Source organism: Cibotium barometz, chromosome 2 (genome assembly GCF_041138505.1).
Source record: "Cibotium barometz isolate CiBa-2024 chromosome 2, ASM4113850v1, whole genome shotgun sequence".
NCBI lineage: Eukaryota > Viridiplantae > Streptophyta > Polypodiopsida > Cyatheales > Cibotiaceae > Cibotium > Cibotium barometz.
In genome coordinates this window covers 10,837,993-10,910,081 of record NC_141047.1, presented here as the reverse complement: position 1 = coordinate 10,910,081, position 72,089 = coordinate 10,837,993, and the positions used below count along the sequence as shown (strand labels likewise).

The following is a 72,089-nucleotide window of genomic DNA, read 5'->3' as shown; positions in this document are numbered from 1 at the left end:
TCTGGAGGAACGTAGACAAAATCATCAGAACGAGATTGTGATTCTCAGTTCCTCATTTGATTCATTGAAGCAACATTCATTATTTGAATAAATTACCTTCGATGAAGTCCCTTTTTGTGGCAAGATTCTTGCCAAATGTTGTTGAGTAGGACCTGTTCTTACATGCTTCTTCCCATGTGCTTTTTATGCTTTTATGCATATTTAAGTGCTCTTATGGAGTAAATATACTTGAAGTACAAAAATTGAGTCATATAGACTCTTATTGAACCGATCTTATTGAAGTAGCCACTTGTTCGCGAGGCTTGAAAGAATTATGCCGACTTGAGAGGCTTAGATAGATATATTCACGAAGGATTAGATATCAATGTGGCGTAAAGACTTGTGTTTGGAGAGGTTTTCAATTTGAAGGAAGGTTCCAGGCGATGGGTTGTACCATCGACCAGGCTTTCGCCCACCATGGCCTCCCCATCCAAAGATATACTTGGAAGGTTGTCGATGGTGAGGCTTTGGTGTATATATCCTCTAGTGTGTGAGTATGGGTATGTACTCATGGAGCAGCTGCTCCATTAACTTAGCCAAAAGAATAGTAAGCTATAAGCTTTACAAAAATGTAATGGCTATTGAAGATCGTTGGGAGTTGCTTGTGATATTCTACCATTTTTAGGTAGGCCATATGTGTGACTCCCTTGTGTTTGTTTTTTTTTTAATTTTTTATTTTGTTACCACCTTGTGAGCAATAGGTTCTTGTGTCTACTCCCTATTTTAGAGAATAGGTTCATATGTTTGCCGCGTAGCTTTTGCATTCATGCTTCTCATCTAGAGGCATGACAAGAGCATTGTTAGTTTGTCTTTGATGCGCTCATAAGTCTCCATTACAGACGTGGGTATTGATTCTTGAATTTGTGGCTCAATTGTTGTTGAGGAAGTAGGTAAGGCTGATGGTTGGTTTCCATTGGATTTGAATGGACACACAAGATTTGTGTATGTATTAAGTGACGCTTGGTGTTGCTTGGGTTTCCATTCTTGTCGAACTTTAGGTGAAGCTGTTGGGGATGAAGGTGTTGGTGAAGCATTCCTTCCTTTGTTCGATCTTGGCAACCATATAATAGGATTACCAGCTGATGCTTTTGGTGTTGAGGTTTCTTTCTTTGTGCAAGCTTAGGGGACTTTTTGATGTGCTTGCAAATCCAAGCTTTGGTATTTCCTTGGTAGTACCCTTGTGCTTGCAGTAATCTTTTAGGTACCCACTCTTGTTGAGTTTTCGGAGTTCTTTAATGAACTCACATAGGCTTTTGTGGACGGTGTTGTGGAGTGCTCTTATTCTTCCTTGGCCTCTAAGTGTTGCGTTGAGGAAGAGGCTTTGATGATCGAGGCACCCAAATTAGATTGGTGCCTTCATATTAGCCTTAGGCTACAAGTAGTTGCTTCCCTACCCACATTTTGATACCATTAAGATACTTTGATTTTGATTGTCTTGGTGGAGTTTTGTTTTTGGTTGAAGTGGAAGGTTTTGGGCCCTCTGTCACATTGGTTGGCATTGAGATTGTGGGTTTGAGACTCATGGGGGTTGTTGTTGTGATGAGGATTGAGTCTCGAGAGTGGCTGTTGATAATGAGGCTTTTGAGCATGCAGCCGTCTCCTTTGATGAGGTTGGTCGATGAAGAGACATTGGCTTTGGAGCTTTTCCCTTGAGTCCCTATTTAGAGGTAAACGGTTGCGCTTGGGAAATTTTTTCAAGAATAGTTGCTGATTGCAAGGTTTTGGCATTGAACTCCATTGGTGAGGATGGTGTGGAAGGAGTAGATGCATTCCGAGTTGGTCAGTGACGCCAATGGGAGGTCTTCATGTAGAGGGGCTTCCGAGGAAGAGGATTGTAACTTTTGGCGTTCAACATCATAGAAATCCATTAGGGTTGGATCCTCTTCTTGGCAGTATGGTATTGTCAACTTTGGTCGTTGACCATCATGATGACTCTATCGCTAGAGCAAAGCATAGTGGTGCTTGGGCAGCAATAGTCCATTTATGCCCTAAGATCAAATTTTCTTCCAACATATACTGAACCACAAAAAAATTGCACAAGGGGGTTAGTTTCAATATACATTGTATGTTTAAAGTACCCCAAACATGGTGGCATGTTCAAGTCATGATGTGAGTGTTGGTTGACCTAACAAATCCCATAACTTGAGGGTCATGAGATTCTTCTCTCGTTTTGCTAGATAAAATTATGCTTGAATTATGGTGAGTTTAGTGGAAAGTTCTAGTCCAACCATAATTCTTGGGATATTCTCAGTAAGATACGTTGGAAGTTCTTGCTCCTCTAAGGTCTCTTCCTCCCATAGTAGCAATTTCACATTGCCTGTTCCAGGAGTGTTCAAGGTGACTGTTTATGGATTCATCAATTGAATACAATGAGCCACTTACCCACGTTTCATCAAAGAAAACATCATACTCAAGGGAATCTGGGGTAACATGGAATCTAAATTCCACATTTCCATCGATTGTTTGAGTAGCATAGCTAAAGTAACCTGGAACTTCAATGTTTTGTCCGTTGGCACCTCTTGTAGGACTATTATCTTTAGGGATGATTTTAGGTTGTCCCAATGACACCCAAGTGTCTATTGTCATGATGTTATGACTAGCTCAAGGGGGCGAATCAACGCGCGTTCGCGCTTAACATCATTGCCCATAGGGAAATCTAACCATACCATGATAGAATCTTCAAGAGGAACCATGGATGTTTTAGTTTTTGTTTCAACTTGAGATCCCATTTTGATATCATATTCCTATTCACTTTCATCCTCTGTTTGGCTCTCAGCTTTTTCAAGAGTACCCAATGTGTACAATGGCACACTTGGTTCTATGACAATGGCACACTTGGTTCTATGACAATTCTACACTTGGTTCTATGACAATTCTAACTGAGGTCTATTTGGAAACTTGCAAATCCTTACAGTCCTATTCTATGTAGCTCTTGATGTCTTGGTATAACTCATGTTTAGTCTTTAAAGGTGCAAGTGTTGATGCTATGTTGGCTTCACTCCCGCAAGAGAAGAGCACTCCTTCAAATGAGGATTTGAGAGACTGCTTTGATTTCGTAAGGGATTCATCGAATTTCTCACGTGCTTTTTCAACCACATAATTCGTGTAATCTGCCTCTAATGACTCTTCTTTAGAGAGTATGTCTTCCTCTTGAAATGAGAAGCGATACTTCTCTGGTTCTTGTATTTTGGTTGATTTTTTAGGATTGGCATTATGAGGTTCAATCATAACCGGTGATTCTGTATGACACTCAACAATGCTAAGCATGCTCTCCTAAACTTGATTTTTGCATTCTGCATATGTCATGTGATCATGATTTTCAGTTTGGGGTGGTTAGGTGGGTTCTAGTTTCTTGATTGGTCTGTGAGCTGCACTAACTGACGAATCAGGACTTGTTTCATCCTTACTAAGTGACGTACTAGAACTTGTATCATCTTCTGACTTCCTTTGGATCGTCAGGTTTTCATTATGTTTGCCCATGCCCATGTGACAAGAACGAACTTTCTTTTGGGATTTTGTATTCTGTGTCGCACATGTGCGTGTTGTGGTTTGTGTGGTAACCTTTGAGGTGGATGCTTCAGCATCATGTGTAGCTTTTGGCTCTTTTGGGTTTATGTCCTCCACAAGCTCTTCTTCCCTGTCCTTTATTTTAGCTTTGGTTTTGATAGTTTTTACCCCTTGTTTTTCTTGGGTTGAGAAGGTTTTGCTTTCTCATTTGGTTTTTGCTTTAAAGCAAGTTTCTCTATCCATTTCGAAGTGTTTTCCTTTTCATTCTTTTTTACTATATCTTGTGCCTTGGCTTGTAAGCGTGTAAGTACATTCAAGGGTACCATGGACAATTGCCCATTTTGTACACTCAAAATGTTAAGAGTTGTATTCAATGAGACAAGTTGCAGGAAAGCAACTCACCTTGGAAAATCTTGGAATATGTGATCGACATCGTTCACATATGGGTTGCAAAGTGTCAATGACTATGGGCATGGAAATATTCCAAACTATGCAGTTTGCTACTTTGTGCGGTCCACGACAATAAGTGTTTGTTGAACTGTTCTTGAGTAGTTTCGACCCTTTGAACTTTGTTTACTTGGGACACGAGAGATGGAAGTTTTGAGTTAATTGTAGGTGAATTGGGACATTAGGGTGTGTCATGACCTAAGGTTTTGCAATAAATGCAGTACAAAAAAATAGGCAATACCTTGTACACACAATGGGGATTGGGATGGATGTAGTGATTACATTGAACACAAGGCATCTCGCCCATCACTTGGAGAGGCATTAAGGATGATTGGTTTCGAGGGGGCTCATCCTCTCTTGGAAATTCTGGTTCAAAGCGTTTAAGCAAGGCTGCATAGAATTTAGGGAATAACAATTTCGAGATCAATTTTTCTTTAGCCATTGCTTGACTTTGTGTAGATGAGGAACATCTCGTATTGTGATCATTCTCCATCATGTTGTCATTCAAACGTATTGCTTCTTTACAACATTGATCAAATGTTTTCGAATTGGATAAAATGATCAAGTTGTGTAAGTTGTTATTCTTTAAGCCCATTATGAAACATCTCTTTAATTGAGCATCATGTAGTTTCTCCCATGCCTCACATCGTGAGTCTAAGACTCTTACCTGAAGGATAAAATCTCTAATGGTTTTATTTTTTTTCGCTCAGCAATTGAATAGAGTTCATTTGCTTCACTCTACCGATCACCTCGCCTTAAAAAGCCATGGATAAAGGCAGTTTTCAAGGTCCTGAAGTTTGGCTTGGTCGCGAGCATCAATGTGATGAACCATCGACTAGCCTTTCCCACTAAGTAACACATGTACCTTGGTGGGGCAGTTTGGATTTCCAAAGGCTTCACATCGTTATTCAAACATTTGTATGAATTAAACAAGATCAGTCATTCCATCATATTTGCCCATGATTTTGGAAATCTGTAGGACTGTGTTTTTGTATGAGTCACTAAGGTCGCATGTGAGTGCTAATGTGGGTAGGGACTCGCTTAGTCCTTGGGCAACCCCCCTTCCTAGATTAGTCAATACGTCCAAGGTGTGGGAATCTAGGGGTTGCAGAGGTTTGGTATCTAACATGTCTAAAGGCTTAGAACTTGTGAGATTGCTGGGCAAGGGACCAAATCATGGAGGGATTGACGTGACAGTGCGTGTAAAACCTGATTACACACTTGTTGTAGGCATGGCAAGTGGAATTAGGAGATGCATTTGGGGCATGGATCTCAATGGCTCGAAGATTGCAGCCATTGGGTTTAGTCTGGTTGTGAGCCCTTGTAATCCCTCTATCATGGCCATATCTTGACGTTGTCAATTGCTCCTTTTATGAGCAAGCACTTTTTTTTTGCTTTTTAGGTTTTCTTACAGCCTGTACAGCCTCAGGAGGCCTGGCGTACCCTTCGGTGGGTCGAATGAGTGTCTGTTTTTCCTAATTAGCTTAGGTGCATTACATGCACGTACGATCTCTTAGAGATATTTTTCTGAAAAAAGTAGCATCCCAGATGGAAGAAGAGGTCTTAAAACCTATTTTCCATCACTGTCTTAAAATGATTTTTTTTCGAGGAAGATTTTCCCTGTTTCGCAGCCCGTTTTTTTGAATGTGTTCCAAAAAGAATTTGGAAAAACTCAGTATGAGAGAGTTGTAGTATTTTAGGAGTAATACAACTTTGTCTCTCTGAGATTTCGTCATTTTTTAGACACTCAAAAAGTAGCATGAATATGGTTCGCAATCGTTTTTGATCTGTTTTAGTGCTTTAAAAGCCATTTTTACCTCGATTTTTGGGTCGAATTTTGAGGCTACTGGTTGAAATGACGGATTTTGACCTCGGACGCTCAAGACCAATTTTGAAAGCTAGATGCCGGCTTTCCGATGAGTACTAGAGCACATTCATCGGATTCACGATCTAGGAGATATGAGCCTCCAAATAGGGCTATTTTCTAGACACTTTTTTTTTGGGCCAATGGAGCCCCCTTCACGACGTGAACTAGCAGGGTGCGGTTCATGACGTGAAGTGGACTTCATGGATTTTATCAAATTTGATTTTTTTGGGGACACGAGGGCTGTTTCATGGCGTGAAACAGTAGTAGGTACGGTTTAGGACGTGAACCGCTTAGGGTATGAAACCTTAACGTGTGAAACGTATGCTTTTTTTTTCGGGCGTGAGACCTTAAGGCGTAAACTGCTTAAGGCGTGAACCGCTTACCGTGTGAAATGTCTAATTTTATTATTATTATTATTTTTTGGGTGTGACTTTAAGGCGTGAACTACTAAAGGCGTGAATTGCTTAAGGCGTGAAACCTTAATGCGTGAAACGCCCGATTTTTTTTTTCGAGCGTGAGACCTTAAGGCGTGAACTTCTTAAGGCATGAATTGCTTAAGGCGTGAAACCTTAACGTGTGAAACGTTCGATTTTTTTTTGGCACGGGGGCTATTTCACGGCGTGAAACAGCAAGTACGGTTCATGGCATGAAGTGCTTAAGGCGTGAAACCTTAACGCGTGAAACGTTCGAATTTTTTTTTTCGAGTGTGAGACCTTAAGGCATGAACTGTTTAAGGCGTGAACCGCTTAAGGTGTGAAACCTTAACACGTGAAACGTCTGAAATTTTTTTTTTGGGCGTGAGACCTTAGGGCATGAATCGCTTCAGGCGTAAATCCTTAACGCGTGAAGCGTTTGATTTTTTTCAGGCGTGAACTACTTAAGGCGTGAAACATCCATTTTTTTTTGGGCGTGAGACCTTAAGGCGTGAACCGCTTATGGCGTGAAACCTTAATGCGTGAAATGTCTGATTTTTTTATTTTTATTTTTTTCGGGTGTGAGACCGTAAGGCATGAACCACTTAAGGCGTGAAACCTTAACACGTGAAACGTCTGACCTTTTTTTTGGAGTCTAGAGGGAAATTCAAATTTCCTTGTTTGGGAAAAATATTTTTTTAATTTTAAATTGGGGAGATATGGGCATTTTTCCAAAAAGGTAAGTGAGAATAAAAAAAGTCTAACACTTTTATGACACCCCCTTATACCCTTCATAGATGACTCCCAAAATAGACAATTTGACAACTCATTGGTATCTTTTCATTCAATGCTCATTACCCTTAATGAGTTATGAAAAAAGGTGCTTAAGAATTAATCAAAGATTAATCCTTCCACTAATCTTTCCCTCTTTTGAACTAATCAAAGACTCTAATTAACCACTTATCACTAATCAAAGACTCTAATTAACCACTTATCACTAATTAATTCACAATATTGAGCACATCATTGGATAGAGCATAGAATTTCTAAGCTATGTGCATTAACTAATATGTAAATTAATCTATAATTAGATATTAATTAAACTCTTAATTCTAATCTCTTCTCTTTATGTAAATTAAGCAAAAGAGAGCCAAATTCCTCCAATTGATGAAGAAATTGATGCAATTAGATGTTTTGATACATCTAGATGCTCCTAAAAACACTAATTTTGACCTCTTACTACATGATCAATTTCGATCCCAAAAACACATTTTAAAATTTTTTAACCTTACCCTCAATGATAAAAATCAATTAATTAAGAAAGATTAGTCAATTATTTCAAGGATTTTTTGATGATTTTGAATTTTTTTAAAAAGGACTCTTAATGTAATGCATACAAATCAAACAAAGGACATACAATTCAAGCAAAAATTAATGATTCTAGCTCTATATTTGACTCTAAAGAAAGCTAAAAATCATTAAAAATTACATTCTACTGCATTTTTTGATGCAATGAAAGTAAACAAAACCTAATGCACTCTATGTGCTAGCCCTAGGAACATTAAAAAAAACAACAAAAACAACGATTTAAGCTAAAAATTAAGCAAAAAAGCATTCTTATCAAACAAAAAAGAAAGCTACATGACTATGGTGTTTGTCCCTTGTTTACGGATGTGTATCCTTTTAGTGCTCCAATACATCACCATCAAAACCACATCTTTTTCATGGGAAACCATTAATCAAGACAATGGGTGATGGGTAATGCATAGATTAGAGAAAAATGATGGAAAAAGCCAAGGGATGACTCCCCGACAGTGGTGCCAAAAATGTTATGACTCACCCTAACCCCCCTTGAAACACATCCAACAAGAGATTACATGATGAACTGCAACTTTCGTGAGGATCTTTCCAATGGCCGAGCTTGTAACCCTTAAGGTCTCCAAGCTCTATAACTCTTTGAGAAGCAATTCCACCGCGTCTCCCGACGAGCGTTGTTACACCATTGTGTTACACTATGTGTACTCGTTCCTCCTCTCACCTCACATCACTCACACACACTCACTAGCATGCATTAGAGAGAGATATTAGCAATAGGATTAGCAAGAGTAAGACTCTATTACACAATGAGAGAGTTTTTTATATTATGAGAGATATTCACTTATATACATGGCCATAAGTGTTTACTCTCACTTAAACTGTGGCCGACCGGGCACTTTAGGCTCATAAGAGGCCTAATGCTATTACAATGACTACTCTCATAATATATCCATGAAGTACATCACTTAGGACTTCATCCTAACTTACTACCACACATTCTTGAAGCGGAAATCCACATAACTATTACATATAATCATTACAGGCACCTGTCCAAGTTATTGATTTGGACACCATTGCTTCATATCTTGAACGTATGACCTTTTGGTGTATCTAAAGAGGAAATATAGGTAAGGGTAAAGATAATGACATGGATTACCTCAAACCCAAGCGATCTGCAAGAGAAATTGCATAATTTGTCCTTAGACACCACAGCAAGAAGCCTGTAGCCTCAAAGCTAGGCTGATGTAGGACAAGTGCCATTGGAAACTACACAACCTAACCCTATGGGGGGGCAAGAAACTCTAAACCTTGAGACATAGGGTTTTGCGCAATCTTTACCACACGTTCCACCACCACATGAATATGACAAAGACATGCTTAGGATGATGTTTGAATTGTGAAGGGGGTCACCACAAACATAGCACCTAGAGCCTCAGATTTGGGCAAAACCAAGCCAATTCACATCTCAAGGATGATGGCCAAATTTGGTAGAACTAGAGATCCCATTCAATACCTAGAGAAGTTCGATCAAGTTTGCGAGGCCATGGGAAGGATTGATGATCCCACCAAGATTTATTCATTTTGCTTGAGGATAAAGTAGGCCACTGGTTTAGGGCACTAAACCCACTTAAAAAGGCTAGTTTTGAGGTCTTGAGACATAACTTCATTGCGGGATTCTTGCCTAGTGAAGCCAGATGGAGCCTCATCAAATCTATGACCTCACACATGAGGAAGGAGGGACAATGCGGGACTACATTGCTAGAACCAAGTATCTCTACCCTTGTGAAAGGCTCGATGACTTATCACTCATCAATCGATTTATGATCGTCTCAAGAGCAAAAGGCTTCTTTGATGAGTGTTTTCGCAAGGCAATAGACCTAGTAGGCAATTCATAAGCTAGAGATGTGGAAGCTACCCATCCAAACCAAGAGATAGGGGATGCATCACCCAAAGCCTTAGCAACAACTAAGGGTGCCCAACCAATTAGAAAGAGTCTTGGTCAAGGACATGAACATGGAAAAGTTAGTAGAAAAGCTGCTCAACCAATTAAGCTAGTAATGGTAGCAGGGGGCCAACCCTAGGGGAAAACCTTAAGGTCAACCCTAGCCAATTTTGCAAGTTGGACACCCACACTTATTTCCATGGAGAGATATGGTTTGGTGTGTAATTGGCCATTGAACCACACAAGTATGGAGTTTTTGTTGCTAAACTCTATAGAGAAACATTTTGTGTTCATTGTTAGTGCCACAAGAACCATGACATAACTCATTATTTTGGTACTAATAAGAAAAACTGGCTAGGTGGGCTCTGTCACAACAAATGATCCTCGTACCAACGTAGCCATTAGCCTTGCTAGCTCCACTTGTCACTCCTCAACTTGCACAAGCTCTAGTGTTATGTGTCTATCAAAACCCTTTATCAAGAGGTATGTATAGAACCCCCCAAAATTTTCATATCCACCTCCCATATTACCACCTCAAGTGGCTTCTCCACCAAGAACTACACAAATACAACAGTACTCAATGACTCTACATGTAGAGATATAGACTTATGAGAGCAAGAGAGCTATGAGTCTTATGAACATCAAGACTCTTAACACTAGTAGGTATGAGCCCTATGAACATCAATACTCTTAAGAGTAGTAGCTATGAGCCCTATGGGTATCATGATTTTGCTTAACTATGTTGGAGATGGCTATAATGGGCTCCTAGGATATACACATCATTTGGAAGCAACAAACAATGTTTCAAAATTCAAAAGAGATCTATTTTTGAGAAGGAGAACTTCCATTTGAAGGAAACCATGGAGCAGTGTGTACAGAAACTATTAAGCAACAAGGAAACCATTCTAGTGCTTGAAAAACAAAGGGATGAATTAAGACTTAAGCGAACCTCATTAGGTCTACGTAGACAACAAAAAAAACTAAGGGATATTGAGCAAATGAAGCTAGGGGGTGGTGGCATCAAGAAGAGAATACATGCAATCAAGTAAGCTCCTTTCTATTAATCGGTTGATTGTTGTTATTGCAATATTTTTATAAAATTCAATCATTATTGCATATATTCATGTATATTAATTTATTCATTTTAATTTGTCATTAGATCATTGTTGCACCGTGATAAAGAATTAATAATAGAACCTTCAGGCACACGTTTTAGTCTTCTTTTACATTACCAATATGCAGAAGCAATGATGAAGGAAAAGAAATATAATAAGGTTATGGAAAAGCAGATCGAAGAATTTATCAAAAGGAATCAACTCAATCCACAGGACATCTAGGCCATACTTGATGAGGTGAGTATATCACATAGAGGGTACTCACCCATTTATAAAACTTTGTAGGAAAAGATGAAGGGTTCTAGTATAAAAGGGTCATTATGGCCAAATCCTTCTTTAGTAAAAAAATGCGTAGACAAGTAAATGAAGAGTTAATGCAAGCATTGGGAATCTCATTTCACATTAAAGACATGCTGCACCAAAATGAGATGTGGTACAATAATATTTTTAACGACTTGGAGGGCTTGCAATCGTATGTTGTGAAGTTACTCCTCAAAAATGTGATGGTGTCCTCAAATTTGTGCTAAAGCTTGATGAGTGTCAAATTGTGAAGAGGAAAGAAAGTTAGACAGATTAACACATCACCCACTATATGGTATCTGATTGATTCTAAACTATGTCGAATAATATACTAATTAATGTATTGTTTTATTCTTTTACAGCACATTATCTACAATCATACTCCTTGGTTTGCAAAGAAGTATGGCAGTTTATCAATATGGTCAACCCAAGGAATGGAGAAAACACATTATCAAGCATGCTTCGAGAATTTCAACCATACAAGACATGGTGGAGAAGTAGAAAAAAGCTAATAACTTAGAATTGCATCAGTGGATATATAGGAAGATTTTTCACATAACCAAAAAGAAGGAACAATTCAAAGCATAAAAAATTAATCAAGCCGTGAAAATTATGAACAGAAAAATATATGGAGGAGATCGAATGTAAATATTAAGCATGCACAATGGCGATGCACAAAATAAAGACATGGAAAGTTTTGGATACCCATAGATCAATGATTAATATTTAAACTTTTATAAAGTGGTTATTTTACAAGAGATAGGAGTTTACTACTACTCCTCATCTTGCTAATTAAAATCCTCAGGCGCATGAAGCCTTGTCCTTTTTGAAGATGGCTCTGCAATATCTTTAATTATAAAACTGGAGGAACCCTAGGTTATTTGAATCTTAGAAGCTCCCTTTTCCCATAATCACTTAGAATCTTGGGATCCTTGATCCCATTGGTCAAATCATATGCAATATATGCTAAGAAATATTTACTCCTAAGTGAATATACCACGAGTCTGTGTTCGAAGATTCGCAGCACTAACTGCTTCTCCAAAAGCATGACTTTGTCTGCATTCCACATGATGGGATGTCCTATTATAAGGTATCTAGGTAATGTCTTGATTGCAAACAAAGGGAATTCTGCATTGTCCTTTAAGAAATTCTTCTAGAAAATGACGAGTTGTGGGCCATGAAGGATCGAGAGAAAATCGATTTTTATCACAAAATGGGGGTTATCTGCCTCCAATGTGGGGTGTTCCTAGATGATTTTAGTGCTTTTGAGACATAGACAGAACACGTGTACCACCTACGGTTGTGTTTAAGAAATGTAGGAAGGCTCGATTAAGCTTAAATCTGAAAAAATGTGCATTTGTAGTCATGAGAGGCATCTTATTAGGACACATGGTGTCCAAGGATCATATTGGCAGTGGATCCAAAGAAGATAGAGGTAATTCAACTTTAGATGTTGCAATTGGTTGTGCTTTGATACAAGCCTTAGAGGAGGGTTGGTATTGGCCTATCTATTATGCGAGTTGCTTACTCTCCAAAGCAGAGAGGAATTATTCTACCACCAACAAGCATGAGGCCCTGGGAATGATTTAAATAGTGAACAAGTTCCGGCACTATCTATTGAGAAATGGCATACTAAAATAAGAGAATGAAGTATGACTCTACTATTACTAATAGGTCTTGAGAGTGGACTTTTTGTGGACTCACGTTCCATGTGGACCATCAAGCTTTATTGTACCTGGTTAATAAGCCCAACCTTACAGGGAAGCTAGCCCACTGGATGATATTGCTACTACAAGAGTTCACCTTTCAGATTCAGCACACTCTGGGGAAAGAGCATGCTGTAGCGGATTTATTATCTCGGCTAGAGTCCAGCAAAGCTCCAGTAGGTGTTCCGGATTAGCTCTCAGATGCCGAATTGTTTCAGATTGATACCTCCATACATTGGTATGAGGACATGCTTGTTTTTATGATAGAAGGAACTTTTCTGAAGTCTTTGATAAAGGACCAATGGAAGACTTGCTCGCCTTGAGAAGCAAGTCTTCCAGGATAACTTTATAAAATGGGGGTTGATCAAATCCTCTGCCGGTGTGTGCCACCTCATAAACAAATGTGATTGTCTAGGAAGCTCATTAAGTCATCACCAGTGGGATGCTTCTTAAGTGAAATAACAGGGTGAAATATTTTTCAAGCCAGGTTGTGATGGCCCACAGCCATCAAGGATTCATGGAAGTTTGCTCAGGAATGTGATGTTTGTCAGCCCGGTTGGGCCAACCTGTAGCAGTGGATCATATGCCGCACAGCTTGGTGCTTCCCTTAGAGCCTTTCCAAAAGTGGGCCCTAGAATTTGTCAATCCCTTTTAAGCCTATAGCTCGGCTCACAGGCAATCGGTACATTATAGTGGAAACTGATTATTACACAAAATGGGTGGAGGCACGAGCTCTTCAGGATAATCGGGCGAAATTCGTGGCTAAATTGCTGCACAAGATGATTATGGCCCAATTCAGACTGACATATCCCTTTCTTCTCTCATATTTTAATCTCATAAAGATCCTATAGCTTGCGCTATGCCAAGGATAAATTGGCCTCACCCAATCTCAATTCAATTACAAATGAAAAACATCCTTTCCCTATCTCAAAAAGAATCTAAACCTAAATTGACATTACTATCTCATAAACTTAGCGCAATAAATACTCTACTCTTTTAGGGAAGGGAAGAAGAACTGGATTAATCTTTAATCTTCCTAAACCATAAAAGATATATTTAAAGAGATACTTAAGATACTTAATGATAAAGAAATTATAAGAAAAGGAAAAAGAGAATTCCCACAAGTAGCCTAGCATTACCAAGAAATTAATCACAAGGTAAATTTTCCACACAATCTCATTTCTCTTAATACCCTAATCATTATACATAATTGTAATCTAATTAGTTCTCTTCCCTTGATTAATTTTATGAGACAGAATCTCTCTAATTAAAAATTGAGTGGTGCAAGAGCGAGAGAGAGAGAGAGAGAGAGAGAGAGAGAGAGAGAGAGAGAGAGAGAGAGAGAGAGAGAGAATAATGAGAAAACTCCAAGAACTAGCTTCCTTGGGCACTCTACAACACTCCACATCACATTTGAGAGGAATAGTTAAATCGTAGGGAAATTATGATTAATGATTAATGGCTAAAAATTAACTAAAAACTAGAAGTGTAACTTATAAAACATAAAGCTTCACTTTGAGAAGGAACTAGTCCTCTTGCTCCAGTAAAAGCTCCAAAAGCACTTGGGAGTGAAGGGATAGCAAGAGGAGGAAACTAGCACTAAGAGAGAGACTCGATAATTATCAAAATCTCACACCAACAAGGAGAAGAGAAGTTGGCATGTGAAAAGAAAGAGAAGCACTAGACAGGCGAAAAAGCAGGCAGGGGAAAGGTGGGTGGTGTGGCCTTCCTTAGAATGGGATGCATGAGGTGAGGTGAGAAGCATCCTTCTCATTCTAGAACAAGGTATGGGGGACACATGGCTAAGAATGGGCAAGCATGCTTCTTTTTAACAAATCTACATGGCTAACATTACAATCTGCAAACACCTAGGTGCATGAATGGCCATCTACACTAGGCCAAAATTTCACCCTTCACAAAAATCCCCGAGTAATTTTTTTCTAAAATTTAAAAATATTTTTTATTTTTCTTTGTTAAATTCCTAATACACTAGCTCCTTACCTACTAAGCATTTTCTTATCTAGTATTATCTATTTTTCAATCTTGGATTTAAGAAATATTATCATATCCCCTTATAATTCTCAACTTAAGAAATATTTTAGTTTTTCTAGTTAATTTTCTCAAGTCCAAACTTTATAAAAATAAGTGTCCCATAAAAGAAAATGTTTGATATTATTTCTTTCGGAGAGGGAGGGATCTTACACGACGTTCATAGAGCACTGCCCTTCCTATTCATCTCAATAAAATTTCGTAGTGGCAAAGTGCCATGGACAAGTTTGGCACTTGGTCACTAAAGACGGTCTCAACGCTAATAGGGTCAAGTTTAAAGATATCTTGGTCTCCAAATTAGTGCACTTGGCCTCAAGTGCTCACTTTTCTCACTCATTAAAAGGGGCCAACACAACATGGCATCACTCATCATTCTAGCCAAGTTGCTTACCTGCAAACAATTGGTGGCTTACCTACAAATAATTGGTGAATTAGGTTGAAGCCTTTACCAGTGAACTCCGAACTCCACTTGTGGTGAAAGAATTCAGCATAGGCAAGGTACAACACATGCTTACAAACTCCACTCATGCAAGATTTGCATAGACAAGGTCCACATGCTCACAAAAGTCCTTTATCATGCCACCGGCAAAGAACTTCCACCCCGTGTGCCTCACCCAGTCCTATCCCATCTTGTGAAGAAGTAACACCTTTTCAACAACCCCAAGCCTCATCTTCCCCGAAGAGACAAAAATTGTGAACATCCCAAAACCCCTCAATCTCCTCACCCAACCATGATCCTCTTTCCAAGAGCAACCACACAACAATTGCCTTCACAAGCCATGATCCCCATTCCCCAATCCACCTAGGAAGAAGATCCTATTGACTCCACAAGTAATATGTTTATCATATAACTTCTTTGCCACCCACAGAGCCTAAAATAAAGATTCCCACACTCCAAGAACATCGAAAAGTGATTCATGAGCACAAATCCATCACCCCACCCTCCACAAATCCATGAGAATTCTCCCCCCACCCTCCACAAATCCACGAGCATGCTCCCCCACCCTCCATAAATCCATCATCCATTCCCATATCATACCAACCTCTACAACAACTTTGGTCAGTGTCCCACCATCTAGACCATCCCATGCCCACCTTTATAAAACTCTCAAATATGGCAACAAATAGTCTCTAATGAACCATCTTATACCACAAGATGTGGCCATCATATGCACCATCATTGACCTTACTGTTAAACATCTAGCTTCCCCAAGCACTTCAAAAGTTGACACTCATCACTGGTGGGTCAAGCTTATCGATCATGTGGCCGAGACATCCAAGAGGCACATCCTCTAGAAAGTGTCTGAGACATCCACACAAGAGAGGCACATCCTTTGGATCATGAACTTAAGTGTCGGGATGATTTTATTCAAGAGGAGCATGGAAAGCTTAACCACTCCCAACGAGTGCTTCAGGCTACAAATGAGATGAGTGCCAAGTTAGAAGCTAAGTTGAAGAAATAAAAAGGACAAGTCCATAGGTTTTAGAATGAGCTCATTTGCTACCTAGGCCATCCACTAAGAGAAACTAGCCAACACCACTCACAAGTAAGACATGGACGCCTTTGGCTCCAATACCAAGAATTGGAAGCATCCAAGATCGTAGCAACCTAGGCACATAAAGCCCACAAGGACCAACTCCTAGAGGAGGTCAAGAAAGCCAAAGCCAAAGAAGCCCAAACCGTATGTGCACTTTTTAGTTTGCAAAAGTGGCCAAGTGTACTGCTTAAGAAAGCGGCCTAGAGATCCTCCAACACAAATAAATCCTCATCACCCAAGCACACCACCAAAATCCATAACATGGAAACCATTGCCTTGGATGATACCCCCTTGGGAAGTGGAAGGGCACGACGACTAAAAGAAGCTAGATATGCTTCTCTCATGGGTAACAAGCAAGCTTGACACCTTTCTAACCAATAATATATGCCCCATGGATACCCTTACCCTCATTAGTCGTACACCCTATGCCTTTACCTGCTTCAACTTAATATCTTTTTATTTGACCCAATCTCAAGTCCCACCTTCTACACCATCTTAGTCCACATTAACACTATGCAGCAAAACCAACGCTCAACACCCTCTTCTTAGACATCAATCTCAATCCCCACCTTTTACACCACCTTAGTCCGCATTAACACTATGCGACAAAACCAATCCTCAGCGCCCTCTTCTTCTATGACCAAGTCATGTCATACAAGCATCTAAAAGTACGACAAAATGGCTCGTGCAAACATTGGAGGATAGCAAATTAGCTACTCCTTTGCCTAGCACAGGACACGTGTAAGAGGAACCTATTTCCTTTGAGGAAGCACATGAAAATGATTATTGGGTGTAGGATGAACACGACTTAATTCTAAAAAATGACACTTGGTATTGGGCAGATTGGCCTTATTATGGTTAAAAGGCCATTGATACAAAGTGGGTTTATAAGCTTAATCATAAAACTAATAGTAGCATTGGCCGCTACAAGGTAAGACTTGTTACAAAGGGTTATGCTAAAGAGAAAGGCATAGATTATGATGAGACCTTACACCCATGTCTCGTACGTCTACAATAAGGTGTATTATTACATTGGTAGTGCATCAAGGTTTGAATTTCACATTAGTTGGATATCAAGATTACCTTCTTGAATGGTGATCTACATGTGGAGGTTTATGTATCTCAGCCCTATGGGTTTGTTGAGAAGGGAAATGAGTCTAAAGTATAAAGGTTAAAAAAATCTTTTTACAGCCTTAAGCACTTCCTAGAGTATGGTATGAGAAGATAAACACATACTTAGTTGCAAATGGTTTTTGCAATAGTCCACCAACTGAGAGTACTCTCTATGTTTTGCAATTTTTTGCATGAAAGCATGGACTGAACTTATTTCTTAGCAAAGAAAACATCTCTACTCAACAAAATCTACTTTATGGCCAAATGGTAGAGTCTATATCCTTTTCCTTTTGAGCTGTATCCCATAAAATGTACTTTACCGCCTTATCATCCATTTATTGTGTTGTTACTTATGGCTTGATGGTAGAGTCTATACTCTTTGCTTTTTGAGGTATATTCCTTATCATCCACCTTATTGTGTCGTTACTCAAGCACAAGAGAATAAGTAAGACAGCCAAAAACACGTAAATGAGCCACATAAGGCTTCTTGCTATTTTAAGATTTATAAGAAGTAGTTATCGTGTAATGAGCACATAAGGAGTAGTTATCTGTAATGAGCACATAAGTGGCACACATAACTGCCTCCAACCAAAAAACATGAGGCAAAACTTGGCCTTATTGTGCTCTGTAAATGAGCACACAAGTAGCACACATAACTTCCTCCAACCAAAAAACATGAGGCAAAACATGGTCTTTAACTCCTGCGTTGCGAGTGAGGTTCATGCTGTGCCAAGTGCCCCCGGGGAATGCCCTCCCCGCCTTGACGGTGATATTGTCGAAATATGGAAACGGGACCGAAAACGGTGGACTGACGAGCTGTGCCGTGCCGACGGGCCGAGACGTGGCCGGGCGAGCAGATCATGGATTGAAGGCAAGATGGAAGACAAGTCCTTAGCCTAGGCCGTGGGAGCCAGGCTGGGTATGAAGGCAAGTGAACGGTGAGATCCGCAAGGAAAACGCGAGGCGCGCTCGACGGGCCGTTTCCCACAACCTAGGCTTGGGACTTGCCTTCCATGTTACAATCAATCCATGATCTGCCAGCCGGCCGCATCTCGGCCCGTCGACACGACACAACACGACTCTCCGATTCACCGTTTTCACCGTTTTCGGTCCCATTTCCATGTTTCGACAATATCACCGTCAAGGCAAGGAAGGCATACCTCGGGGGCACTTGGCACCGTGAACCTCACTCACAATGCGAGAGGCCTAATGTGCCTACCTAGTGTGTGAGTGCTTCTACGTGTGCCTAACATGGGTCCGTGGTACGCCACTCCATCGCACCTCATCCCCATAAAGATGCATATTCCTTGGCGCGGGCTAGCATACCCCCCAAGGCACCAAGGACCTTGGATAGTATTCCCACCTCATGACACCTAGGTTCTCTTAGGAGATTACAACTTCTTAGTTATGTGACCATTGATCACAAATTTAAACTAAAATTCTCAAGTACACTGGATTCTTTTTGAGGTCAACTTACATAGTCTTCCTTATCTAAAATTCATCACATTGATTTGTATGGTCTTCCTTAAGTTAGTAAACCATGCACTTTGAGCTAGGAGATTCTTTTACCTAATAATTTTAGGAGAGTCTCTTCGTCGTCAAATAACTTGCCCTAATTTTCATTCAAGTTTACTCTCTATCTCGTAACTTCTTCCACTTATGATGATATAACTCTACACCTAATTAATTTTATTCTAATTGAGCACATGGAAAGGCCCCAATACATGTGCACACGCTAACTTCATCAGTTATGTAATTTTATTTTCTTAGGCATTACATAAAAACAATACCTCATGGTAAATAATGGCATAGGAAGAGGGACCTTAACACATAATAGGCTTTTGGGATTTATTTTTTGGTTCATAAGCAAACAATACATATTACTTCAATTCAAAGACCAAGCATGGTACCCATGGGCAGTAATATCATAGAAAGTTTAAAGTAGAATGTACAAAGGATGACACCTCTACTAGAAAGAAACTCAACAGGAACCAATAGCAATGGAAAGGATGACACCTCTACTGAAAAGAACCCAACAGGAACCACTTGCAATGGAGGATTTTTGAATGCTTTTGAGTAAAAGTATGTGCACATGCATCCCATGCCATACATAAGCAGCAGAGATATTGCCTGCTCCACGCTGATGCATGCTGTTCAGAAGAACTTAAACTATGCAGACCAGGGACAAGGGGGTTGATTTGTGTTTTTAAGGGGAAATCCAAACATGCAAGAAAACAGGAGGAAGAAAGCCATGGCAGCCCAAAAAATGTTTCTAGTATGTTAACAATAATCACAAAGATGCATTCAGGGACACATGAAACAGAATGTGATCATTGTTGCTTCAGTAGAGCAACAATGTGATAACAGAGTGGCTCTACAAATTTTGTACAAGTTTTACGCTATTTTCATACCTGACAAAACTTTGATGACGTACACAACTGTTTGAGATGGACCCTTTCTCTGCAAAAATCAAGCCCCTCCTCCTAACATGAACAACTCCCATCAAAGTAAAGAGGAGAAAGATCCTCAGTCAGCTTGGATCAGTCTAATGAGTTTCACAATTAATTCAGGAAAGATTTCTGCTGGTTTTCCTCATTAGATGTGCTGAAGATATGTCCATCATTATGATTTTTTTTGTTGATGTAGGTTCATGGCAAGCGCATGTGAGCAGCTCCTTGCAAGCGCAACCCCCTCTCTGCTTCATACTGCGACTTGCAGCTCCTTGCAAGCGCAACCCCCTCTCTGCTTCATACTGCGACTTCTGCTCTGAACTTCATTACATGAAGCATCTCCCACTCACAGACCTTCAAAAGCAGCATTTATAGAGCTAATATCAAAGTTGCTGTAGCTTCACTTTGATTCCTTCTGTCTTTTGCCAGCATGTGGATATAGTGTTGACATGACTATATGGCTGAAAACGAAACTAACTTCATCCAATGAACCTTGCTGTAGAGCTGCCCTATCAATACTCTTCCTGCTTCCTTTACGAGTCCCTCGTACACACTTTTCCTCGCTCTCTAGCACACTGTCATTCTGTTCTGAATCCTCATACACCTGGAAGAACAACTCTTCACACCTACCTAACAGCTGCTTTGTTACTATAACCTGTACCATAAAATATTAACCATAAGAGAAAAGACGCATGTTTAAATCACTTCATCAACATCTCAGCAGAAACCAACCCGAAACCTTTAACACCATTTTAGTCTCAGAAATCAGATTCATAAAAAATTTACCAGATTAGAAGATGGAGCCTCTCGATGCCTCCACATGGCGTTTGAAATATAATCTGGACTACCCATCAGATGTAGAGCATTTACAACATCATCACACAGCTGCAAGACCTTTCGTTTTACTCTATGCCTCGTCATCTTTGGACATTCTATATCAAGTTCTGGAAAACTTTGTATCAAGTCCCCATATTTTCCATGAAGCTTGATGGCTTTCCGCACTGCTGGCCCTAGTTCATTCCCATGTATGGCTAGTGCTAAAGCTGAAACCACCACCGGGCTTTGTGGGTGATCAAAAAGGGCAAGATGCAGTGCTAAGAGGTTTATCCTGCAGCAATAGGATGCCGAGATTAGAAGATGGCTATTCATTCAACTGCAATCCATCGAAAGACACATGGAAGTTGTCTGTAAGTACCCTGGAATCTCAATAAACCCACCATCAGAAAGCCTTAAAATTGCTCTCGAAAAACTGAGGTTTTGTGGAGAGCTCTGGTGGGGACACCCATGTCTGGCTCATGATACATATGACATATTACACAACTTATTATACAAGACACATGATATATGACTTAAGATAATTGGCATCTATACATGACATCAAAAAAGAAAGGAACAGCCTCACACCCACACACTTGTTTTCTTGTTTGAAAGGCGTGTCGGTGTAAGAGAGGCATGATACATCACACATAACACATGACATAAAACATAACACTAACAGAAGAAGTCATACAAAACTTAGGGCATGACATATGAGTTATGATACATCAAGCTGGATTCATGGACACAATTTTCGATTCAAGCTTGATTCATGGACAATTTTTGACGTGCCATGGAGGACACATGACTTGAGAGACATACATGATATTGACATTTATATTGATTTGAGAAGAGTCCTGGATCTAGGTACCCGAATTTCTATGCTTTGCCGGGTATGATTTTGATGAGATTTGCCTGGGCTGCCCTACGCAGCATGGTTTGAATGTAGTTGCTGGTACGCCCAGGGAACCTTTGTGCACCATGTTAGAGAACAATAAAGTGCTTTAGTGGCTTTTTATGGAGGGTGTCTGTTATGGTTTCATTTAATGTTTCCTTTTCGTTGGGTCTGCATGGTCAGATTTGGGTGCTCAGTATTATATTGAAGTATTTTGAACAAGCAAGTGTGCTGCATGTATGCGTATGCATATGTTCAGTCCATTCTAAACTCTGGCATACTGTCTTCCATTGTCATTTCCAATATGCAGTCTAGGTTAATCTTCTACGTTCAGTCCATTCTAAACTCTGGCATACTGTCTTCCATTGTTAATTCCAATATGCAGTCTAGGTTAATATTTTGGGACAGAGATGCCGTTGCAAATGTCACATGCCATGCAGATAGCAATTGGGCTGCTAAGGGTACCTTTACATTGCCTTAGGGTTGAGTCTGGTAGAGCCAAGGGCATTCCACCAAATGCATGTGTATGGAGAATATGCACCGCTCCTGAGGTGGAGGACAAGCAAGGGAGATTTCATTGTCTCTTCCAAAATTGGTAGAGCCCAGTGCATTCCACGAGATGCATGTATATGCAGATTCTGCATCACTGGTGACGTGGAGGACGAGCAGCACTATTTGTTTTGATGTCCACCCTACTATGAGATCGGAGGGATGTAGGAGAATACACATTTTGTAGTGGACATGTATGAGTTTATTAGTGCTAGGCACTAGGCACTTAGTTTATTTGGAGTTTTTCTACCTTAGTGTCACATGTATACTTTATGGTGACACATGGCACTTTTTACTTGGACCTCTTGGTCCTTAGATGTAGGGGGGCACCTTTTACTTTCGTTGTTATGAGATTCTTTCAGACACTATTACGTGTGAGCTTCCACTGACATCTTCTCTCTTGTTACTGTACGACTATGTGCATGTGCTAGCTGCTACAGGTGATTGCTTCCATTGCACTCTTCCAACATTTGGTATCAGAGCCTGGTTGGCGACCTTGCGACTTGTGAAGCTCTCTCTTGCCATTTACGACCTTGCAACCTGTGGAGCCCTCACCTGTTGCAAGCTTGCGAAGTGTAGTCTTGGTTCACCTGCACAAGGTGATACTTCATGGCACCCAAGCAAAGGGGTGCAGACTATAGCAAAGGCTCGCCATTTACGACCTTGCAGCCTTTGGTGCTCTCTTCTATTGAGCCTCTAAGGCCTATTGAACCACAGGTAGGTTCAAAACAGCCACTTTATCAAGCTCTCGACAGAGCTTCTCAATCTCTACATCACTTCCAAAGGCATGAACATCAGCTGTGCCTTTTCCATGAACAAAGGCATGTGAGTATTCACTAATCCTTTCTGTCATGCTGACCAACAAATACAGTGCAAGCTTCTTGGTGTCCAGGAGTGGTCCTTCTCTTTGGAAGAGTAAGGAACACGGCTCTGATACCACTGTAGCTCACCGGAAGTGTAAACCAAGAAGATTTGCACATAAACACTGTAATTAACCATTGAATTCAGCATAAGCATGGAAACATCATTTCACATATATACATCAGAAGATTTGCTTCTTTCCATTATGACACATTTGCAGAAAGACGATTTTTTTCCCAAGAGAGAGGAGAGAGAATATGAAGTGGTGGCAGCATAGGGTGATCTGGTGTGGAAAGCAGTGCCATGTGTCCCCTGACTTGGCCCCCTGAGTCACAAGATGGTTTCCTACGCCTAAAGCCCAAATTTTGGGGCTTTCGAGTTTTGTCCGCATGGGAGGGTGGAAATTTGGGGTCTGCCCTGACAAAACTGTCTAACCAAAAATTTAGTGTTGTGCGAACAAGAAACCATTCAATATGAATTAAGCTGCAAAACCGATCAAATCTCCCCTTAGGTGATGCAATGCACTTGTCCATCAGGGCATCCCCATTCTCTGGACATCACACGCTTTTGAATCAGGCATTCAAAACCAGACATACAAATAAAAATCAAATTAACAAGCACTTATGCTTTCAATTTGAGCTCATCAAGGAGAATCCCTATCTACTAAAGACGCTTGGAAATATGTCTTGCCATGTCAATGGGCTCCCCACATTCCATCCATAGTACATGTCAACAGAACACCTGGCATACCGTGCACACATGCCAAATGGTGACCCATCCATGGCCATATACGTGCATAGGATGTAATCTTAAGCCCGAGAAATTAGGGGTTTGTGACATCCCCCCGGCTTCTATTCAATTGTCCGCAGCTAAAAGGCTTCAAGGTAATGCTTCAAAAGATTGAGATATCCATTTCGAATCCAAAGGGGAATAATTCTTGAATTTGACAAAGTATTCACGAGTGATCTTGCCTCCATGGCTTTTTCCCTTCTTGTGAAATACTATCTGTTCACGCTGCAATACCTCATGCTCATCCACTTCAGGGGGAGCTTCCAAGACGGGCTTTGTTGGAGGAGGTCCTTCATAGGGCTTCAACAAGCTCATTAGGTATCTTCCAGTGAGATCAAGCAGAGCAAGCCTAAATGCAACATCATTTATTTGTTTTGTCACCTCGAAAGGAACATAGTACCTGTTTGACAACTTAGGGTACGTCCCTTCTTGTTCATGTCTCTTTCCAAGGCGTGCTTTTTCAAATTCCCAATCACATTCTTTTATCTATACATGTCTTCTATGTTTATCTGGGGCCTTTTTATGCTTTTCTTGAGACCTTTGTATAGCTGTTCCGACCTACGAAAAGGCAGTTTCCAGATCTCTTACATATTCATCAGCTACAACTACCTTGCCATAGATGATCCCAAAAGATGCCTTTCCAATTGACGAATGCACCATGTTATTGTAAGCAAATTCAACTAATAGCAAGTACTTTTCCCTGACTATTTTTTGTAGCCAGATAGCATTTCAAAAGATCAAGCATTGCTGAATTTACAATTTCGCTGTATCTATCAGTTTGTGGGTGGTATGCAGATGAAAAATCCAGCTTAGTGCTCATGTTATCAAACGGAGCTTCCGAAAATAAGCTTGTAGTCATGGGATCTTTGTCCCCAACAATTGATTTAGGCATCCCATGGTGTTTGAAAATCTGGGAGACAAATACTCTCGCCATGTGATTTAGCTTGATATTCTTTCTCACACTTATAAAGTGAGCTTGCTTGCTAAATCTGTCAACAATAGTCCAAATGGCATCATTGCCGTAGGTAGATTTGGGCACATCCATAATAAAATCCATGGCAATGCTTTCCCATGGCTTATGGAGTATAGGCAACAATTGCAAGAGACCAAGTGTTTTATGCCTGTCAAATTTAACCTTTTGACATACTATGCATTTATGTACGTACTAACCTATGTCCTTTTGCAAAGTAGGCCAAAAGAAATATCTTTTCAATGCCTATGTAGTAGGCAGAATCCTATGTGTCTTGCATAGGGAGGAGGGTGGAACTCTTCCATGACCTTTTGCCTCAAAGTTTTAACCACGCAAATGCGGTTCTACATATACACATAACCATCCTTCAAAGAGTATGATGGGATTGTATGACCAGCATTTAAATCAGCCTTAAAATCATCATCATTTTCGTACATTCGAGGCATAGAAGATAAGTCATGCTGATAAACAATAGTAATAGCATTAATTTGTGGCCTTCTAGACAAAGCATCGACCACTACATTCTTCTTTCCAAGTGTATGCATAATCTCAAAATGAAACATGGAAAGAAAATTTGCCCATTTCATATGATTTTATGAAATCTTTGGTTGTGAGAGGAAATGCCTAAGACTGATGATCCATTTTAACAATAAAATCTGTACCTAATATGTAGTGCTTCTAGATTTTAAGGGCATGGATCACTACAAGCATCTCTTTCTCATAGACAACATATGTGAGGATTGCATTTTTCAACTTCCGGAAAGTTGCAATATGAGGTTCAGCCCAAGTAAATTTTACTCTCTTCTTCACAAGATCATACAAAGGTGCTGCCAACAAGACAAAGTGTTTGATAAACCGCCTGTAATAAGAGAATAACCCATGAAAACTCTTGACTTCATGCACAAAAGTCAAATTTAGCCAGTCTATGCGTTTGTGAGACCAAATGGCATGACGAGAAACTCATACAATCCAAAAGTGGTCCTGAAGGCAGTTTTGTGCACATCCTCGGGTAGCACCCAAATCTGATGATGATAACCACTCTTGAGGTCAATTCTACTAAAACATGTTGCATCTTCCAATTTATCTAAGATATCATCAATCCTCGGAATCGGAAACCGATTCTTGATGGTTAACTTGTTTACATTCTCCAAGTACCAAGACGGGAGAACACTACGGGCGAAGAACTGGGCTGAATCAACCCTTTTTCCTTACTTGTGTCATGATCTCTTCTTGTTGAGCTGCACTTACTCGAGATGGTGGCCTGTTAGGAGGTGAACTCCCAGGTTGTTCTATACAATGATCTTCATGCCTTTGCGGAGTTAAGTGACCTAGTAGTGAGTCTGCAAAACAATCTTGATACTTGCTAAGTAAAACCAATTCTATCATTATCCAGTTTAAATACATTTTTCCTTGCATTTTCTTCACGATTTCTAACAAAAAGCAAGTAATAACCAATGGATCTCTTTATTTCTTTGCGAACAACAATATGATTTACAAGGGGTATGGTAGCACCAAGCATGCCTGCATGTATACATATATCTCTACGCTTGTGTACAAAGCTGAGTGGTTTTGTTTGGAGGATTGCAAGCCTATTGCCGCACCAGTTGAGATAGGAAAAAAGCTTAGTACCTTTGATGCACGTCAGCCTTTTGATGCTACCTTGTATAGCCAGGTTGTGGGATGCCTCATGTACTTCTGTACGACATGGCTTATAGTGTTTCCCTATTAAGCAAATTTATGCACAGCCCAGGGACAACATTGGCAAGCTGTCAAGCATATCTTTTGATACCTCCAAGGCGCATAGACTCATGGATTGTTCTATGCTAGGGGGGGTAACTTTCAGCTATGCGCTTAACAGTGATTCAGACTCGGTTGGCAACTACGATACACAACAGTCGACCAGTGGTTTTTGGTTTTTGTTGGGAAATTCTTCCATATCATGGCTTTCCAAAAAGCAACCTACAATGGTGACTTCTTCATGTGAAGCTGAGTACAACGCAATCTTCACAGCCATGGTTGAGAGCATATGGCTGAGGAGGTGACTTGGGGGGGCGTTGACTTTCAGCTATGCGCTTATAGTGATTCAAACTGGGTTGGCAACTACGATACACAACAGTCGACCAGTGGTTTTTGGTTCTTGTTGGGAAATTCTTCCATATCATGGCTTACCAAAAAGCAACCTACAATGGTGACTTCTTCATGTGAAGCTGAGTACAGCGCAATTATCACAGCCATGGTTGAGAGCATATGGCTGAGGAGGTGACTTGATTACCTCTATGCATGCCATGCTACTCCCCTTCTTACAGATAGTCAGAGTGCTGAGAAATCCAATTTTTTGTGCACGGTACATATTTGCTGAACACAAAATAAACAACAATGGCAAAGTACTTATCTCTTGTTTGTCAAGTTCGCCATGAGTCCAGAAGAGATTGCTATGGGTTTCAATAGTGTAATCCAAATACCAATAAACTAGTCCAAGCATAAAAGTAAAGTCTGTGCTTCCAAAATAGATTACACCAACACATATATCCATAAGCCAAACATTCTTCTGCTCATGCTCATGATGCATGTCTACTTCCATAACTGGATATGCTCGCACTGTTTAACTACACAAATAGCCAATATTTATACCCTGATAGAATCGTCTTCACACAAGAGTGTGAAAAAGCCAAAGCTATGATACCAATGTAGCTCCGAGTGGGAAAGAAGGGGTTTCACAAAACACTTGACTATTAATGCAATTAAACACTTAAATTGGCCACAACCTTAAACATATGCCACTTAATTCTACAAAATTGTAAAAGAGAGATGTGCACATCTCCACCGTATAGAGGTCAGAAAGCACACCACCCCCCCCCCTCCCCCTTTGGGAGTATTTTATTATCCAAGGAGAAAAATATCATGTACAAGCTTTGGGGTAGCACCAACCCCAAATTTATCCATACAACCATGAATAATTCATATACACGGGCTGTCATCAAAAAGCTCCATGAAAATGCCAAGAATGTGTATATACCGTGTGAATACCGGTCAACATAGCTTATCCAATAGCCCACATAGCTGTCCATAAACCCATATGGCTGAATCATAAGCCCATAAACCTGTCCATAAACCCATATAGATGAATCATAATCCCATGGCAATAGCAAGTGCCCAATGGTTCAATTTCATGCCCAATGGTTGAAAATCATAACACAATGATTAAATACCCTTGTCTTCAATATTTCTTCGCGGTGGAAGCCTTCAAAACAGTCCACAACAGCCAGTATACTTCATGGGCAGCCTTCGAAAGAGAGAGAAAGAGAGCAGCCAATATTAGGACAGCCTGTAGCAATGGTACAGGGCCATAGCCTTGGAGTAGGGAACCACCAAGAATAGAGAAGAGTTGCCAACATGGTAGAGGCTAGTTTGCAACAATAGAGCTTGCTCAAATGAAGAGAGAGGGCTCAATTTTTTAGATTTGGAGCTCTCATGAGCTAGAACGGCAAGTAAAAGCTATAATGACAAGTGGAGAGCTCAGGTGACAAGCGTGAGAACACATGTCTCACTTTCATCTATTGTCATGCTACATGTCCAAATTTAAGAGATGGTTCCCACCCATAAACTTCATCTCTAAAAATATCTCAAGTCAAAGACATTCTGTCAGAGGTGCTTCAGCAAGTCTCCCCATTTCCGTAGCTTATGGACATAATGCTGCGAATGGAATTCCATTGGGGGTTAACCAAAAATAGTAACCCTCCTAGATTTTAGAAGTGTGATCTTTTTTCTTTTTTTTTTTCCAGAAAGAGACTTTTATTAAGTATGAGAAAAACATACAACAATCACAGCTAAGCCGGAAAAGAATAGAATCACCCCAGTATGTAAGGTGATTTCAACCACTGAGGAGCATCATGATGCCATGTAAGACCTGTGGTACTAGAGGAAAAGAAGATGCCATGGTCCCACTCCCACATAAATATCATGCGCTTCGCTTGCGCAGAACGAGAGGGCCCCTGAATGCGAGCCCAAGTAGCCATCAGAGTATGGATGATATTACCCCATATAGTACTAATGCACTGAGACCCAAAAATCTGGACACCCTCAATAGCCTCCGTGCATCTAGCTCTCCACATCTGCCATGTTGTAATGCTGGCAACAATCTCCCAACTAGTGTCAATCCTCTGTCTGGGGGGTGTATAATTAGAGTGAGGAACATCCTGCAATAAACCATGCTTGGCAATACCTCTACGAATGAAAATAGCAGAATCTGTACCACTACGCTCATAAAAAACCTGCGGACCGGACTGGGAGAGCCAAGCAACTGCCCCCCAAGTCACATGCATGGCTCGGCCACTCAATTTGCCCATAAGTTGGGCTACAGAACCCCAAATCTGCTGTGCAGTGCTGCATCCCCAAAAACAATAATGTACACTCTCAAAATCTGCTGCACACCTAGGACAGGAAGGTGCTACATCAAAAACCGATCTCCACTGATTGGTGGGGAGACCACCATGTAAGAATAACCAAAAGAAGTGAGAGATCTGGCTCCTTCTGTATGAGTGCCAAAGTCTATGTCAATATCTGCGCTATATCACTGGAGAAATATCATGGCTCTCCCAATGAGGCCTGAGAGTAGGGAATCCTATGTATCTGTCGAGTGAGGAGAAGCCTGGCATTCTTGACAGTGAAATTGAAAAAAGAAAGGCTTTTCAAAGGATGGAAGGCATCAATCCACTCCCACTCTCTTGGATCCCACTAAAGATATCTGATAGGACTGCCACCATATAACCATAAACACCAAGAGCCATGAGTTACTATCTAAGGAGAAGGGTCAATGAACCAATGCTTCCCCGAACGACCAACAATCCTCACTGGACTAAGTCTAGTATCTAGGATGATCTCCTCCATACTACATCTCCTCAATCTCCCTCCAGGCATGATAGAGTAAATGATGCAATCTGTAGTCTCCTAGCCGGGAGAGCAATGACCTGCAGAGGTATGCCTATCCTCGAAAAAACTCCAAGCCAACTCGGATGATAGTCTCCGTGAAAGGTCCCAGAAAACCACTCATGCGGAATAGCTGCATCAATCTGATCAATACGAATGGGAAAGCCCCTAAGATGCTGAATGGATGCAGCTCTCCGATCCTCCGGAAGACTCTTAACGGTCTTCCAAGCAAGAACTGTGTGTGCACATCTCTCCCATCCTGACCACTGCATATAACGAGATGCACCAAGTGGCCGACCAGCCTCACCCGTTCCACATAATAGGTTGTTCGGTCAGCCTCATCTAAAGACCTAGGAGGCCTTTGTCGCAAAAAAGGTGAAGGGGAGGTCGGCCCGTTCCGGCCCCAGTGCTGGCGTCCATCTATCCATTTCATTTCATTTCAATTTCAAGTTGTTTTTAAGTTGTCCTTTTTAAATTGTGGTATTAAGTTGTGCTATTACGCGTGTGGGTGTCCAACAAAGTCTATTCCCACTTGACGGGATCGGTTTCACTGAGGGGCTTATTTATCTTATTCCTAAGAGTGGGGATAAGACATTGATTGGCCAGTGGAGACCTATCACCTTACTTGGGACTGCCTATAAGATTCTTGCTAAGGCAGTGAGCATCAGATTGCAGCCAATTTTGCAGGATGTCATTCATGATACTTAGAATGGATTCTTACACGACAGGAGCATCTTTGATAACATTTTCTCGTTTTGGGAGGCCGTCGAATGGGCTAAAGCAAGCAATCAACCCTTAGCCATTCTGCTCTTGGATTTTGAGAAGGCCTATGATAGAGTGGATTGGGACTTCCTTGAGGGTACTCTTAGCCATATGGGCTTCTCTTGGAGATGGATCAAGGGAGTTTCATGCATGTATCGTGATGCCCACAGTAGAGAGCTCGCTTGCGGTGATAGAGGAGAGCGGTTTCAGATTTCTCGCTCAGTACGGCCCTTTAGCCCTATTATTATATATCATAGTTGCAGAGGCCATGAGCATCTTTCTCCGATCCACTGTTGGTATTTCGGGATTGAGGTTGCCTCTTCGTAGTCAAGAGGAATTGGTTCCTTCTTTGGATTGATGTTTCTCATGCTCTTGATCACCCCCCTCCAAAATTTTGTCTTCATCGTCTTCTTCCAATGAGCCGATTTGAGGTAGTCACCTCATCCAAAGATTTCGGTCTCTACATCTTGATCTTGAAAGATATGTTTTGAACGAGGGAAAACTTGTATAACATACCACCACTTTGGATCAATTCCATCGGTGTGAAACATAACCTAATATCACAAAGTAAAGGGGTTACACTTTTATTATACTGCATCAAGATTTAATTTGGGATTGGTTGGGTTACTAACCTGTTGACAGTGTTGAGGTAGTACGAAAGTATCTTTCTCATCATTCCAAAACTTGGTGGAATCAACCCATTTGGATGTTTCTTCACAGTTGCTTGAGAACCTCTATATATCACCTTGAACCATTTGACATCAAATATGAATAGACTAAATGCTCTAAATCTGGGTTAGGCTTAACTCTAATGTGTAGGAAATGGGGGTAGAAAACGAGAGAGAGAGAGAGAGAGAGAGAGAGAGAGAGAGAGAGAGAGAGGGAGGTGGGAGAGCAACACGAAGCTGAAATGTATTAGAATGATAAGGTTGTGTACGACACGTAGAAGGCTTAATAATAAAATGTTGTTGTTATGGTGTCCTTTCACACCGGGTGGTCAAGGGGAAAAAACCCTTCAATATAGAAGGTAAAAAGTGCCCCTTATAAAGCCCACGTTCACACCTAGCACTACCACTATGAGTTTTACTACGATTCGGGGTTTGACTACAAGGCATAATAATAAAACCTTTCACACGGGATGGTCAGGGGCGAAAAACCCTTCAATATAGAAGGTAAAAAGTGCCCCTTATAAAGCCCATGTTCACACCTAGCACCCTTCAATATAGAAGATAAAAAGGGCCCCTTATAAAGCCCATGTTTTGTTTGGCAGCAGGGGCACTCATTAATTGGCACAAATCTGTTGGTTGTGGGTTAGTGATTCACCGAGAGTTGCTTGGGGTGCAGAGCTTGGTTTTACTTGGATCAGCAGAGGATGCACTGCGAGATATTTGGGATGCCAAGTTGGGATTGATATTTCTCCTGCACAGCAGTTTGCTCCGGTACTTATGAGTATCCGGAAGAAGCTCCTCCATTGGAGCTCCAGGAGATTAGATTTAGCTTCCAAAGCTTTGGTGGCTAATCAGGTATTGCTTGCCTCAGCTTGGTTTATTGCCTCTTGTTGGTGCTTCTCTCGTGCGTGCATTGGCCAATTGCGGAGATTGATCCGCAATTTTCTTTGGTCGGGTTCGGATGGCACCTCAGCCACTCGTGCCAGGGTAGCTTGTTTCACAGTTATTCAGCCCAAACGAGAGGGGGCTTGAATATTATCGATCCGGATGTTCAGTGCAGGGCGTTGCTTTGCAAACTTGTGGTCAGAGGTTTTCTACCAGGCACTGAGCCTTGGAAGGATTTTTTCTTGTCTCAGATTTCTGGATGTACACCCAGGGTCGGGAGAGACTGGATGCCCAGCACACGTTTTTTGTTCACAGAGGCTGATTTCAGGGCACCATCTTCCCCTCTTATTGCAGCCATTGTTAGAGCATGGAGAAGCATGAGATATATTTATTGGGAGTATTTAACAAATACAATGCTCCATGGGTTCCAAGAACCAGATGACGTCCATGTACATATGAATACAGTACCAAACAAATAGGCTCGAAGTCGACGTTCGAAGTAGAAGTTCGAAGCAGAACGACCACTAGCCTGGTCCAGTCTCTACGGTCCTATGCTTTCACTGGACTCCGCAGAGAGCGCCCAACTGGTGTTCCAGGACCACGCACAAATAGGCGCTCCCGTACTAACGCCTGGCTCTCCCGATCTCAGCACCTTTGGACCGAGGTTCTCCAATAGCTTGGACTACCCGGCACCGAACAGGTGTTGCCGTGGAGAGAGTCCCTTATCAAATTTATCACAAAATACTTTACTTAAATCTGAAATTCACTTACTTGTGGATAGTAGTTGGTAGACCAAAATTCATGGTGTCAATACGCAGTTACTTGAGAAAAACACCATGATGCAGTAGCATGTCGAGAGGAGTAGCTGCCTGAAGAAAAGTATGGCCTCCTGGCTACAGAAGCACAACTACCCACAGGAGGTACAGCAGCTATGCATAGAAAGTTCAGTCGCCTGAGGGAGAAGAAACAGGAGCTGTTTTTGTACCGGGTACAGCCTTCGCCTGGAGGAAAACAAGTGGTGTAGGCGCCTGAAGTAAAACAAATGCAACCTATGTGGACAAAGGTGAAATGCCGCTTGCAGGGCAGAAGGAGCAGCTGCCTCTGTTCCTCTATGTTTCTGTAGTCGCCTGGTTGCAGTACACAGCCGCCTGGCTGTAGCCTAAAGAGAGGATGGCGTGGAGGAGCAGCCGGCTGTAACCTTCAGGTGGTGCCTAATCACAGCCTGTTTTGGCCGCCTACAGAGGATCACGCAGCTTGCAGGGAAACAGGTGCAGCCGCCTGCTGCAAGTACAGTCATCTGTACGGAAGGTAGAGCAGCCTGTGGAGATGCAGTTGCCTGGGAGAGAGAGAGCGTGCGCAGCAGTTCAGTCGGAGATGGCAGTCCCGACTCACTGGCAGGCATCCCCGCTCAGTAAGTAACACGTCAAGCAGGCAAACACAAAAATACAAATCATGCGAAAACAGTTTCAAACATGCAAAACATGAGTGCATGTGCAAATAGTATCATGGACATATCTCCCGTTCATGGAACAAGTACAAAATATCTGTCGGCACAAAAATGGCACGACGTAAAACATAAAAACCTGGTCTTCCTATGGAGTGACAGTCCCATAGGTAAGACGGTTCCAGGCACGAGCCTCCCTATGGAGTGACAGTCCCATAGGCAAGACACGGCACGAATACTGGCTCTTCCATGGCGTGACAATCCCATGGGTCGAACACAGTCCAGGTCATACACGGGTGGCACCAGTCTGGCTCCTGTCCATACGACACCATCCTGCTAACACAGGGGTGGCACCAGTTTGGCTCCCGTCCATGTCAGCAAAATACTGGCCTCTTCACATGAGACACCGGCTTGGCCTCAAGTGAACGAGACACAAAAACTGGAGATGGACCAAATGGTCGGCCAATTGGTGACATCCCCCGGGCTTCTAAAGAGTTGTCCTCAACTCAAAAGCCTCAAGATATGCCTGCAACAACTGTGGGTAGTCAACAAAATAGTCCTCATTTACCCACTTGGCATCAATAGGCAAATAATTCTTAAACTTCACAAGGTATCTCCTGGAAAGCTTCCCTGCTGCAGGTAGTTTTCGCTCCTTGTGAAAAACAATCTGTTCTGGCTCGAGGATCTCCTCAAGCTCATCAACCTCTGGCGGATCTTCTGTGACAGGCTCATCAGGATCTGGCCCCACATATTTCCCAAATAGACTCACATGAAAAGCATTGTGAATCTTCCAATGACTAGGTAAAGCAAGCCTGTAGGACACTTCATTGATCTTCTGAATCACCTTGAAGGGTCCATAATAGCGAGGAGAAAGTTTAGGATATGATCCTTCTCGTCCTGGCCTCTTCCGAAGCCTGGCTTTCTCAAATTTCAGCAAAACCCAATCACCTTCTTTGACTTCCATGTCCCTTCTATGCTTATCAGCAGCCATTTTATGCTTTTGCTGAGATCTTACAATGGCTGTCCGCACCTGACCAAAGGATACATCCAAGTCACGAACATATTCATCAGCTGCAAAAATCTCATCCTTTGTACGAAGGATGGGTGGCGATACCACTCTGCCATAGATAATCTCAAACTGAGCCTTTCCCGTGGAGGCATGGATCGTATTGTTGTAGGCAAACTCAACAAGTGGAAAATACTTCTCCCATGCAGTCTTTTGATCTCCCACATAACATTTCAACAAATCCAACACGGCTGAATTTGCAGCTTCACTTTGGCCATCCGTTTGGGGATGATAAGCTGATGAAAACTCAAGTTTAGTACCCATATTATCAAATAAAGCCCTCCAAAAGAGGCTCGTAGTCCTGGGATCTCTATCCCCAACAATGAATTTAGGCATACCATGATGCTTGAAAATATTAGCAAGAAAAAGCTTTACCATATGATCAACTTTAATGGTTTTCTTGACGGGCAAGAAATGAGCTTGCTTGCTAAACCTGTCCACAATGGTCCAAATAGCATCATTCTCATGCTGGGATCTAGGCAAATCCATAATAAAATCCATAGTAATACTTTCCCAAGGTTGCGAGGGAATAGGCAATGGCTGAAGCAAACCTGGAGATTTTTGCCTATCGAATTTCACCTTTTGGCAAGTAATACATGCACGCACATAAGCCTCAATGTCTTTACGCATGGTTGGCCAAAAGAAATATCTCTGAATCATGCGTGTAGTAGGCATAATATCTCTATGACCAGCATAAGGTGGAGCGTGACATTCGTCCATAACCTTTGGACGCAAATCCTTCACCACACATAGGCAATTATCCTTCATAAGATAACCCTCGTTGATAACATAAGAGGCATGTGAATGACCAGCCATCAAATCAGTCCATATATGGCAAAAATCAGCATCCAAATGATACAAATCTCTCATAGCAGATAAGTCTCCATGAGAGGCCACTGAGACTGTAGCTATATAAGGCCTCCTGGATAATGCATCCGCCACCACATTTTTCTTTCCTGGAGTATGCACAATCTGAAAATGAAACATGGAAAGAAAGTTTGCCATTCTCATCTGCTTTTCCAAAAGCTTTGTTTGAGATAGGAAGTATCTCAAGCTTTGATGATCTGTCTTGACTACAAATTCAGCCCCAAGAAGATAATGCTTCCAAATCTTTAAGGCATGAATTACAGCCAAGAGCTCTTTCTCATAGATCTCCATATGAAGCTCAGCATCATGCAAACGACGGCTTTCGTATGCAACTGCATGCCCTTCTTGATTTAGAACACCTCCTATGCAATCACCACAAGCATCACATTCAACTACGAATGCCTTGTGCAAGTCACGAACAATCAAAATTGGACCACATATGATACCATGCTTGAGCTGCAAGAAAGCATCCTGTTCTTTTGAAGTCCATTTGAAAGTGGTTTTCTTCTTTGTGAGATCATGTAGAGGAGTGGCTATCATAGCCAAATGCCTTATGAAACGCCTATAATACGAACATAATCCCAGAAAACTACGTACTTGATGTACGTTTTGCAATTCGGGCCAATTCCGAATGGTCTCTATCTTTGCAGGATCCATTGTAACTCCATCTTTGGATACAATATGACCCAGATAATGAATCTCTGAAAGGAAGAACTCACTTTTCTTGGCATAATGAAAAGTTTATGCTTCTGCAACTCTTCGAACACTGTGACCAAATGAGTTCTGTGTTCCTGCTCATTCTTGGAGAAAACCAAGATATCATCAAAGAATACTCCTGTGAATTTGCGATGGGGTCGGAATATCCTATCCATCATACGATTAAACGTGGCAGGAGCATTGGTGAGACCAAAAGGCATTACTAAAAATTCATATAATCCGAAGGCTGTCCTGAATGCAGTTTTATGGACATCTTGTGGCACCACTCGTATCTGGTGATAACCACTCTTTAAATCAAGTCGGCTGAAACAAGGCGAATCATCAAGCTTATCCAAAATATCATCAATTCGCGGAATTGGGAATCTGTTCTTGATGGTAAGCTTGTTCAAAGCTCTATAGTCCACGCACATGCGGAATGAACCGTCCTTCTTTTGAACAAGAAGCACAGGGGAGCAGTAAGGTGAGGAACTGGGCTGAACCAAACCTTTCTCTAAAAGCTCGTTTACCTGCTTCATGATCTCTTCTTGTTGTGCAGCACTCACTCGGTATGCGGGTTTGTTGGGTGGAGAACTACCTGGCACAAGATCTATGCGGTGATCTTCGGGCCTTTGGGGAGGTAATTCTCCTGGCAAAGTATCAGCAAAACAGTCATTGAATGCATAAAGAAAATTCAGCCTTTCATTAGACATAGCATCCACATTTTGATGATTTGGCACATGGCTATCACGAACAAAAACCAAGTACGCAGAAAGACTCTTTTTGATTGCTTTATTAATTTGGATGTGTGATACAAGTGGGATGGAATCCCCTTCTTTGCCAGCATCAATAAAATGCATGTGACCTTTATGCATAAAAGAAATCATATTGGACTTGTAGTCTACCTCCTTGATCCTGTTTAATCTTGAGCACCAATTGCTCCGTAGCAAGAGCAGAAGCTGTGAGCTGTTGCAAAGTATGTTTCGGGTGCAATTCAATGCCCGAACGATATGCTGGTTGCAGTCCGGAGCGAAACTCTTTCTTTCATCCTCAGTGATTTGCATAAAGGGAGTTACTTCCAGCAACACTTTCCAGAACTTGTTAACATACTGTTGCACGCTTTCATTATCTCTTTGCTCCAGCCTGTCCCACTTTTGAGTGAGAGTTTGCTCCGCATTTGGTGGCAAAATCTGAGCATAGAATCTATCTTTAAATTCGTTCCAGGTGCAAATGGGATCCTTGGTGATCTTTTCAGTGATCCACCAATGAGCAGCGGTCCCTTTCAAAAACATGCTAGTATGGCGTACTTTAGATTTTTCCGTGAAGTCCTCATCGCTAAAAGCAATGTCGAACTGTGCCACAAATGCTAACACTTTAGAAGCATCATGTTCTCCATGAAAGACATCAAACTTAACAGATTTGTCACCTGCTTTAAATTCCTTGAGCTTTCTGGCATGAGGCTCATGGTCTTCTCTTTTTCTCTTCCCCTTATCCAACGGGACAGCCCTATCTGCATGGGCTCCATGGGCCGTCATAGAAGTTTCATGAGGCACGGTGGCATGTGCTCCACGAACTTGAAACTCAGATGCATGTGACTCTGCTGCATATGGTAATGTCTCTCCATGAGACAACTCAGAAGGCAAAATTTTTCTAGCAGAAGACCTGTCACCCTTACCATGGGATACATGTCTTGAATGCGTGTGACTTTCATGCCCTCCATGAGCACTAGCATACATATATCTGTAAGGCTTTGTGCCTTGTGGAGAAGATGCATGTCGAGAGGTGACTGTCACCTCTTCCTTTTTTGCATTTCTTTTTTGCATAAAAGATTTCAGCCTTTGAGATGCGGGATCTCCATGCTTCAAACGAGGTGGATTTCTGAATTTCAGCTCTCCGCCGTCCCCCTCTTTGATATCACCTTTGCGGAGGAGGTAGGCAAGTGCCAACTCCCTTGGCTTCTTGCCCACTTCCCGTGCCATGGACTCAAAAGTTACGTCTACCATTGCATCCGCTTTCCTAGCTTCAATGGCACTTTGCACATGGGGATCTTCATGCAAAAATTTTAACTCTTGCTCTTGTGCCTGCAAAAGTTTTCTCATATGTTCCATTTCAGCCCTCATTGCATCAGGCTCTTGTTCAAGCATAACTGTCTTTCCTGGAGACAGTTGACCCTTTGATTCACTATCATTAACCCTTTCAAGGGGCTTGTGCCTTCCTCGTAGAGCATCAGAACCACGAGAGGCACTAGATGGACCTCTGGAATTAGGCACTTCCAAAGGGTTGCCTTGGCTGCTAGAAGCGGGGTGTCCAGTACACAAGTTCGTTTCCCCACTAAGAAGAGGGAAACAACCGTGCTCTGATACCAATGAAACCGATCCCGTCAAGTGGGAATAGACTCCGTTGGACACCCACACACATAATAGCACAACTTAATACCACAATTTGAAAAGGACAACTTAAAAACAACTTGAAATTGAAATGAAATGAAATGGATAGATGGACACCAGCACTGGGGCCGAAACGGGCCGGCCCCCCCTCAATATATGATATATTTATTGGGAGTATTTAACAAATACAATGCTCCATGGGTTCCAAGAACCAGATGATGTCCATGTACATATGAATATAGTACCAAACAAATAGGTTCGAAGTCGACGTTCGAAGTAGAAGTTCGAAGCAGAACGACCACTAGCGTGGTCCAGTCTCTACAGTCCTGTGCTTTCACTGGACTCCGCGGAGAGCGCCCAACTCGTGTTCCAGGACCACGCACAAATAGGCGCTCCCGTACTAACGCCTGGCTCTCCCATCTCAGCACCTTTGGACTGAGGTTCTCCAATAGCTTGGACTACCCGGCACCGAACGGGTGTTGCCGTGGAGAGAGTCCCTTATCAAATTTATCACAAAATACTTTACTTAAATCTGAAATTCACTTACTTGTGGATTGTAGTTGGTAGACCAAAATTCATGGTGTCAATACGCAGTTACTTGAGAAAAACACCATGATGCAGTAGCATGTTGAGAGGAGTAGCTGCCTGAAGAAAAGTATGGCCTCCTGGCTGCAGAAGCACAACTACCCACAGGAGGTACAGCAGCTATGCATAGAAAGTTCAGTCGCCTGAGGGAGAAGAAACAGGAGCTGTTTTTGTACCAGGTACAGCCTTCGCCTGGAGGAAAAGAGGTGGTGTAGGCGCCTGAAGTAAAACAGATGCAGCCTAAATGGACAAAGGTGAAACGCCACTTGCAGGGCAAAAGCAGCAGCCGCCTCTGTTCCTCTATGTTTCTGTAGTCGCCTGGTTGCAGTACACAGCCGCCTGGCTGTAGCCTGAAGAGAGGATGGCGTGGAGGAGCAGCCGGCTGTAACCTTCAGGTGGTGGTGGCTGCTGTGCAGAGGAGGAGATGCCTAATCGCAGCCTGTTTTGGCCGCCTACAGAGGATCACGCAGCTTGCAGGGAAACAGGTGCAGCCGCCAGCTGCAAGTACAGTCGTCTGTACGGAAGGTAGAGCAGCTTGTGGAGATGCAGTCGCCTGGGAGAGAGAGAGCATGCGCAGCAGTTCAGTCGGAGATGGCAGCCGTCTGTTAGAAAATAAAACGCCAAAGATGGATGCCTGATTGCTTTTCGATGGAGGTGGTGGCTTTCTTTTATTAAGGTTGGAGAGGGAGTTAGAACCATAGTGCTGGCTAGCTCCCCACGCTTGCATGTGGGCGGCCAGCTCTTTGGGGGTGTGGGTAGGTGACCATGCACCCACCCCCACACACACACTACTTAAGTGTGGCTCCCCACCTTGGCCCCTAAGTGGGTGCCCAAAGGGAGTGCCCACTTTTAAGTGAGTGTGAACAAATAACCTTATAAATCAAAAGGTTAGAATTAAAGTATTTAAACTAACATGTGCAATATACTTACCACCTGTTCACATGCACCAAAACTCGTCAGAAGACAGAGCAGACTTCCCGACTCACTGGCAGGCGTCCCTGCTCAGTAAGTAACACGTCAAGCAGGCAAACACAAAAATACAAATCATGCGAAAACAGTTTCAAACATGCAAAACATGAGTGCATGTGCAAATAGTATCATGGACATATCTCCCGTTCATGGAACAAGTACAAAATATCTGTCGGCACAAAAATGGCACGACGTAAAACATAAAAACCTGGTTTTCCTATGGAGTGACAGTCCCATAGGTAAGACACAATTCCAGGCACGAGCCTCCCTATGGAGTGACAGTCCCATAGGCAAGACAAGGCACGAATACTGGCTCTTCCATGGCGTGACAATCCCATGGGTCGAACACAGTCCAGGTCATACACAGATGGCACCAGTCTGGCTCCCGTCCATACGACACCATCCTGCTAACACACGGGTGGCACCAGTCTGGCTCCCGTCCATGTCAGCAAAATACTGGCCTCTTCACATGAGACACCGGCCTGGCCTCAAGTGAACGAGACACAAAAACTGGAGATGGACCAAATGGTCGGCCAATTGTTGACACTCAGTGAGAGAAGAAGGCATAGAACTTGTGTCCCACATCTCTTGCTGAGCCGATGTGATCTCAGCTCCAATCTCATCCCAAAAAGTAATGAAAAAAACAGGGGGAGAGACCATCCTCTCGTGGACACTTACCACGAGGTAAGGCATGAAGAGCATGACTGAACTCCTGCATAGAGAAAGAGGCATCCAAAGCGACACACATCCTTTTTATTCCACCTTACTAGAAAAATATGTCGGTAACATGTAGAACCATGTTTAAATACTAGAGCTCTCCCAAATCCTTGGGAGCTCACCATACATGGTTTCCAGTTGACACTTCAGCTACAATGCCCATTTCTACATCCAAGAAACCATCTCAAGCGCCTAGACCAAGCTTCAGGCGTGCTAGATATTTTGTGTTAGATAATCCCCCATTCCCAAAGCTTGTACTTTCAAAATATATTGACGTCTTGGAGTCCACAAACCCCTTTCATACTCGGAAACGTCAAGGCTGGTTGTTTGCATCTTTGTTGGAATTATCTCAGCCTCAGTGGTGTGGGCTATGTCTAGGTTGTTTTGGTGTGAACACACAGTTAAGTGTGAACGTCCCTTAGTAAGGGTTAGGTCAGAAGATAAGGCCTTGGTGCCTATAAAATCATTGTACATGGTGAGAGTATTATGATATTATCACATAATACAATCATTCTTGTTTGGTGCAACTCTCTCATACTTGAGCTCCGTCTCCTTTCTCTCTCAGCCTCATCTCTCTCCACCACACATCATCATGGTGAAGTTGATCCAATCTCCATAGCCTAGGCACCTTATTTTCTAACAATCTTTAAGCTTCAAGCTATATAATTGTGTCCCATTTAGCGGGCGAGATGAGACAGACTCATAAATCCAATCTAACTGAACGAATCCGTGTCCCAAATAAATGGGCGAGACTCAATAAGTCTCCATAATATCAATCTCAACATCATGTCCCAAATAAATAGGCAAGACAAATCAGTCCCATAAGTCCAGATATCATAACCATGCCCCAAATAAATGGGCGAGACAAAACAATCCCATAAGTCCAAATAGCATAACCATGTCCAAATAAATGGGCGAGACAAAACAATCCCATAAATCAAGATATTATAACCATGGCCCAAATAAATGGGCGAGACTAATGAGTTTCCATAATACAAATATCCAAATCATATCTCTCTCTCCATGCTCCTAGTCGAATCCACCAACTACAAGGAGTAGTCCCTTTGTTTCTTAATCCCTAGTGTCACGTCAACGCATGCTACTCTCCACTGGTTTGCATGCTTACACATGCTACTCTCCACTGGTTTGCATGCTTACACATGCGAACACCAGGCCGACAAATAGACAACCGATTGATTGTGCATGCATCAATTGCATCAAAATGTGCATTAGCATTGTATTTTTTGTAAACCTTAGCTCTATTTTAATGTTAAACGTAGATCTTACTTTTGCTTTTGCAATGTGTTTTTTTGTTACATTTGAGTGCATTACAGTGTCCACATACATTTGAGATAGCTAAATCTTTTTAGAAAACATTTAAAGAAAAACTCTTCATTTTCACTAAAAACATCTCATGGACTGGTTTTTTTGGATTAGTGGAGTTCGAAGTGAACATATAGAGTAATAAAAAAAATAGATTTTTAATGATCATTGGGATCAAATGGGATACGAGAATATTGAATTTTTGTGGTTTTTGGAGTAGATTCTAGCATTTGAGCCATAGTTACCATGGAACGGGAACGTTCCGGGAACGTCGGATGCTGGAACAGGAGCGGGAACGGGAACGGGAACGGGAGCAGATCGGGAATGTCGCGGAACGCCACGTCATATGACATGTCAGCATATGACATAAAATGACAAAACATTTAAAATATCCAAGATTAAACTTTAAAGTCTTAAACATTAAAAATTTGAAGAGTCCAGACTCCAAATAGAAACTGAAAAGAAAGTACATCGCATGTGGATATATAGAAACTGAAAAAGAAAGTACATCGCATGACAAGTACAAAACTAGCCTCAAGGGCCAAGGTAACTGGTGTGTCAAAGACTAGTCATCAGCAAGTGGGATCTCATCCTCTTGTCCAGGCTGTCCCTCAATCTGCTCATCCTCATGCTGCTCCACATAATCCTTTCCCTCTGGCTGATCCTCACCATCATTGTCATCAAGATCAAGGCAAAATCCAATAAATGGCTCTGGAGTACACTCAGCCCTGAACTTGTTAAGCTAACGCAAGTTTGCATTAACAAATACAAGGTCATTTGCCTTCTGGACACCAAGCCTCTTCTTGCTTGCAATGTTCCCAAAACTGCTCCATAAGCGCTCACATGGCGAGGAGCTAGCACCCTGGCTAAGCACTCGAATGGCCAATCTTTGCAGCAATGGTGTATCTGCCCCATAATCCTCCCACCACCGTGCACTGGATATCTTGAACCTATCATTCTGTGCATCCTGCAAAGCGAAGAGGCCTCTCTTTTGTCGATAGAAGGAAAGGTCTTCACGAACCCTCCTCCTATCATCTGCACTGGGTATCCTCCCAACCCTGCACAACATCTGCATCTGTCTCTTGTCCTTTGCCTTGAAATTCTGGATCCACCACAAATGCAGCAGCCTCTAATGCAGAGTGATACTCTGTCCACCTGCCTGTCGCAAGACGAGATAGCTCCTGTCTCCTACCCCCATCCAAAGTCTGTAGAGATAGGATTCTCTCAATCATCCTGTCCATCCCCTCATACACCTTGCCAATGCAAGGCTCATCTCCATCAAGAAGCCTCAACATAAGAATGATTGGCCGCACAACCTGCAACAATACCTCAACAGTGTCCCAAAAAGTGTCATCAAGAACTATGGACCTGCATCGAATACTTGCCACCACTGAGGTACGCTCTCGCCATGCATCCCACTCCTCACAAACTACAAGCTGCCTCAAATGATTCTTCACTTCAAAGAGACGCTTTAGCATAAGGAAATTATATGCAAAGCGTGTATCTGAATACTTTAAGAGATCCTTTGGGGATCTCTGTCGAAATACAGCCAAAATGTAGTGGTGGCGAGTGATAAATGAAACAATGTGATTGCCCATTTCAATAGAAGGCTCCACCCACTGCATCTTACCAATATCCTTGAGGAGATTGTTGAGCCCATGTGACATGCAAGGAGTGAAGCAAATATGTAGGTACCTATCCTCAATGATCCTCCCTGCTGCCCTGTTTGAGTTCTCTCCATCAGAAACAAACTGGATGACATTATTGGGACCCACGTAATCAATGGCTTCACTCCAAATATTTGCCAATCTCTCTGCAGTTTTGCCCGCCTCTGAATTGTCGCTTTAAAAAGCTACATCCTTTGGAGTACGCAAGGATACCCTGAATGAAGCGGCTCCTAGTGTCACTCCAACCATCACCCATGATAGTGACGCCACATCTACGCCATACATCTTGAATGGGTCCCAAGGCATCCTCTATGGCCATCCTCTCTGTGGCTAGAAGTGTAGTGCGCAATGCCTCGGATGAGGGTGGAGCATAGCCAGGTCCGAAAGAAGCCATCTCCTTCACCATATCTGCAAAGTATGGGTTGCGGGCCTTTACCAAAGGAACATCTGCAGCATAAAAAAACCGTGCCACTGATGCATCTACTTGTGCCCTCCTCCCAGGGTGCCATGATGCCACAAGACTAGCCTGCACTAGACCTCGTGAAGCCTGGGTCTGGGAAGCATTTGTTCCATGTGCGGATGGCTGTGGAGCAGCCCCAAATAATGGGGTAGATGCACTCGCTGAAGATGCCACGCCTGCAGGTGTAGCTGATGATGATGTACCTCGAGGATCGAGAACAGAGGGCCGACTCCCTGCTGCATCAAGTCTATCTGCAAGTGCCTGCAATCGTATGATATCTGCTCCTGACACTGTAGGACAAACAGAAATGCCTTTGCCTCTAACCCCCAACAAATGGGCTCGCACACGATCCGTGCCTCCAGTCTTAATGGATCCACAAAAGTGGCACTTCCACTTGCGTGACCCTCCTCCACTTGCACTATCATATCGGGACACAAGATCCACCCCATTCCACCAAGGGGATCTGTTTTCTGCATCTATGCCACGAGGAGGTGCCATTGAAATTGATAAATGGCTGAAAATTAAAAAAACATGGAAAATGCCCTTGCATGAGACATAAGTAAAGTGTCCAAAAAGTGGAAAAAAATGCAGCAAACTAGAATCTCCAAAATCCAATGTTCATTGTGTCAAATTTTAAATCTTACCTGCTCAAGACTCGAGAGTCGAGTGCCACCCGAGCAAAAGAAGGGGCCAACTTGCCAAGGCCCAAGAGGAGGGGCCAAGAGGAGGTAGGGAGAGTGTGCACTGTGGGGCAGCCAAGGCTCAAGGTAGGGAGAGTGTGGGGCAGCCAAGAGGAAGGGTGGGGTAGTAGGTGGAATGGAGAGTGTGGGGCAGCCAAGGGGGCAGCCAAGAGGAAGGGTGGAGTGGTAGGGAGAGCACTCAAGCAGCAGGCTCAGCCAACAAAACAGGCGCAGCAGCGAATAGAAGCCGTACGCTGGATAAAAACTGCCGCCGGCGACTTAGCGAAAATGTGCTTTTTTCGGAACGCTCGGAACGTGCGTTCCACCCTAGCATTCCGGCGTTCCGACAGACGTTCCGCCACGTTCCCCGGCAACTGCGCCGTTCCGTCTCCCGTTTTCGCGTTTTGGGCACGCCTTGCGCTTCGGAGCAGCGTTCCGGCGTTCCAGGAAGGCGGAACGCTGTTCCGCGGTAACTATGATTTGAGCACCAAAATCGGATTTGAGCCTTCTTTTATCTCACATAAATAAGAGAAGAGGCGAAAATGGTTAATTTGCACATTGGACCATAAACATGGATTAGCAAGTGGATAAATTATTCAATTGTGTGTAAAAAGTTACTAATTAGTGGTTAATTAGAGTCGTTAAAACGGAAAAAAATAACATGGATTTAATCTTTAATTAGTCTTTAAGCTCATTTTTACATAAACCATTGGAGACTAAGTACATTAAATGGGTAGATGCCATAGCCTTGACCTTCATGGGGTGGAACCTTGTGTCCGAAAAGTTCTAATAAAAGGCTACAACCATCTTCGTAATCAAGAGGTACTTAGCAGTTCTCAGATACTCTTGACAGAGGTCTCTGGGCCATTGTTTTGGTCTCTGCAAGGTGGTACCTTATTACTACTTATTTATTCTAGATTTCTTAAAAAAGGCTTTATAATAAATCACTTAGCAATTTTACTTATAAGGCTAGACCATAGCTTGAGAGGGGTTCACATAAGTGATAGTATGTTGAGACTAAGGTGATAAGCATAGGAGTATTCTTAACTAAGCATATGCGTATTCTTAAATAAGCATAGGCATATTCTTAAATAAAATTTGGTTGAGACTAAGGTGATAAGCATATGCATATTCTTAAATTAGTTGGCTTGAAACCTGCCACATTTAGAGGCTAATTCATTGCATATGTAAGAAGTGGAGAGAGGGTTGCCACATGCATTTAAGAGAGGTATTGAAATTTTGCCCCTTCCCTTTAGTGTAACTTAAGTATTGGAACTTCAAAAATCTATCCTCACACACAAACGAAAACCCCATGAGAATCTACTGCTAAACAAAAAATGCACAAATTTTGTTTTTACAGACGTGAAATCATATACATGTGAGAATTACACTCACATACGTCAAACGTGCAAAAAAACAAAATTTGCATGTATAAATATTTTGTTTAAAAAAAAAAAAACGTACTCGAATTACTTTTTTTTCCCGGGAAACTCGAGGGTACCAGTGTGCAGACAGAGATTTGACTGTCATGAAGGGCATCGTGGAAGGAAAACAAGTAAGGGTCTTGTTTGACACTGGCTCTACTCATAATGTCATAATTCTTGACTTGTCAAAAAGAAGCTTAAGGTCCCCACTAGCTCATCAGATTATCAATATGCAATGGAGCTAGCGAATGGCAAGGGCACAGAGGTATGGGACAGGCAAGTGGTCGGTCTTATCCTACAAGTCCAAGGCAGATTTTGAGATTACATGACTTGCATTTGCATTTCCTTCTCATTCAACTGATGGCTCTCATAAACAATCACACCATGATCTTGGTCGCTTTAACATCGTGCTAGGCATACAATGGCATGCAAGGAATAAGCCAATAATCGACACGCATGTCTATCAATTTGAGCAGGAAGGGAAGCGTTTTCTCATCGGGGGTGAACCAGATCTTCTCTATCGATCGTTGGTCAATGCGACAAAGCTGCTCAAACTAGAATGTAAGTCCATTCATTTTTGCTATTTACTTAATTTAGAAAAAGCAGAAGCCGAGGTGGATAAGATAGCCACATGGGAGTCCAATTTTGCTGCTCACGATTTAGCTAAATGAGTTCGTTTAGAATTTCACGATGTTTTTAAATCTTACCTTCCTCCTGGTTTGCCTCCATGAAGGAATGTGGAGCACAGAACCGAGCTGATTTCGGAAGCAAACTCTGCTAGCCATTATTTATTGCGGTTAAAGTCACGAGATCTGAAACGGGTTATCGTATCTCCAGGAGGGTTCCATATATGTGTGAGTCTAACATTGGTCATTGGTACTCGCTGCTTTCTTTATTTCACCTCAACAACTTCATTGAGTATCAAACTTCGGGTTTTGTAAGTAGGGAAGAAGCTATCAATTGGGGCTTATCGGGGCCCGTATTACGAGCCTCAGGGGTTCAGTGGGATCTCCGCAAGATTGATCATTATGAATGTTATGGGTGGACAATGCCACTTATTTAAAAATCAGAGCCATCCTTTTGAAGCACAGTTGCCACTGTGGAAAGTGCTTTTTTGGTTGCTTGTCCTCTCATCCTTTTTCTTAACAAGTAAAATCGGGGAGGCGAATGGTGAGAAGCTAGGGTGTATCAAGCCCACCTCCCCCAACCAGAGGTTCCCATCCAATAGCACCCCTTAGCTTGAACTCCAGATTGCTGCAAGTCAGCCCTTCCATGGCAGTAGTAGGCCTTGGCATTCCATAGGACCAAGACATATCCCATGCTGAGCTCCTCCTGGCTCGCTCCTAACAAACATCTTTGCATGTGGCCTCCTCCATAATTGAACCCTAGGTAAACTTTTATAGACCAGCTGGGGCTATTCTTAGCACTGATCTTTGCATGCGGCCTCCTCCTAACAAACATCTTTGCATGTAGCCGACTCCTCATAAACATCTTTGCATGTGGCCTCCTCCATAATTGAACCCTAGGTACACTTTTATAGACCAGCCGGGGCTATTCTTAGCATTGATCCCTGTTCTTAACCTGTTTTCCCTTCACAAGTTTTCCTTTAACGTGACCCAAAACTCATCCTTGCCCACGGTCCAATCAGTCCCTAAGCCCAGTTAACTATCCCTAATCCTGGGTTATCTTTTAACCCTAACTTACAGCCTAGCAAACACAGGTTAGCCCATCCCCTTAACCTTACGTTATCTTACCTGCAGTTAATACTCGTCTCAGCCCAATTCAGACTGTAGCATGATGTCACTTCCATAAGTACATGGATGGCTTTCAAAGAAGTTTACTACAGGTATTGGAGGAATTCAAACTTCAAAGAAGAATACTACAGATAAACATGGCCATTCCTCCAATCTTTCAAGGATCTACGCCTGAAACTCCTATCAAATGATGGAGGATCTTTTCCAAGGATTCCTTACAGGTTATTGACTTACACTTGGCACACAAAGGAGAGACACCCCACTCTTCTCCGCTGCAACTAAGTGGAGACTTAGGTAGGAGGCAAAACTTACAAGAGCCTTCTGTTACTGCATAAATTTATATACCAGATTTATAGATCACCGTGGGAAACACTGCTTATGATTTTACAGTGAGGGATGCCCTATTACAATGTTTTTCCCAAGCACCCTAGATGCAGCTCACCTAAGGAGTCCATATATACCTACATGAATCCAAGAACATGCCCCACCTTATAAGAAAGTGCAATTTAGAACCTCATGGTAGTCATCCACAAGACAATATACCATCAACTCCATCGTGCATAGTATGGACTAGATATTACAACATCCCCACTAACGTCATCAGTGCCCAATAGTGGGTGTAGAACTTGGTATCAATATATGCTCCCACACATACACCCCATGCGCGCACACACACACATAAGAGCATACATTCATACAAAGGTCTGTGTACTGAGTTTCTGTCACACTCCAGCGAAAGCATTGCATAGAGACCTAGAGAATATCATACCAAGAAAGAGTCATTCTATAGCACCTAGGGCATAGTAGCCTGGCTTGGCTCATGAAGGGGCTCATATTGATGATGCAATCTATGCAAACATAGGTATGGTACAGATGATTCCCTAGTATTTATTGGGAGTTCTCTTTTTAAAAATCTTTTGTATGTGACGTTTACTTGATTAAAGTCTTTAGTTTTGCCCAGTGAAGAGGGTTTTGACAACAATGATAACAAAGCTTAAAAATAATCATGCCAAGGACATGATGTGCTTGCAGTGGCAGGAAGCAATAAGAAAGCTCAAGTTGATAAGATGCCTACCATAAACAGCAATGGCAAGGCTTGGCTGGAGAGAGCAGTTTGTCTAAATTTGCCAGTAGTGCCTGAAAGTGCAAAGAAGTCCATATACTAGTAACCCTGGATCTTTACGGTAGAAAAGTTGACAAAAGCATCAATAAACAAAACTGATTCTGCTCAGGTGACGAGAGTCTTACTAATAGCAGATTGGAGCTTTTCTCTTGCCTCTTGAAACCTTGAGCTGCAAGATATGCTGCCTGAAGCAACCATGTCACCAAAAATTTATCAGACTAAAACACTTGTTTGATGAAGAACACTAGAAAAAATTATGATACATTTACAAAAACCCAGCCCTAGAAAAGTCCACATTAAATATATATGAGTATTTATTCCATGCTGATGCCATGGAAAAGAAAACATCTAACATCACAGCGTGATGATGTCATGAAAAACATCTCAAGGCACTCAATAAAACATACTTTGAATTCCTTTTTGTGGATGAAGGTCATCGTAAGGCCTCAATTTAGCTTTGGGAATCACAAGTAAATAAAACAGTAACCCTCAATATTATTCCAGCACAGTTTGCACCCTGCCCGCCTCATAAATATGGAATGCAAATAAAAATGTCCTACGAAAGAAGTACAAAATTTCAATGAACACATCTGCAGAGTGGGGTCTTATGATCTAGGATTCCTCTTCTCCTACATTTCAAGCTTACCGTTCCAGTACAGATCTTCCATTTCCTTCTTTTGTGTTAAAGTCCCATTTTGTCAATAAGGTGAATGAATGTCCATGTTACATGCATTGCCGAACCGGGATCACAATTAACACTACACAAGAGAGCTTAACGCTAATCCTATGTTTAGCAAACACACCTAAGACGAGATGTAACCCTAATCTACTACCTTTGACCACCTTTATACAGGGATAGAATGGCAAGTCGTTTTCAGATCAGCCATCCATTTTCAGGTCATAAAACATCATAAAAATAACCATAAACCATTGGGCCATGTCCCGGGCACCTATTGGACTGTCCAAACTGCCCAAATCGGACCATATTCTGCCGTTCATCTTGCCTAAAAGGTGGCTGCAAGGAACCATGTCCATGTGGCACTCACCGATGTCATGCACATGACACGCCCCCACTTGAATCCTACTAATTGGGCTTCCATATACTGAAAATATTATAATGAGTGGCTTTAGTTACGTTTCCTCCTTACCTACAACAAATGCATATAATGTTTTGAAAGCTCCTGATTTCAAAATGGTTCTCAGCAGATCTGATGACCTTAGATGGGTACTTTTTAATCACCTAGACTGAAGTAGATATATTAAGAGCTTGATACTTGATCTTCTTTTCAGAGTTTTTCCCAAATTTCTCCCTTGATCATTTCTCTTGCACAACCTTGAATAAAATTTATGTGTTGAATGGTTATCCTCTCTCCTCTCATGCAACCCCCTTAAACCTTCTTTGACTGAGGCCTCATGTGTCTACTTAAATGTGGCACTTTTCCTTTAATGGAAAATATGTCAGCTTGCAGCTCAGCATTTCCTCTCGTAAGTCCATAATGCAAGTGTTTGGTGCTTCTTAAATCCTTACCATTATTCTTTTAGGTTCCAGACCACTAATACTGTTGTTAAAAAAGCTTTCATACATTATGTGCTTATTCATTATATCCACGCCTTCTTTCGCTCACTCAAAATAGAGCTTAATTCATACCCACTTGTATTTATTGTTGCTTTAGAAGTGGGTATGACTTGGAGTCCCTGACTAAAACTAAAATTCGCTTTGAGTGTCCATCACGATACCTGTTTGTGCACATAGATATACATAACACATAGCCAGGCATTTGCAGCGTGCACACACACACATCCTTCTATTTCCAAACAATTCTTGAGCATGAACAAGAGCAGAAATAAATGCACACCACAAACAAATTATATTGTTACAAATAAAGCATACAACCTGAGGAGGAAATAAAATCTCGAGCAGACCAAATCTCCAAAGCAAACGAAGAGATGGTTCGGCTGCTCCATAGCTCATCAAGTAGTTTGTTTCCAGTCTTAACCTATCCTGGAAACAATCCATCCCAACCATTGTCATGTCACTGTGCAAGCAAGAAAATGATACTATATTTGTAAGTTCAAGTTGGCCAAAGTAAGCATAACATGCACAGCTATCAGACTTGGTGAATAAGAAGAAAAGAACGAGATCTAGTTATACCCAACCTGATGCAACAAATGTATAGACCCAGAGTGTGTTTGAATGGCTTGAGCAGTCTCTCGTGAAAACTTGAAACCAAGCCTTGCAGCAATACGTAGTGCCCGTAAAATCCGAGCTGCTCAAAGCCAATAGTTCCGAGCAAACATACTCAACGCTAAGCATGCTAATGTCAAATGATGGTAAACAGCCAACCATGAGTGTAACATTACAGGAACAAGTTACCTGAATCTTCTATAAATGATTCATTTGCAGGAGCAACAGTCCGTACCTAGATAATATACCAATTGACTCTCTCTCTCTCTCTCTCTCTCTCTCTCTCTCTCTCTCTCTTTGACCGATGAGAGACATCTTTGGATAGTGATGTTGCTGGAGTTTTCCTTCCCAGATGTTATCCATTAGGAGCTCCTAGTACTTTCCTTTTCCTCATAGTTGTTGTTTCAGTTTCAGTTAGTTGTTTTAGCTTTTCTTACACAGACATTGTATCAGATCCACCAATTGTTGTAACCTTTTTGGTCTCATAGGTCATTTTGGCCTTTTGAGGACGTTAATATATCATTTCATTTCATCATTTCATTTCTCTCTCTCTCAGACAATGTATTAGATGTCACATGGTTGTAACTTTGGTCTCATAGGTCACTTTGGCCTTTTGAAGATGTTAATATAACATTTCATTTCATACATATATGTATACATACATACATACATACATACATACATACATACATACATACATACATATATATATATATATATATATATATATATATATATATATATATATATAAACATATATATATTTATATATACATATATATATATATACACATATATATACATATATATATGTACACACACACACACACACACACACACACATATATATATCGTATTGGTTGGTTGATTAGATTACGAAAATGTAATACAAAGCAAACGTCGCATGACCAGCTATACAAACATGTACATAGAGGCCATCAGACCGCACACACTAAAAGGCCACGAGGCATACCCACCGTACAAAGAGCATGTAACCACAAGGGTCAGCTTGCGCTGGTGATAACATGTGCATCAATCAAAGAAGAAACTTGCCAAAGCAATAGACCACGAACATGCTAGACATGACCTTTCACCCCTGATTGTGAATCAAAGATGAAAGCATTTCACATGAGCCAATTATGCCAAAGACCCAACCATCGAAAGGAAACAAAGAAGACCTCATGTTGCTGATTCTCCCCCCCAGGCTGATCATGTCCAAATACCACTGCCTGGGTGACAAAGTGTGTCCAATCACCATTTACCACACTGAAGGGATGGACTCCCATATCTAGCGAGCCACGAGGCAAGAAATAAACCTGTGCCGACTAGAAACAGTTGCCATTCGAAAGTCTCTGACACCAAAGGGCACTAGCCAAAGGCCCCCAACCATGACTCGCCAAATAAACACTTTGCCCTAAAAAGAAAGCTTGGAATGCCAACCACAGAATAGGATGCGCTTCAACCAAGAGGCCGTTTTCTTAACATTCCATACTTTATTAGCTTTTTCTGCAAGCCATCTCTTCTCTTGGATCAAAAGATGATATACAACATTAGCGGAAGCCTTCAACAGCCTGGTTTTGCGACCCAACACCCAATCATCCCATGCATGAGAAGAATCCATCCTAGGAAGGTGCCCCAAAGACTGCACTTGTTGCTGGCATGCTGCATCTGCAACCAAATACACCTGTAACCTCGAGGCACACGAAATCTATGACGAGCATCGCGGAATGATAACATTCACAGCCACCCGGGCAACAAAGTATCAGACATCCTCACAACACCCAATCTCGCCATACGATTGAATCACCATCTACAATTATTCTTCTCTGGCCAAGTAATCACACGAGAGGTGGCCAACACCTCTACAAGTAGGGAGTTCTCATCTCGACGAGAATCTGGAGGTCTCCAAGAAGTGAAACGTAACACCTCCTGCTATGATTTAACCAAATGGTCCAGCAGAGGAGAAGCAAATACATGCACAGATTGTGAAGCATTAAGAACAGCCCACCAAGATGCAACAATCCGGGTATTCCCATGCACAATACCCACATCCTCCAAAAATGCAACAGTCATGTCTATCCATGGCTGGGAATCAACACACAACCTGAAGTAAAGTCCACCTACGGGCAAGCAGGTGTACCCAAACATCCAACAGAGCTGCCCCTCCCAATCTCTTCGCGGTGGTAATATGCTTCCATGAAACCCTAGATTATTGACTTTCTTTTTCCACAACAGGAATCGTTGGGTGAGAGTTGTCAAAGCCTTTTGAGACCAAGGAAGTAAGGGCAAGAAATAAGAAAGCATAGCTAGCATAATGACTTATGCCACTTTCAGCCGGGTGTGAAACGGACATGCATGAGACTTCCAGTACACAAACTTATCCCCAATACGGCCTAAGATCCATTCTAAAAGTTGTTTGTTGGTGACATCCACCCCGATAGGATAGCCCAAGTGACGTACAATGGTCCCACACAGCACAACATGAACCTGCCAACCAAGCTCCTGTAAATCTCTCTTTGTGCAACTAAGAAGGGCCGACTTCTGGGTATTTATATACAACCCAAAAGCTTTCGCAAACAAAGACCAAGCTGGCATGCCCTCTCAACGTTGGCTTTGTTGGCTTTAAGAAACATAAATGAATCACCAGCCAGTGCTTGACCCACCAATTGTTGACCTAATGGCAAAGTTAGCCCAACCACCTCCTCCTCCTGAGCCAATTAAGTAAGCAAAGTAAGCATGGAATGAGTAACCACAGCAAATAGCAAAGGGATCAACGGGCATCCTTGTCACAGAGAGTGAGTAAGAGACACTGGGGATGTAACTCCACCATTCATCATAATCTGAGACTGAGATCCATGGCTGAGAGTGTAGATGAAATGAGACATACGTGGCCGAAAACCCATAGAATGTATCAATTCAGCAAGGAAAGACCAGCTGACATGATCAAAGGCTTTCTCCAAATCCAGCTAAACCATCACCACCTCTTGCTTTGTTTTCCTTGCATAATCAATGCCTATTTGAACACTAAGGATATTATGCAAGATATTGTGCCCCTTTATAAACCCATACTGAGCAAGGTGTATCAAGTTCGGCAGAAACTTGTGCAATCTGTTTGCCAAGGCTTTATCAGAAACCTTATACATACAACCCATCAAAGAGATAGGCCTCCAATGTTTTAAAGCAAAGGGAAAAGGCACCTTTGGCAACAACCAAATCACCCCCACTTTCCAAGAATCAGGCATAGCTCCAGATTGCCAGATCTCCTGACAAATGGATGTCAATGGACCCTTCAACTGATCTGCATACTTGGAAAACAATTCATTAGTAATGCCATCCCAACCTAGGCTCTTGTCTTTGGGCAAATGAGCAAGCACAAAGCCAACCTCTTGGTCTGTAATATCAACATCTAAAATATTGGCCGAGTCCAAAGATACTTGATGTTGCACCAATGCTAGAATACTAGCACGTGCTTGATGAAAATCATTAGATAGCACCTCAGGAGTGCCCAAAAGCTCTTGGTAAAACTGAACACACAAATCAATGATGCTATGAGGCTCTGAAATCATCTGTCCCAATGAATTTTCAAGCCTTACACTCTAGCATAAGAGGGATGCAACTAGGCATAAAATTTATGTGTTTGACAATTATTATCCTTAAGGGCCTCCAGCCGGGCAGATAACATAGCCCTCCTATAACTTGCCTCCTGACATTCAACAACTCTACGAGAGAGCCAAGTAACAACAATATCCACTCTATCATTCCCCGATGATATAGCCGCCTGCGATTGCAAGGCCCCTAGTAAAGATTAAAGCAGTGTCAGCTCTTGCCTCCTTTTTGAGGCATGATGATTACCATACTGACGAGCAAGGCGTTGAACATTAGACAAAAAGCAATCATAGGCTAACATTCCCTTTGTATTGACATTCCATGTTGTATAAAACATAGCTGAAAGTTATCAATCAATTGCAATATGTATCCATGAAAGACCTCATGATCAAGAAAGCTGTGATTGAAGCGCCAAGACAACCTCCCAAGCAAAGTTTTATAAACATCCACACGCAGATGCATTATGTCCAAGACTATTGGGAAACGATCCAAAAGAACATGTTGCCTCTCCACACTCAATTTCAATATCTCAAGAAAAAATAAATCATCATGCATAACATACATTCTATCCAGCCTGCTCCAAGTAGCAAAATACTGGCGAGACTGAAAAGTAAAGCCAGAATCATAAGGATGTGCCAGGACCAAATGTCCTTTAAGGACTAGAGACATGAAAGAGTCCAAAACCCACCTTTCCCAATTATCCATTATAGAGTGAGGCGAATTAGCTTGATCAGCATAAGAGCACATATTAAAATCTCCCATGAGAAAACCTAGTTTTCCTAACCTCAAACATTGTTGCAGATCCCACCAAAGAGAACAACGAGCCCCTGCTATATGGGGAGCATACACACCAACCAACCAAAGAAGTTGTTCTTCATAAGTGATCTCCACAACCACCATAAATCTACCATGTACATCTTGATACACAACAGAAGGCTGAAAATGATCATGGACAATCATCATCACCCCTGACTCGGTGAAAGGGTGTCCATTGAAGAAAACATGAAAACCTCTATGTATAAAGCCACCACCTGCCTGACTATGTTGTTTGTGCTCAACCGCACAAAGAACATCCCATTGATTAGACAACAATGTTTGCCACAAGACATACTACTTCTTTCATGATGAAATCCCGTGCACATTCCAATGAACCAGCTTCATAAAGACAAGAAACAAAGTCAATGAGAGCAAGGTTGCGGCCTGCCCCTGCCTTTCATTAGCAGCCAACGACGAACGCTGCACATACATCACCCATATAGTCACCCAAAACTACAAAAGCATTTTGCAAAACCCTAGAAGATGGTTGACCGGATGAAGAGGGTTGATTCCATTGTTTACCTCTTTCACTCGTATACCTTTTATCCCAAGCGGTGACAACACAACCTTGTCTATCAAAAGCCAAAGGAGAAGAAGGCTCATTTGTCCTGGTACATCAAGGGCGCAAATTATATTGCATAGGAAGAGATCCACGTCTCTGGACAGAAGGCTCGGTCCCGAGAATGAGCACCACCCTAGCCCAGTGACCATAAGTAATAGGAGGATTATGTAAATTCCGGATTTCCCCTTGGCCGAATGACTGATCCATCTTTTTGCCTTTACAACTAACCACATCTTTACAAGGAGCCTCCTCCCGAACTAGTTTTCCTCTATCCTCAACATGGTGTACATCAGCACGTTGTACATAAGAAGTATTGCCTGTGTCCTCCACAACCATGTAAGAAACCTCCTTACCCACCTAAGACTCCACCTCAACAGGCACCCCTTGATCTTTTTCATTGAGCTTGCACTCAGCCATGAAATGCCCCAATTGACCACATTGCAAACAGTGTCTAGGAAAAGCTCCCCAACGGAGCTTGAAATGCATACACCTCATTCCTAGTGACTTAAGGTGCAACCATGGAGGACGCGGACAAGCAGTATTCCATAACATACATAATCATGGGGCGGAACCAAGACTTTTCCAAAAGATTGCATTGCCTCATGCAGCAGAGGGCAATACATAGCAGGACAATAACAAAAACCCTAAACCCTAAAATAGCAGTTCAAAACCCAAAAACAGCAGCCCAAAACCCTAAAACAGCACTTCGAAACCCTAAAACAGCTCTCTCTCTCTCTCTGTCTCTCTCTCTCTCTCTCTCAAACCGAGAAATGGATAGAAGTGGTCAAGAAAGGTAAGAACAAGGAGGCCGAAAGCACATCTACCTCGAAGATTATCAACCTAACCATTGAGGAGGAACAAAGAAGAGAGACAAGGAAACTTCATGTGCGGATCACGGGTCTTACGGACGGTGACAATGTAGAGGAGGAAGCCAAAGATTTATACACACGCATGGGCATTTCGAGGCCTACACACACGGGGGCTTGGAGAGTGGGCAAGAAAGACAAGAATGGAGGAGAGAGCTTGAAGGAGAGAGCTCTCATTTTACGCTTTCCCACCTTGGAGGCCAAGAAGGATTTCTTGGCCAAGCGCTCCGCCCTTAAGAAAACGGGCATCTTTTTAGGAGATGACCTTACCTTGGCACAGTTAGCACATATGAGGGAGTGCATGCCGGAGATTAGGGCAGCCAGAGAAAAAGGGAAGCTAGCATTTTACAGAGGACGCAGAGTGGTGATACTAGAGAGATGCACCACCTGACGGTGCGAGACCTATGGGACCAGTCTGAGACTTGCAGTATGGAACTGCAACGGAGCATTGAGACTCGATGTGGGGGCCTTTGATGACAGCTTCAGAGATAGGGACATCATCTTCTACTCGGAGACACATCAGGCCCCAGGCAGCATATTACCGAGAGTGGCGGGATATAGATGGGAGACGACTTGTAGACAGGAGGCCCGTTCGAAGCATGGTGGTCGCGGATCTGGAGGAGTTGCAGTTCTTTTTAGAGAGGAGCTTCAGCCACTCATCCATGTTATGCGCCGTGATGAGAGCGCGAGGTACATGTGGGTCAGAGTGAGGGTAGATGAGGGTAGACCCCTATACATTGCTATATGTTACTTTCCACCCAGCACATCTCATTATGCAGCGCCCAAGGGGCAATCTCAGGACATATGGGAGTTCTCCAGGGAGGGAGATGTTATCATACTTGGGGACTTTAATGCTCGAACGGCTCAGTACCAAACCTCCTTCTTTGACACTTCGGAGGAGATGTTGAGAGAGATAGATGTGGAGGAGATGTGTTTGACCCGGAGATCACAGGATGAGGTGGAGTGTACTGAGTAAAGGAGATACCTCTTGGAGATGGGGACTACACATGGGCTGGCCATTTTAAATGGCCTAGAGAGGTATCCACTTGCCAGTGGCTTTACTTGCTTTCCACACAGACATGGGGCCAGCACAGTGGATTATGTTTTAGCCTCGCCAACCTTCATCCCGAGTATCCAGGATTTTGCGATTGGCCCCAAGCCCATCGGAGTTACGGTGGATCATGCACTTCTCTCCTTTACAGTGGATTTCCAATACAATATCCGCCAGGTTGGGCAGTCCTCCTATCACCCGAGATATACCTTCTGTAGAGAGACTGATGGAGTATACACCGCAGAGATCTACAACTTGTTGAGTGCAGAGGATCTAGAGAGGCCATTAGCAGAGCTCACACAGATCCTGACAAAGGCTTTACATAGAGCTGCAGCAACGGCCTTCCCACACACGCAGCCCACAGTACGACCACGTCCTGGGAGCATGCCCCAGAATAGTTGGTATGATGATGACTGTAGGGAGCTCAGAGCCCGGCTACAGAGAGAGGTGGCCAGAGGTGTTACTACATATAGACAATCACGCATCATCTTCCGATCCCTCATTCGGCGGAAGAAGAGAGCATTCTTAGCTCGGCTGGAGAGAGACATCTATCAGTTGTTTTTGAGTCAGGATTCTGGGGAGGCCTGGAGATTGCTTAGAGAGCACCCCCCGCCTCCGGCCATTACCTCTCCAAATACATGGGGCGAGTATGCTGCCTCCCTCTACACAGTACCAGAGCAGCCACCACTACCGAACCCTCCAGAGCCTTGTCCACCCACTTCTACCTTCTTCAGAGCAGAGATGGTGAGGAGGGCCATCAACAGATTGCATACAGGGAGGGCACAGGATCATGAGGGCATTGTAGCCAAGCATTTCATACATGCTAGAGATATGATTGTAGACTTGCTAGCTCTCATGTTTAATAGAGCCATGTGTGAGGGGTTTCCTGGGACTTGGAGTACTTCCACGATTAAGCCAGTACTCAGGTCTGGAGATCCGAGCCTGCTAACTAACTACCGCACCATTACGATTGGTCACTTGCTGGCCAAGCTATATGCCTCTATTCTTGAGCAGGAGTTGATCAGATGGGCAGAGAGACAAGGGGTCCGAGCTCAGGGACAGGCCGGTTTCAGGAGGAGATGCTCTACTTTGGATCATATCTTTACCCTCAGGGCTATCATTGAGGAGGGCAGAGCACATGGGAGGAGGATCTACTGTGGCTTTGTGGATTTCTGCAAGGCCTTTGACACAGTGCCCAGAGCTAGACTGATGCGCAGGCTGCAAGACTTGGTGGTTCCATGTGAGCTCATTTGGGGTATTATGGCACTTTATGAGACAGTAGTTGGGCAAGTGCGGACTTCAGAGGGTCTCTCCCAGCCAGTACACTCCACTATAGGGGTGAAACAAGGCTTCCCGATCTCTCCGACTCTATTTGGACTATACATTGATGAGATCTCTGATTATATTGGGACACGAGGGGACAGAGGAGCCCAGTTGGCTGCTGGCACTTGGATACCTCTGCTCTTATATGCTGATGATATTGTGCTTATAGCAAACTCACCAGAGGGTATGCAGAGGGACTTGGATACTTTACATGCTTATGCACAGGACAGTGGGCTCTCAGTTAACCTTGGTAAGACCAAGGTTATGGTGTTTAACACTACAACTCAGTGAGTTTGGAGATCAGCGCCTATTTCCACATATGGACAGGAGACAGTGAAGTATGTTGACTCATACACATATCTTGGAGTGGTGTTCACTGGGACCACATTTTCCATGACGGGGGCAGCGGAGGCCAGATTGACTAGAGGATATGCAGCACTAGGAGGTCTAGAGAGGATGTGCTCACAGGTAAAGTTTTAGGAGCCACACACTATGCTCCCCGACACCGGTATGCACGACTTGCTTTAAAGTCCTCTCATCACCTAGCCATGGAGGGAGACACTTCATGTTGGTATGCGCAGATAGCATCCTGGTTTGAGCTCCACGGGTTCGGTTTAGACAGACTTCCACCCTTCCAGTACTCTCTGGAGGCACCCTCTCTCACCTTGACACATTCTGAGATTAGTAGAGTCATCAAACAGGACCTCATTCAGTTGGACACTAGGAGGACATGGCTAGAGCCCTCACAGGAGTTGGGGACGAAGATGGCTTTCTATAGAGACCATCTTCTCCGCACCACTGAGGATGGCTTTATACTTAGACCGAGCTACATGGATACCCATCTGTCTCATGGATTGAGGTGCGCCATTGGGCAGATCCGCACCTCTTCACATCAGTTAGAGATAGAGACAGGCAGATTTAGAGGCATACCTCCAGGGGACAGGATTTGTCAGATTTGTTGGATAGAGCCAGAGACGGAGAAGCACTACATCTGCCGTTGCACAGCATATTATGAGATTCGAGGGCGCTACCATTGCCTTTTCAGAGAGGGATTTGGACCACTGGCTAGAGTCATGGACTATTGTGATCAGCGATGCTTGGGTTTTTGTCTCCTGGAAATCCGCATGCTCAGAGAGTCCATTATCAGGAGCAGACGCCCGACTGGCAGGGAGTCCACACAAAGACAGATTACTGACTTCTTTGAGGGACTACCTCGGAGGGGACACAGCGGACAGCCCAGCAGTGAGCACCCCGTGGGACTCCAGTTGAGAGAGCTATCCAGTTGGGCAGATCCAGACGCCTGAAGGTTCGCAGATCCTCACATCGAAGACGGTGCCTCACCGGAGCATTCAGAGCATCATTGCGAGGCATCGGGCTCGTCCGACCACGCATCTCACTATGGCAGATATCCAGGCCATCCGGCAAAGACACATGAAAGAGCTCCTAGGATGATTACGACTCCAGCCATATACTGTTGTACTCACTGTCACTTTTGTACTCCCCCATATTTATGTATTCATGTATCCATGTACTCATGTACCCCATTTTGACTAAGAGCATTAGCTTCCCACTATCCCTAGTTGCTTCTCCGGATGCCCCCTACTACTGATGTATTGTGGGGCTAGATACTTACCTTGAGTTCTTTCTTTTCTTTTCCAGACAGTGTATCAGATGTCACATGGTTGTAACTTTGGTCTCATAGGTCACTTTGGCCTTCTGAAGACGTTAATATAACATTTCATTTCTCATTACACACACCTTGAGGACTAGGTATCCTCTCTCTCTCTCTCTCTCTCTCTCTCTCTCTCTCTCTCTCTCTCTCTCTCTCTCTCTCTTAGTTGTTTCAGTTTCAGTTAGTTGTTTAATTGTTTTTAGCTTTCCTTACACAGACATTGTATCAGATCCACCAATTGTTGTAACCTTTTTGGTCTCATAGGTCATTTTGGCCTTTTGAAGACGTTAATATATCATTTCATTTCTCTCTCTCTCTCTCTCTACGCCTTGATGTAGGGGCTTTTGAGGATAGTTTCACTGGGAGGGACATCATCTTCTACTGTGAGACGCATCACGCTCCTGGACAGTCCATGCCACATGATAGTGGATACCGATGGGAGACAACTTGTACACAGGAGACTCGTTCAAAGCATAGAGGACAGGGCTCAGGAGGAGTGGCAGTATTGTTTGGAGAGGAGCTGCAGCCACTGATACATATACTCCGCAAACATGAGCAGGCTAGGCACGTGTGGGTTAGACTGAGGGCAGAGATGGGCATATATCTCTAGATCGCTATATGCTATTTTGCTCCTAGTACACCAGTGTATGCATCACCTACTAGCGGGCAGTCTCCCTTTTCTATTTTGGATGATGACATTTGGGAGTTCTCCATGGATGGTGACATCATTCTCCTGGGGGACTTCAATGCCAGGACCGCCCATAACCAGACAGTATTTTATGATACCTCAGAGGAGATGTTGAGGGAGCTTGATGTTAGGGATATGGGCCTATCTAGACTCTCACAGGATGAGGAACATACAGTGTATGGGCGGTATTTGATAGACATAGGGACTGCACATGGATTGGCCATCCTGAATGGCCTACAGAGATTCCCGACACAGCGGGCGCTTTCACTAGCTTTCCACATCGGCATGGTGCTAGTACAGTGGACTATGTTATGGATCAGCCCAGTCTCATTCCCTCTTTTCAGGATTTTATGGTAGGCACTAGGCCGGTTGGAGTAGTAGTGGATCATGCTATCTTGTCCTTCACTCTCACATTTCAGTTCAGCACCGCTCCATTGGGACAGGTCTCCACACACACTCGTTATACCTTTACGAGGGAGACTGACACCCTGTACACAGATAAGATATACAGACGCTTATGTGCCGAGGAGCCGGGACGGCCATTAGATGAGCTCACTCAGATATTGATACAGACGCTTCATGCTGCAGCATCAGAGGCATATCCCCATAGTCAGCCTACACGGAGGCAATCTGGGAACATGCCCCAGAACAGCTGGTATGATGAGGAGTGCAGAGAGATGAGGATCAGATTACAGAGAGAGGTGCTCATGGGTGTTACCACTCACAGACAGTCACGGATTACCTTTCGGCGCCTAGTGCGACGGAAGAAGAGGGCTTATCTTGCTCAGTTAGAAAGGGATTTGTATCAGTTATTTATGAGTCACGACTCAGGCGATGCATGGAGACTATTCCATGAGCATTCACCATCACCAGCCATTACCTCCACAGAGATTTGGGGTGAGTATGCTGCATCCCTGAACACAGCACCAAGACAGCCGCCCTTGCTAGACCCATCGGAGCCATGCCCAGAGACATGTGCTTTCTTTACTGCTGAGATGGTAAAGAAAGCTATTGACAGGATGAGGACTAGGAGAGCATATGATCATGATGGTTTGGTAGCAGAGCACTTTATTCATGCCAGAGATGTGCTTGCAGAGCTTATTGCTATGATCATGATGGTTTGGTAGCAAAGCACTTTATTCATGCCAGAGATGTGCTTGCAGAGCTTATTGCTATGATGTTTAACCGAGCCATGTGTGAGGGTTTTCCTGAGACTTGGAATATGTCCATGATTATGCCTATCTTCAAGTCAGGGGATCCCATGCTTCCTGGGAATTATCGTACCATCATGATTGGTCACACATTGGCTAGATTATATGCATCTATGCTTGAGCAGGAGTTGAGTAGATGGGCAAAGAGAGAGGGCATACGTGCATCAAGGCAAGGAGGGTTCAGGAGAGGTTTCTCCACTCTTGACCATATCTTGACACTCACAGCTATTATTGAGGAGGGCAGATTATATGGCAGGAGGCTTTATTGTTGCTTGGTGGATTTCCGCAAAGCTTTTGGCACAATACCGAGAGCCAGACTGATGCGCTGACTACAAGAGATGGGAGTGCCCACAGAGCTGATTTGGGGAATCATGGCTTTACACAGGACAGTTGTGGGGCAGGTACGTACTACTCAGGGTATATCTGAGATGGTTCACTCCACTATTAGGGTGAAACGGGGCTGCCCCCTTTCTCCCACCTTATTTGGGATGTATGTGGGTGAGGTTTCGGACTATGTAGAGCGGGAGGGTAATGGATTCCGCTGTTATTGTATGCTGATGATATTGTGCTGATCTCAGATTCTCCAGAGGGTATGCAGCGTCATTTGGATGCATTGCACACGTTTGCACAGGACAGAGGATTGTCTGTTAACCTTGGTAAAACCAAGGTGATGGTGTTTAACACCACAGCACAGTGGGTTAGGAGGTCAGTACCCACCTTTACATATGGTCAGGAGACAGTGGAGTATACAGATGCATATACTTACCTTGGTGTGGTTTTTAGTGGCCCACTATTTTCCTTGAGGAGAGCAGCGGAGACCAGATTGTCCAGAGCTTATGCAGCATTGGGGAGACTAGAGAGGATGTGTTCGCAGGTTCAGTTTCAGGAACCTCGAACAAAGCTCTGGCTCTTTGACACTTTGGTCACTTCAGCCATGCTGTATGGAGTGGAGATATGGGGACTATCAGTGAATCACCACAGCCAAGCTGGTAGCATTGATGGATGGAGATGTATGGAGAGGCCCTTGGTTTCTATGATTTCCCGGATGATTAGGGCCAAGGCCTCCGTACCACACAAGGTTGACATATACGTACGTACGGATCCGATCCGTACCGTACGGCCGTACTGTACGGATCCGTACGTGTACAGATCGATCCATACATGAGGTTTTTTTGGGGCTGAAAATCGTCGTGCGTTGTCTGATTGGGTGCCCGCCTGGCCTTTGGGTACATACTAGGCCTTTGATTAATGTACATTGTATTGTATACACTTATTGCAAAGAGCGTGCGTTACAGAGAGCAAAAAATTATCGAAAAAGACCAGGCGAAAACATTTGCACAGCGTTGGAGCTTTGGCGTGCCTGTAGGTAAACTGAGCATCTTCCTCTCTCTCTCTTTCTCTCCCTCTTGAGTCTTATCTCTTTCTCCGCGTCACGCAAGACCTCTGGCTTGCCGCTTATAAGTTATTCCTGAGTCCTTTGCATATGTGCTGCGCACTTGGCAGGTGCAGACAAAAGTCTCAAGAGCCATCATGCCTAAGCCAACTAACCCGACACATCATTAATATTCTTGTGTCGTCTTGCCTTGGCACGTACTTCTTGCATGCTGTTGATGCAGGAAAGGCTGGAGAGCGGATTACAGGTGAGTTTATCTATGAGCACATCCGGCAGGCTATACTTGAGGTTAGCCCAGAGAATGTGGTGCAGGTTATTACTGACAACGCCTCCAATTGCAAGGCTATGGGTGAGATGATTGAGGCAGAGTTTAAGAACATTGTTTGGACTCCATGTGCAGCTCACTGTCTTGACTTGTTGATGGAGGACATTGGGAAGTTAACATGGGTGTTGCCTATTGTTTCCGATGCCACAAAAATGACTACTTCTTTCTGCAAAAAGCACCAGGCATTGGCTATCTTTAGGAGTCACAGTACACTTGACATGGTGCGGCCCTTGAAGACCAGATTTGCATATATGTATCTTGTGTTGCAGCGACTCTATGCAGTGAGGGATCCACTTCTACAGACAGTAGTGGACCCGAAGTGGAGAGAGATGCATCACGCACAGGAGGAGTCCACTAGATACATACAACGGCGGGTGCTTGATGAGTCCTTTTGGTCGGAGGTGCAGGCTATGATAGCAGCATTGCAGCCAATTTATGTGTTGCTGCGTGTCACAGACATGGAGGGCTCCACCATGGGCCTAGTCTATCATCTCTTCTCAGAGATGAAGACACACATCAAAGGCTGCAGATCATTGGCGCTTGATCGGTATGTACTTGCTTCTGTAATGATTAATCTATTAAATATTTAGTATAATACTATAATGTATAATACTATAATCAAAATTCAGCCTGTTAACTAATGTTGCGTCAATGCTTTTACAGTCGGGAAGAGATCTTGGCTATTGTAGACAAGAGATGGACATTTATGAGTCGGCCCATTCATGCGATGGCTGCATTGCTTCATCCTTTCTACAAGAAGCCAACTCTTTTTAATGACAGGAGTCTACTAAAGGGCAAGGATGCGTACATTGGCTTGATTTGCGAGGAGGATGAGCAGTTGGACATTGATGCAGAGATCGCTAGCTATGAAAATAATTTAGGGTCATCCTTTACTAGAGCTGTGGCATTGAGGCCAGAGGCAACGAAGTTCTCTCTTACATGGTGGCAGAGTTATGGAAGACGAGGTCTTCCAAAGCTCACTCGTATCGCTTTACGTGTCCTCTCACAGGTAAATTTTGCTATCTTTACATTTTCCATACATGTGTTAATGGACCTGGGACCATGGTTCATTGTCCAATGTCTATTGTCTATGACCATGTCCAATGTCCATTGTAATTTGTCACCATTGACACGTCACATGTGACATGCAGGATTGCTCTGCTGGTGGATGCGAGCCCAATTGGAGTGCTTATCCGCTAATTCACACGAAGATCCGTAATCGACTCAGCACTGCACAGCTAGAGAGATTAGTCTACTGCCGAGCAAATATGAAGCTTGTGCGAGATTACCACGCTTTGGGGACACCCAAGCAGGTTTGAAAGTTGAAACTTTGGGCTAGCGTTTATACATATTACAAGCGAATATTTGTAATTACTAATTACTACTTTCTACGCTGTTAATAATGTGAACACTGAATTGCATTTTGTTTTTTAACAGACAGATCCATCAAAATTGAAGTTGGTCTCGGAGGGGAGTGCAGAGGAGACTGAGCAGCAGCAGCAGCAGCTTGTGAGAAACGAGCAGGAGGAGATTATTCGCATGCTGCACAGAGAGCTGGAGAGTGTGGATCGACGTGTGACGAGGTCACGTGCGCGAGTTCTCAGTCTCCCGTTAGTCCGGCGAGATGCAGATCCAGAAGTTTCACGACGAGAGACCATTCGGCGAGGAAAGCTTCCTGTCCGTACTCCTCGGAGACGGGCAAATGAGGCTGTTCCTCTCATTCAGCCTACGGAGGATGATGATCCAGGAGAACAGAGTATGATGGCAGAGCCAGAGTATGATGAAGAGGGCAACGTCCTGACAGATGGGGACTTGCTCTCTTCAGGAGTGTCATCATCCTCATCCGATGAGGAGTTTTGAGATTCAGAGAGTAGAGTCTCGAGAGTCGAGTCGAGACTCTTTGTTATTGCTTAGTGTTTTTTACTTTTGAGTCTTGACATCAGACATTTATGATTTGTTATTTGTATGCTCTAGTATGAGCCTTTTAGGTTGACATCAGACATTTGTTATTTGTATGCTCTAGTATGAGCCTTTCTACGTCTATTTTGTCTTGACAGATATACAATGTGCCATTGTGTCAAGTATATGATGTGTGTTTTGAAATTAGTACATGCAAAGTGGTTTATTTTGATTCTTGAATGTTTTATGTACCTTAAATGTAGAAAGGTGTTGAATGTCCTATTGTTTGCCAATGGTACGTATTTTTACGTGCATAAAAAATTTTACTGTACGGAACACCGTACAGTACGTACATATACACAACGTACAGTACGTACACATCAACCATGGTACCACATGATATTATCCGTGCAAAGATGGTTGCCCCCCCATTGGTAGGCACTCACTCGATCAGTCTCCTTTATACATAGCACTTAAGCTCTCCCTAGAGACAGATATGCTCACTTAGCCCTGGAGTCTTCACGACAGTTGGCATCACAGAGACGGATCATGTTGGTATGCACAGATGACAGCTTGGTTCCAACTGCATGGCTTTAGTATGGACAGGCTACCTCCATTTCAGTACTCCCTAGATGCACCCTCCTCCTCTCTCACACGGGCAGATATTACCAGACTTATCAGGCAGGACTTGACTCAGCTCGACACTAGGAGGACATGGATACAGCCGACACACGAAATTGGTACGAAGATGGCTTTCTATCGAGATCATCTTCTCCGGTTCACGGAGGATGGGTTTGTGATTAGACCCAGCTACATGGATACTCATCTTTCTCATGGGGTACGGTGTGCTATTGGTCAGATGCGCACATCCTCACACCAGCTAGAGATTGAGACTGGCAGATTCAAAGGAGTACCAGCTGAGGCCAGGATTTGTCAGTTGTGCCAGATGGAGCCAGAGACAGTTACATTACATATGTCACTGTCCAGTATGTTATGAGATACGAGGCCGTTTTCATTGCCTGTTCAGAGAGGGTTTCACACCACTTTCCAGAGTCATGAGATACCAAGATCAGAGATGCCTCGGATTATACTCGCTGGAGCTGCGTAGACATAGAGAGGGTCTCTTGAGAGGGAGGGGATCAGAGGGGGAGAGACACCTACAGAGGCAAATTACAGACTTCTTTCGACCAGAGATTGAGCAGTCAGGCCAGCATGCATTGCAGCTAGCCCCAGAGTATAGCCGCACCAGAGGTACACTGATTGATCGGGCTATAGAGCTGGGGCGGTCCAAGTGCCCCACGATGAGAGGCCCATCCTGACACCGGCGGAGACTACAATAGAGGAACAGGACCATACTAGCATGGCATGGGAGACGTCCAGTCAGAGTACTCACCATGGAGGACATTGAGGATATCCGCCATCGACCGATGAGAGACATCCTTGGATAGTGATGTATATGATGCTTACCTTTGTTGCTGGAGTTTTCCTTCCGAGATGTTATCCATTAGGAGCTCCTAGTACCTTACTTTTCCTCATAGTTGTTGTTTCAGTTTCAGTTAGTTGTTTAGTTGTTTTAGCTTCTTACACAAACATTGTATCAGATCCACCAATTGTTGTAACCTTTTTGGTCTCATAGGTCATTTTGGTACAGGATGGAGCTAGCTAGGTTGCATATCATGATTGTATACTCCATGCATATAGCTTTGCATTCTCCTAGTAATAGAGCTCCATCCCCTGCACACCCAGATTCAGCTTTTTTATTCAGTACTTTTTCATTTTGTTGGGATGATAGAGGATACCCCATACATGTACTCCGATTTGTCTCATAGGCCGAGTTCGGTCTTTTGGAAGACGTTAATAAAATCTCTCTCTCTTTCTCTCTCTCTCTCTCTCTCTCTCTCTCTCTCTCATATGGGGAATTATGGCTTTATACAGATCAGTTGCAGGACAGGTACGCACCCCAGAGGGGGTCTCTACTTTGGTTCACTCCACTATAGGAGTGAAGCAAGGTTGCCCGTTATCTCCTTCACTGTTTGGTATGTATGTGGATGAGGCTTCTGACTACATTGAGAGATTGGGGGACAGAGGAGCCCAGCTAGCAGGTACATGGATCCCACTATTGTTATATGCTGATGATATTGTGTTGATCTCTGACTCTCCTGAGGGTATGCAGCGTCATCTGGATGCTTTACATGAGTTTGCACATGATAGTGGATTGTCTGTCAACCTTGGCAAAACCAAGGTTATGGTGTTTAACACCACGCCACAGTGGGTTCGGCGATCAGCTTCCACATTTACATATGGGCAGGAGATTGTGGAGTATACAGATGCATATACATATCTTGGGGTAGTATTCAGTGGGCCAGTGTTTTCGATGAGGAGAGCAGCAGAGACTAGATTGACTAGAGCACATGCAGCCCTGGGTGGTTTGGAGAGGATGTGTTCGCAGGTTCAGTTTCAGGAACCTCGAACAAAACTCTGGCTTTTTGACACTCTAGTGACATCAGCTATGCTTTATGGAGTGCAGATATGGGGACCTTCAGTGGGCCATCACAGCGCAGGCGGGTGGAGAGGTATGGAGAGGCCTTTGGTATCTATGATTGCTAGGCTTATTAGAGCCAAGGCTGTGGTACCTCATGAGATTATTCGAGCAGAGCTGGCGGCTGCCCCTCTGGTGATTGAGGCTCTTACGAGATCAGTCTCCTACATACATGGCTTGTGGGATCTCCCCCGAGACAGATATGCACGCCTCGCCCTGGAGTCCTCCCGACAGTTAGCTTTACAGGGAGACACGGCTTGTTGGTATGGACAGATGACATCTTGGTTCCAGGCACATGGTTTTAGCATGGACAGATTGCCTCCCTTCCAGTATTCTCTGGAGGCACCCTCTCTCACTCTTACACGGACAGAGATTACCAGACTCATCCGTCAGGATTTAGTTCAGCTGGACATTAGGAGGACATGGATACAGCCGACTGAGGAGCTGGGCACGAAGATGGCTTTCTACAGAGAACATTTTCTTCAGCTCACAGCAGATGGTTTTGTGATCAGACCCAGTTACATGGATGTACACTTGTCTCATGCAGTACGATGTGCTATTGGTCAGATTCGCACATCCTCACACCAGCTTGAGATTGAGATTGGCCGATATAGAGGTATACCAGCTGAGGCCAGGATATGCCGAGTATGCCATGGGGAGCCAGAGACAGAGCTGCATTATATATGCCATTCTACTGCATACTATGAGATACGTGGTCGTTTCCACTGTTTATTCAGAGAGGGTTTTGGACCACTTTCCAGAGTCATGGGGTACCAGGACCAGAGGTGTTTGGGATTGTTCTTGCTTGAGCTGCGGAGACATAGAGATAGCCTGCTTAGGCGCACAGAGAGCCAGACTCAGAGGCACATTACAGACTTCTTTAGTCCGGCCATCACTGTGCCAGACCGCCCACACCAGAGGTACACTGATTGATCGTGCGATTGAGCTTGGGTGGTCCAGACGCCCACGACCACGGAGGAGGGCATCCCAGCATAGACGGATGTTGCAGCGGCAGATTCGGATTATTCTTGCGAGGCATGCGAGACACCCAGTCAGGGTGCTGACCACACAGGATATTGAGGAGATCCGCCAGTGTCCGATGCGGCACATATTATGAGATGGAGGTACCTCCATAGTGTACCTTCCAGTTCCAGTTTCATTTTTTAGGTGCCAGTAGTATCATCTTTATTTTTTCATTTTCTGGGTTTTTTTATCCAGACATTGTATCAGATCCACCATGATGTAACTTTTGGTCTCATAGGTCATTATGGCCTTTTGAAGACGTTAATATAACATTTCATTTCATTTCATTTCTCTCTCTCTCTCTCTCTGCGCCTTCTTGGTCCTCGCCCCCTTTCCCCACCCGCCATCTCTTTGTTCGCTTCGCTCTGTCTCAACGCCTTCCTGGTCTTCGCCCTGTCTCTGCGCCTTCTCTGTCTTCGCTTCTCTCTCTCTTTGCTTCGCCCTCTCTCTGCGCCTTCTTTGTCTTCGCCCCTTTTCCCCACCCGCCCCCTCTCTCTTCGCTTCGCCCTGTCTCTGCGCCTTCCTGGTCTTTGCCCCCTTTCCCCACCCGCCCTCTCTCTCTTCGCTTCTCTCTCTGTGCCTTCTCTGTTGCTCGCTTCGCCCTCTCTCTGTGCCTTCTCTGTCTTCGCCCCCTTTCCCCACCCGCCCTCTCTGTTCGCTTCGCCTTGTCTCTGCACCTTCCTGGTCTTCGCCCCCTTTCCCTGTCTCTGCGCACGTTTCCCCACCTACCCTTGCTCAGGCCCCCAAGGCAGCAACATACCTACCTGCTGCTAGTTGCCTCCCCACTTGCAGTTGGCCATCTATGGGGGCCACCAGCTGAGGAGCAAATTCAGTACTAGAAGGGGGACCCCTTCAGTCCAACATGGACAGCACGCTAGCAACAAGGACTAGAGGTCGATTTGGGCGAGCTCACAAAAGATCGGCGACCCCCATATCAAAACATGCCTGACCACCATGAGAGAAGTATGCAAAATGCAGGATACTGACATTGAGCACCTACAAAAGAAGCTCGGGGAGAACAAGGATAGTGATGACCTTGGGCATGAGTTGCGTGCCTCCATGCAAGAGGAGATGGATAGGTGGAAGGCATACATGGCAACTCAGCTAAGCAAGATGCAGGAGGAAATGGTCCAAATGTTGGACGCAAAAACCAGCCACCACACCTCACTAATAACGGAGCTGGAGGCCCAAGTCGCCACACTTAAGAGTGGAAAATGAGACCTTGAGGGCACGTACTCAATTCGAATTAGGAGAGATTCAACTATCCCTCAATGATGAGCTGAATACACTTAGAGTGCAATTGAAGACCCTCCAGGAACAAGAGGAGAAGAAGGCAAACGAGGCAACCACATGGTGCCGAGGTGATTAAGAAGACACAGAAACAAGTGGAAGAAGCAGGCAACTGGATTGAGGTTGCCAAGAAGCAACGGAACCCACGATCATCCCCAAACATCATCAATGACACACTTGAAGAGGAGAAAAGAAGGAAGATTAGGGCATTGAATGTGAGAGTGGTGGGATGGAAGTAAGGAGCCTCGCCCGAAAGAGGACGCCATAGCACTATGCAGAAAGCTGGAAATCGCTCATACCCCCTTCGTCGAGACATGGAGGGTGGGCAAAGACACCATCAAGGAACGCGCACTCATCCTCAAGTTTGCGGGGTTGGAGGCGAGGCAAGCATTCCTTACCAAAAGGCGGGCACTAAAAGGAGAAGACTTACCTCGAAGACGATCTCACACTAGCACAGGTGGCACACAGGAGGAAATGCATGCCACGCATCTTGGATGCACGGAAAGCAGGGAAATAGGCAGTGTACAAAGATGGGAGGGTGATCATCACCGAGTGAC

At 43.3% G+C, this 72,089-nt stretch overlaps 3 protein-coding genes across 3 annotated transcripts; 2 read left to right on the top strand and 1 right to left on the bottom strand.

Annotated features, from left to right (window-relative positions):
• Positions 1–19,609: 19,609 nt before the first annotated feature.
• LOC147640634 (uncharacterized) lies at positions 19,610–51,519 on the bottom strand. Its single transcript, XM_086813740.1, has 7 exons — positions 51,458–51,519; positions 51,241–51,350; positions 50,978–51,085; positions 49,209–49,268; positions 49,036–49,097; positions 20,590–20,911; positions 19,610–20,458 (listed from the first exon to the last, which is right to left on the bottom strand). The coding sequence occupies exons 3-7, from the start codon at positions 51,053–51,055 to the stop codon at positions 20,204–20,206; spliced, it is 777 nt and encodes a 258-aa protein (XP_086669866.1). The 5' UTR covers positions 51,056–51,085; positions 51,241–51,350; positions 51,458–51,519; the 3' UTR covers positions 19,610–20,203.
• A 13,027-nt stretch (positions 51,520–64,546) lies between these two features.
• LOC147640633 (uncharacterized) lies at positions 64,547–65,981 on the top strand. The gene is made up of 3 exons (XM_086810796.1): positions 64,547–65,328; positions 65,445–65,846; positions 65,933–65,981. Exons 1-3 carry the CDS (start codon positions 64,547–64,549, stop codon positions 65,979–65,981), a joined length of 1,233 nt encoding a protein of 410 aa, XP_086666922.1.
• On the top strand, positions 65,982–67,067 carry LOC147640632 (uncharacterized). The gene is made up of 2 exons (XM_086808565.1): positions 65,982–66,094; positions 66,219–67,067. The coding sequence occupies exons 1-2, from the start codon at positions 66,050–66,052 to the stop codon at positions 66,639–66,641; spliced, it is 468 nt and encodes a 155-aa protein (XP_086664691.1). The 5' UTR covers positions 65,982–66,049; the 3' UTR covers positions 66,642–67,067.
• Positions 67,068–72,089: the final 5,022 nt, after the last annotated feature.

Bases quoted from the DNA above. Each gene is read 5' to 3' on its own strand.
- LOC147640634 (XM_086813740.1), bottom strand. From the start codon at position 51,055: ATGAGCTATGGAGCAGCCGAACCATCTCTTCGTTTGCTTTGGAGATTT. The intron at 20,912-49,035 runs GTAGGCATCTTA...CTATTGCTGCAG, and splicing joins CCTTGCCATTGCTGTTTATG to GATAAACCTCTTAGCACTGC. The intron at 20,459-20,589 runs GTAAATTTTTTA...TTTATGGTACAG, and splicing joins AGGCTCCATCTTCTAATCTG to GTTATAGTAACAAAGCAGCT.
- LOC147640633 (XM_086810796.1), top strand. From the start codon at position 64,547: ATGTGCTGCGCACTTGGCAGGTGCAGACAAAAGTCTCAAGAGCCATCA. The intron at 65,329-65,444 runs GTATGTACTTGC...ATGCTTTTACAG, and splicing joins AGATCATTGGCGCTTGATCG to TCGGGAAGAGATCTTGGCTA. The intron at 65,847-65,932 runs GTTCATTGTCCA...TGTGACATGCAG, and splicing joins TTAATGGACCTGGGACCATG to GATTGCTCTGCTGGTGGATG.
- LOC147640632 (XM_086808565.1), top strand. From the start codon at position 66,050: ATGAAGCTTGTGCGAGATTACCACGCTTTGGGGACACCCAAGCAG. The intron at 66,095-66,218 runs GTTTGAAAGTTG...GTTTTTTAACAG, and splicing joins CTTTGGGGACACCCAAGCAG to ACAGATCCATCAAAATTGAA.